Genomic DNA, 59,119 nt, shown 5'->3' with positions numbered 1-59,119 from the left:
TTACACTGACAATGTTATATTTGTTTTAAAGCTTCCATTAATGCTTCTTGTCATTATGATAGATTGATCACATTCTTTAGTTTATCACATAGGCTATACTGTATGTCTGAGTGACTATGGAGATGTATGGAAAATCATGTTTGTGTTGTCTCTAGTGTTTCCCTGCTCTTCTTACTCGAGGTCTACAATAAATCCCTCCTTCTCTGTTTTGTCTGAGGGTCGGGAGGGGGGCTAAGCCACTGATAGGCAAATAATGAGGACTGCTGTCAGGGGGGATTTTGTCAGGCTCGTGGGGGGATTGAGGACGCCACACTGGGAGGCCCCAGGACCTTTGGGGGATTACTGAACTCACCCACTTCCTTGCCAGCTCCGATAGGACACAGGTTACCCCACCGTCCTGGAGTCAACTTCTTGTGCCGACGTGCAAAGGAATTCTAAATTTGACCATTTTGTTCTATTAAAAATGCATCAGCGTTGACTTTTTGCTTCCGCTCTAAAAAGTAAACCATGTCTCTCTCTGGCCTCTCTGGTCTTGAGTGCACCACCACTTTCAAGAGCTTGTTAATTACAAATTCATCATTTGTTCCATTATGGCGTTATCATTAACAACAGAACTCGTAACTAACAAGCTGGCTTGCTGCTGTACTTCTGTTACTGAGGTCTGTATTTATAAAGTGTGCACTCACATGCTTCCATGCCTGCAGGAGCCTCGCATACGTTTCCTTACATGCAAGCACAGATCAGGTCAGGGCCATTCTGCTCATTATTCCCTTGCTAAATTAGCACACAGCCGTCCACACATTTTCCTACTGTGCAGTGGGAAGGTGTGCAACACGATCGTATGACGGCAGGTTAGGTGCACATTCTTTGCATTGCCGTCACTTCCCCTTTGATGATGACAACTTAACCGTGTTGGAATTTTGACGTGTGTATAAATAAATAGTGTGGTCTATTCTTGGGTTTCCTCACAGAAGCACATGACTTGTCAACGTTTGTTTACATAATTACATTACATACAGTACATAAGCAGCCGATACTGTCATGTTATCTCTTCAGTTCTGGTACTTTTGGAAAAGAATGACCCTGTGAGTAGCAGCTAGTAGGCCAGATTTAACACTGACACAGTTAATGGACAGCTTTGATGGTTACAGCTGGACAGAAATATGCCCTCACCAACTGGGAGACCTATAGAATTAATCCTGGCTGTAATCCAGGGAGTTGAATTAAAACATCTAATCTTGTGTGTGTGTGTGTGTGTGTGTGTGTGTGTGTGTGTGTGTGTGTGTGTGTGTGCGCGTTTGTACACATGTGTAATGGCATACGTGTGTGTGACAAAGCTTCACTGGGGCCTGACCTAGCCTCTCACCCATTGTTTATCTCTGTTGTGTTTTGTGTCCCTCTGAATTGCAAACCATCACACATGACACAGAATCAATGATTTCTACCACAGACAGGGCCGCCTTAATGCACGGGCTTACCTGGGCTGAAGCCCCAGGGCCTACAAGGATCAGGGGCCTCTAAAAAAAAAAAATTTTTTTTTTTTTTTTTTTTTTTTTTTTACTGTCTCAATATAGGCCCCTGATCTAAGAAGGCCCAGCACATTGTCATTTTAATAAATTATTGACTGGCTCATGATAGGCCCCTGATCTTAGGGGGGCGTAGAGAGATCAGGGGCCCATCATGAACCAGTAAAGAAAAAGGAAAAAAAATCACATTATTTTTGGCCTACGAAGATCAAGGGGCCTATCATTCACCAGTACATTTTTGTTATTTTTGTTTAAATAACATTGTTCGGGGCAACGCAGATCAAGGGCCTATATTGAGATGAGCCATTAAAAACAAAACAAAGAATTCAAAGAGAGAAGTAGCTTTGGGATAAGGGATTATAAAAAAAAAATTGGAATGCTGACTGACTGGATTTTTTAAACCTGTATATTTTTGTTTCTGCTTTTTGGTATTTCTGTGTCTCCAAATGATTTCAGAAAATAGCTCACATAGGACACAGTTGATTTAGCCTTAGTTTTCTTCTCAAAGTGCACCAGATTGATGCATTTTACTTTAAAAGGTTCAAATTTTTCTTCCGGGGGGGCATGCCCCCGGACCCCTCTAGAAGGTCCTGGGTCCCCACCGCTGTCTCTTCAATAACTTGGAAAAACACAGTAACCAACCATGTGTGTTTGGTTATTAAAAGTCACTAGACCAGTAGGGGGTTATTTACATGTTACCTTAAGTGATTTTGTATTTCATCAATAGAGATATTGTGGTGTAGACTAACATGGCTTTAACGCATCTGTATTGTAAGACCGCCGCCCGGGGGGGCCTACAAAACCTCTCAGCCCCAGGGCCTAGTGGCAGGTAAAAGCAGCCCTGACCACAGAGGTTTGACCTTGTGACCTTTGAGTATGAATGAGACTATTACAAAGGTGACAAGGTAAATGAATGCATTTACTCCACTGTGGAATATTTTCCTGCATGAATATGTAATGAAATGTGCTAGTTCCTAGTTGTAACATGTTATCGGGAAATTATACTTTCTCCATTCCATATTATGAACCCACTTAAACCTCACTTGTTTGTTGTCTAGTCTTTAATTGATTTAACAACTTTAGGTTCTAGTTTGTCTTTTTCTTGTTAGCCTTGCTAACGAATAAAAAAATGTGATGGGAAGGTTGGTTGGTTTGCCATTTGGTCCAGATGGAAATGCTGTATCTCAACAGCTATCTGAGGAATTGCCATGCAATTATTCTCATACATTCACAGTCCTCAGTGGATGGATCATACTGAATTTGGTGATATTCTGTCTTTAAGGTCAAAAGTTTTGCTTATCCAGTGAAATATCAACACAAAGGCTGCTTTAGGAATCGGCACACAATTTGATACTGACATTCAGACAATGTTGAACTTTTACTTTAATCATCATCTGGGAGAGTGTTTTGGTTGCAATGTCTCAAAACGTATTTGGTGAAATTTTGTTGGACATAATGACCCCGTCGGGTAAAATCCTTACATTTTTTCATCTGGCACATTCTCATCTAATTTGTTCAATACGATGTTTTTTGAGACAATACAAACTAAAGACATTTGCATTGCTGTACAATGTCATTATGCTAACATACATAAGACAGTAGCCTACAATGGTAGCCTACTTTATGGAACATGGCAGAGTACCCGCTAAACTAGCATTTAGCTAGTGCAGCCTCTATGGCCCTCTAGCATGGCTGTAGTCTTGTTGAATTATTTTCTGCCACGTTTGTTTTGTCCTACTATACTCCATTAGAACAATTTGCAACTTGTTTGAAAAGCACCATACACATTCAAGACAACTTGCTTGCTCAAGACAAACCTTGCATGATGACTGAGCAGTTCTGCTGTTGGTGCTTTCTCGATGGGCCAGTTTAACCTTGCTGAAACTCTGTTGTAGTGAAGGTTTCCCTCCTTACACACTTACCATAGGTCAAGGGAAGGCACTTGCACCCTTTCATTCACGTTTTTTTCCCCTGCCTCTGCTATTTCCCTCCATGTCTCTCTCTCTCTCTCTCTCTCTCTCTCTCTCTCTCTCTCTCTCTCCTCATTGTGGGTTGCCATGGAAATGAAAGCACAGGGAGGGGGGCACTTCTATTATTGAAGCAGTTGTGGGATTGGTAGTGGGCTGGGAGGTGGGTATAGTGAAATGGAGCGATTCATGCACTCATAAACAGAGAGTGCGGTGGAGCAGAAGGGAGGTGGAGGGGGTGAGGGGGAGAGACATGAGGAAAAGGAGAATAGAGAGGGGCCCCCGGGGGTGAGCGGAGAGAGGAGCCAACTCCACGTGTTTTTGGCCCTGCGTCTAACTGATAGCACGTTTTAGAAAACATTACGTCATGGCTACCAGGCTCTCTGCTGTTTGAGACATACTGCTGTGGAAACACATTCCTCATGGAAGATGGTGAAATGAGCCCCTGGTAATGCCACCTGTTGTTTGAGAGGCCAGAAAAAAAACCTTTCAAGGAAGATCAGTGCAAAAAGGCGTTTATGAGCAGTGGTGGCCTGTGTTAACCGTGTGTATTGTATGCCATATGGATCTGTAAAGTAAATTGACTTGAAAATAGACTTGACAAATCCATGAACAAAGACTGGTTACATTATTTATTGGTTGTCCTTGGACACACAACTAATGCTTGCTGTGGTTTTCAGTTTTCAGAATTGTCAGTTCCCTTTGACAGACACACTGTAGGCCAACCTGACAACAAGATTTCATTTTGGTTAAAGCATAAAATCCAATAGACACTTAATAAGGTGATTTAGCCTCCCATGTTTCTGGCAGTTCACCCGAAGTTTGTGTCATGATTTTGATGGATAAACAAAACAGAGATTTAAGGGGGATGGGACATCCAAAGTCATATCGAAACCCACCCAGACTAGCCAGCAGAACCAGAAGGTGCTTTTTCACATTGAAACATAGCCTAGCTTCGCCTTAATATTTGTAGCCACAAGATTCAACATTCACTACTTTATCAAATACTGTAAAAAATGCAAATTACACAGCTCTCGAATGTTCAACTTGTAATACATCAAGATCCCCAAACTCCCATGTCAAAAACCCAGCCTATGAAGACAGGCAGACTAAATTCGGATGATTTATACCCAACAGAGCTCTTTTTCCCAGCACCCTGAAGAGAAACACAAAGAAACAGGGAACTCTCCCACACTCCACCTCTCCCTACCTCTCTGTCTGTGCGTACACACACATTTTCCTAGTGTGACGTGTGATGCAGTGCCTGATTAAATTAAATCACACTACAGGAAAACAAAAGACAACAGGGTCGTAAATTACTTCAAGCTACACAGGCCCCCTGCAGGTGCAGGTGACCTTTGATCCTGCTGTGTTGAGGCAATGATGTGATAACCCAAAATTGGTGTTGCTTTCTGAAAACTAACAGTGAACTGAGCCAGCAACTGCTACACGCAAACCAAACTCCTGATGACATCATTCAAATGATAGGCCTATGTGCAAAACTGTCTTTGCTCAGCTAGATAAGAAAAGTGGAAACAGACATATTTCAGCAGTACATTCATCATAGCTAATTCGTCTCATACCCATTACCAACACTTCCCTTATTCTACCCCACCCTTGCTGCTGCTATCTCACATTTGCTTAAGGCAGAGACAGTGCATTCAGTAGTCTATAACATAGGCTAGGTCTATGTTCTCTAGGGACATTCTGAACATTCCTGCTATTGTTCTTTCATTACCAGGCTGAGGGTTACCCTTGCCATTCACAGTGGCTGACCTCTGGAGACTGACTGGCGGAGCTGGTGGTGACTATGGTTCTTGGAATAGAATGATACAAGCGCTTTCTTCTTTTGCAGATGTTATGGTGAAGAAATATCTCTGTGGGCGCTAGAAAATGCTTATTCTCTTATCTGCTTTTGCCTTCCCTTGCAATACATTTGCATTTACATGACGTGCTACCGATACAATCACAGGAGCTCAGGAATACAGCAGCGTCAATACAACGTTGAGCCAGCACAACCATATCAATTCCCTTCACACAAATAATGTGAAGTTAGTTTTTCCCCCATTTTTAAATCAATGTGTCACCGCCACAATCAGAACAGCAACAACAACAGCCACAGCTATGTCATCCAATGGATATAGTTATAATTACAGCAGGAGTCTGTCTTTATCAGCATGGGCAGCTGTCAGTGAGAGAGCTATAGGTTGACAGACATGGTGCACCTGAGCCAACTGATCACTTGGGCTTTACACAGCTTTTTGTTTAGTTCATAGCGTTTGACTGTCTTCTTGTTCCTTGTCCATGATCAAACAGCTAGGTAGTGAGTCTCAAGGAAAGGCAAGGCAAGTTTATTTATATAGCACAATTCAGACACAAGGCCACTCAAAGTGCTTTACAGGGGCAAGATTAGAATACATAAAACACATTAGAAAACATTTAAAAGCAAATGAAAAGAAGTAAATAAAATAAAAATTGCAGGTTAAAATGAAAACAGAAAAGTCTTCAGACTCGATTTAAAAGAACTGAGAGTTGCGGCAGACCTCAAGTTTTCTGGGAGTTTGTTCAAGATATTTGGTGCATAAAAACTAAAAGCTGCTTCTCCTTGTTTAGTCCTAACTCTGGGGACTGTAAGTAGACCTGTCCCAGACGACTCTGGACGGTTCATAATGTATCAGCAGATCAGTAATGTATTTTGGCCCTAAACCATTGAGGGCTTTATAAACCAACATCAGTATTTTGAAATCAATTCTTTGAGTGACAGGGAGCCAGTGTAAAAACCTCAGAACTGGAGTAATGTGATCCACTTTTTTGGTCCTAGTGAGGACTCGAGCAGCAGCGTTCTGAATTAGCTGAAGCTGTCTGATAGATTTTTTTGGAAGGCCTGGAAAGGGACACGTCAGGCTTCAGAGTAGCCTACTATCCTCACACAGATAAGTCCTCATCAGCGGCTCACTTGTCCTATCAGTTGTCTCACATAGTGTCTGATACTGTATCCAGAATCCCTCTTCCTTTTTCTTTTGAGCTTGTTTCCGCTACTTCCCACCTCTCCAATTAGTTTCCCTTGTTTTCGGCATTTGTGTTTACTGATATTCCAGATGCTCTCTGTTAACTGCCGTGAAGAGAGGCTTCCTTCAATCAGTGGTAGTTTATTGAGGTGTGTGTGAGTGTGCATGTGTGTGTGTGTGTGTGTGTGTGCGCGTGTGTGTGTGTGTGTGTGTGTGTGTGTGTGTGTGTGTGTGTGTGTGTGTGTGTGTGTGTGTGTGTGTGTGTGTTTGGGTCCTCTGTGTGTTAAGTGAGGAGTGCAGCTGCAGCTCCAACATCAAGTCCTTTCTTGAGCACTGAGTGATGGCTAAAGGAGGAGGGGGTCCTCTACTTCCTGTGTGCAGTGAGGTCACACAAGTGGTTAACAAATGTAGATCACACAGGTTCATAGGTTTTTTACAGAATTTGGCATACAATCAAAACAATGAAAACGAGCAACACAGATAGAGGCACTAAAGGGCACTAATGTGTATCTTCATCAGCCACTGTTTCAGTCTGCTGAATGTTAAAAAAAAAGTCACGCAACATTTCAGCTTAAATGCAGTTCATGGAGGGCAACTGTGCTATCAGATCCCCCTTGCTTTGAATGGCTCATTAGCATAGCATGGTACAGTGATGTCTGATAAATGGACACACTCCTCCTGCCGTTGAGGAATGCTTTTATCCCGGGCCCTGTACTTTTCTTATCAGACTGCTGGTTCAAGCACCTTGAAAACTGTATAGTGTGCATGGTTGGGTAGTTATGGTTTAATTGTAAAACTGTCACATGTTCTCAAACACAGGTTACCTTTACCTATATTCTTATCCCTCCTCTTTTTTTATTAGGATCCCCGTTAGCAACACACTGGAGTGAGAGCTAGTTTTCCTGTCACTCCGACAGAGTACAGGGGCCACATTGAGGGAGAAAAAAAATAATGACAATAAAGTAGAAATTTTTTAGTGGGATATAAAGTTTTAGGAAACTCAGGAATTAATTTATATTATATATGTTGTATAATATAAAACAAAACACATTACATATGTTACACTGTGGCAATGAAACTATGATAGATACAATATATAAACCATGTACATGTTTGACATATTAAGCTCACTAACTTTAATGTGATATGTGCTGTTTTTTTATGAAATAGGTTTTCATGTGTGCACACAGGTGTTGGTGTGCAAGTGTGTGCACGTGTGGGTTGAAGAGCTTGGTATAGAGAGGAAAATGAAAGGAAGAAAGGCTTGGAGGGTTTCAATACATTAAAGAACCTGCACAAAAGATCTTAAAACGTGTGTCCTACAGAGCACTTGAAAAGTAGTTAATGTTTATGAATTCTGAAGGATTTAGTTTTTCTTCAGAACAAAGTATTTCAGCATCTGTCTGATAATTGCACAACATAGCATAATATAAAGAGGATAGAAGAAAGATAGAAGGAGAAGATAGACAAAAGATAATAAAGCAATTGAGTTTAATTACAGTTTATGTGTACTTTCTCAAATCAGAATAATACATTACTGATTATTTTATTTTATTTTATACAATACAGAATACTGAAAGCTTTTAGATGGTTTATATTGAGTACAATACCACAACAGATGTATTGTTCAAAATATGACAATTTATTATATTATTTACCTTTATGGCACTGATTTTTGATTTTGTACTATATAACACAAATGAGGCCCAGTAATGGGGCACTTGGTAGTAAAAGCAGCGATGATGTAAGAAAGAAATATGGTTTCAATTTTCTGTAAATCTTGAGGATTGGCTGACTTATTAAAACCATTGATCTTTCATTAGCACTGAGAAGACGCTTCGTGCTCTCTTTCAGTCTTTCCCCAACTTGAAAGGAGTGGAAGCTTAACTCTTTATTCGCTCCTTTTTTCCTTCAGAATAATGCAATACCATACTTATCTGTGATTCAATTACAGATGGTTCTTGAATCAACAGGCTGTAATGAAGGAGGGAAACGATCAAGAGAATGTGATAACAAGCACTAAAATGCGCATTGAAAAAATGCGCATTGAAAAAGTCACTCTTTGACTTTAATTCTGCAACAACAACAAAAACTATCAACCACACACTCTTCAGCACCCCCAACCCCCACCTCCTCATTCAACATCCCCCTACTTTCCAGTTGCAGTGACAGGTGGCTCTTGGGGGTTTGGGTGAACCCTACTCAACAGCTGCACAAAAGAGCCCCACTGGGGTCCTTTTGACAGGGTTGTCCCCTCTCAAGCGTGCCGATCAGCCCCTGGCCCAGCCCCCACCTTGGCAGATGCTCTGGGAGATCCACAGGTGGTGGTAGACAATAAGAAAGTGCGCAGGAATTAAAAATGTTATGTCACAAAGATCCTGTTCAAGTTTGATGTTTTTAACAGACTCGTTTTGACGCTGACTGAATAGAGATATAAAAAAAAGTCTTAATATGTGACAATAGCTCTATCTTGGGAGGAGTAGTAACTTGTTTCACACATCAAACATAATCCATCATCCAAAACAAAAACTTTCCTGACATAAAAATCTAGTGTTTCCCTTACGCTGCAATTACATGCATGTACTACCTTTAATTCCAACAAATGATTAACAGTGCATACTGTTTAAATCACATAATAGGGTGATTGGGTTAATACACTTGCAAAGGCATTTCTTTAAATGTAATCATGCATGTAGTGTGGAGGGTACCTTCAGTAAATACTCGCATTACACAGTGCTACAGCCACTTTGAATTTCCATGAAACACTTATAAGCAGGACAATGATGGAGAATGATCCTATATAATTTTAGAGTGGTGTTTTCTGGCAGCCTGTCAATATTTATGTCAAGAAAAAGGAGAACTAGTCTGCAAACTGAAAAGCCTATAACAAGCTTCTTAAAACTTTTTAAAGAAAACCCCATTGCCTGTTTTAGAAAACCTTACAGGAAAACACATTTGTTTTGGGAGGTTGTGTGGACTACTTCTCCTATTCCTTTGTATCCTGCTTTTGCCCTGTATACGCACCTAACCGAGTTGGATGTGTTTATTGACAAACATACTATACATGTGCATTGACTTGAAGCGCTAAAAATGAAAATAAATTAGCCAGAGTAAAGAAAATATTTTTATGAAAGTATTTCTTACCTCAAAAATATCTATTATAATCTGATAGTTTTTCATATAGGCCCAGTTAAGCATATACAAATATTTGCTCTTACTACATTTTAATCAGATGTTACAGAGTAGCCTAGTCTACTTTATTGACAAGGGTATAGCAAAGGCTTCAGAATGTATGTAAAGTGTGAACTGGCTGGCTGTGTGAGCGTTGTAGTTTTTGGGTAGACGAACCAAAAACAACCGAGGGGGGTGACTATATTTTTTCGAATAAATACATTATTTTTGGTTGGAAATGTTTGCCATTGGACTGTACTACTGACATATTAAATGTAGCAGATACTGTATCAGTTTTCAATAATGTTTAATCTAGCTAGTATTTAACGAACAATGATTTATGTAGCAGCCACTCCCACCCTTTCTTAATAATGGTACAGTCTGATCCGGAGGCCAGAGGGACCATCCGCACGAGCGCAGCATCAGCTGTGGTGTGTCGGAGAGTGAGGAACTTCCCGCACTCCTCCTCCCAAATTCCCACAGACAGGTTTTTATTTTACCCTTAACAGGAGCAGCCACGGACACCGGTACCTCCAGGCTGGTACCGACGCGGCTTTGTTTTATTTGTATTTATGTTTCCCTATCTCTTGTCTATTTGGACGCTCTCAGGACCGTTTTCTGCCCGGTTCGTTTAGGACATCGGGTTCAACAACTGGAGTGACTCGACCAAGTTTCCTCAACCCCCCCGCATTCTGCCTGAGGAATGAGAGGAGTGTCTCAGAGGAAGAGCCGAAACTTGCACGTTTGAATGGACAAAATAACTGAAAGCCAGGGTATTGCCGCCGAAATGGAGGAAAATACTTTGTCTGGAGCAACATGTAAGTCTTTACTGACGGTAGCCTATAGCCTATGTTCAGCCTACCTTTAGATCTGAATCTGTCCTGCTTCGAGTGCTTTGTCATGCATGCCATTCATGTCCTTTTTGTCACGTTGTATCAAATTGATTTAAAACGTCGTCTCGCCAGTGTTAACTTTATAGTGCCTGGGCTCTATGTGGAAGGTTGATGAACACTGGCGCAATTAAGGTAAGGAAATAGAGAACGTGCTCGGGAATAAATGTGTCTGATGAATTAGTGAATTATCCACTAGGAGGTGCAAGCATAGACAGTCAGCCACACATCATAAAGCTCTGTTGTCCGCAAGATTAACACCTAAACCTCTAGCCTGATTTTAATCTAAGTGATTATACAAAAAAATATTTAGCCTACAAATGTGCAGACCCATTCAATGATGAAAACAACAACACCGGTCCGGCATGATCACACCAACTGACTGCTGATGGCTGTCTGTTAAAAACTATAGCCTATATATCTTTGCAATTTATTTCGCACATATCTCCACCAAAAGGGTTATAACACAATTTGCGCTATATGAGGTCATCTGACTGAAGATACCCCATCCCCCTCCGTATGTTATTGTAAGGTCACTACTAACATGATGCAGTCATAGGTGATGTGGGCATCCCTTCCAATGTCCTCTTTGGTGCGACTTAACCTGAGGATGTTTTCCAAATAGTGACTAACTACTGCAGTCTGCACCAGACCAGTCATGCTGATTTTCTGCTGGTGCAGCTCTAGATGCAGCAAATCATGAAATCAAAAATAAAATGTTAATGAGGATCAGTTTATGGCCAAAGTGCAGGACGTTGAAAGAGTTCACCTTGCACTCCGGCCAGATCCGGTTTAGTTACTGCTTTATATGTGCAATTACAAACCATGCTATCCCGTGACCGTGCAGACAGTTCAAGGCCAATGATGTCATATCACTCAGTTATTACAAATGTCTCAGTTTGAGGCAAGATTGAACAAATGCTCAATGTTGAAAACCTGCCAATGTGGAGTCGTTCTTGCAAGAAAGAGTGACACCCCTGCATTCGTTTGAATCTCTATGCCAAAGCATTGTGTGTGCTGACATGTTGGCTGCTTCTGGAAATAGAAAAGGGGACACACAATGTGACCGCCTCCTCCTCCTTCTTCTCCTGACAACAAAAAAACTTCCTTCCTGCCTACAGGGGACTTGGTGGAGGGAGGTCAGCTTGTTTTGGCTCTTCGTCAAGTAGCAGGAGAAAAACGTGCTCCACCCTGATCGTGGGAATCTTGGCCAATAGACTGGGGTGTCTTTAAACATATAGGGACATACAGCTGCATAGGGGCTGTCATTGATATGTAGTGTGACTCATGGCAAACTGATATCAGGCCCTTTTGTATTCGGTGATCTACAGTATGTCAGCCAGATTGTCATGCTTCCCATGCTGGCCGGAATTCTTAAAAAGTAGTTTTTCCAGCTGTCTCCAATAAGTCATCTGATCTCAAACACTCCTCATTTCATGACTCAGGCCTCAAAGTGCAACATTAGTCGCCATGTCATATCAGTTCCCAAAAATATGTGTCAAGCACCCTTGAGCAAGATATTTAAAATAACACCTGGAAGCACTGGGACAGTCGGAAAAATGGCTCTGTCTTTTGTTGTAATGCGGACAGTGAACAAAGCTCACTTGATCTGCGCCGATTGGAAGCCCTTGGAAAAGCCCTTGGACTACAGCTAGTGAAAGCCTGGCCCAACATTGTGGAAATCTACTGTCAGTGCTTTTGGAGAAGATCTTCTCCTAATCCCTCTTTTCTTCATGCAGGCTTTCTTCTCTTCTCTCTGTGTTCTGCATCCTGTCACCCTTTGACAGTCGGCTCAGCTTGGCCCTCCTCTTTAATCTCCATATACCTGAACAGCCAAACTGTGACCAGCTGGGATGAATAGACACTTTTATTTTCCTTTTTGAAGATTTGCCTTTCATAGCATATGCACAAGCATTTAAGATTGTGACTGCTCATATCTACAATTCTAACTGGAGGAATAAAAAATATATCACACAAAGACGGTAGGCTACTTTTAAGTGTAATTGAGCAATTATGCAAAAAGCAAAAAAGACAAGTTGCTTCACCACAGCCAAATGAAGGATAAGGAGCCACAGCAGGCAGAGCAGTGAGACGGATCATAGTGTAGTAGTCCTTGTCTATTGTGTAAAATGGGAGAACCCACCAGCTTTGACTGTCAAGCCCTTCACTCTGGTGAACAGGATCAGTCGGCTACACATCTTCAGCCGCAGGAGTTGTTATGTAATCAGGAGAAAAAGTGCGACTGCGTCCCATTTTTGGAGAGAGAGAGGAAGAGAGAGCTGCTTTGTAAATTAGCAGTAAACAGGATGACGTGGGCCCTCCTGGATTTACAGCCTAATAATGGAGCAGATACAGGGGGAACCAACATTGTTTTTGTGCAGGATTTCATGTTTTGAAGGTGCTCCGTTTTTAAATTAGACAGGTTAGCCACATGTGAAATCATCCATGTTTGGAATGTATCGTCCACTGACACCATCATGTGGTGTATGAATCTTACAGTATGGGTCAAACAACATCCTTGTTAACGTTAATTTATTTGTTGTGAAGTTTGGTGTCCTTTGGGCTGAACACTTTGAAGCCTCACATAATGTATGCAGTCAAATAAGAAATCTGCATATATTATTTATGTATCGCAGGGACAAAAAAATGGCGCAACATTACATTTAGCCTACTGTTCTTCTTGCTGTTGAGTAATCTCATTCATTTTACCCAGTGGTTCACACAACAGGGAACAATTTATGTGTGGGCTCTATTCTGCATAATCCATGTAATTCAGTGTATGTGGCTGCAATCACAGATTACTTGTCAATCCAAAGGCTTTTTCCTGGCATGCATGGCTAAAAGGCTTAAAGTAGCAAACTGAGAATTATTATACTTTACCACTCTTTCACAAGATAGACCTTTTCTTTTGGTGTATGGATTATTTGAGTATTCCTCTAAAGCTACTTAAGATATGTTTGTATGTGGAAGAGACTGGGGGCTTCCCAGTTCCCACATTATTCAGATATGTTCAAAGCCCCACACTCAGCACATTTCTATAGAAGATACTAACCCTTGTTTCTCTAGAGAAGGGAGAAGAACATAAACATCTGAGTCACAAAGAGCTGACTGAAGTCATGCCAGCACACTGAGGCATCGTCGTGGCCTGCTTTGAAAATACAGTGCACTTCTCAGACGGTGACACATATTCAGGTGTTCTGGCTCCTACTGTATTCAATCACAATGGATTTTTAATGAAACGCCAACTTGGGTTACAGCTCTGATGGAATCAATTCACAGCATATTGGATTTGACTGAATTGAAATCGTATTATTTTTATTTTACACAAAGCCCCTACGTTAGGAAAAGCCCCACATGACGACAGTGATGGCGCTGCGCTTTGTCAAAACATGTGTTGCTATCCAGATTCTCAATGTGTGCACTTAATATGCCATGCTAGTAATAATGACAGGAAAGTTGATATGCTCTTTTATTATAACTTTTAATGGATGCTCCATATATTTGGATTAGGGTTTGTATATGTTTTATTTATGGATTCCTTAAGGGAGGATTCCACCGTTATGTTAGTGACATATAGTCCAATTCCAGGAAATAAATCCAAATGCGGGAGAGGACTGAATCTGATAAGTGAAGCATGTTACAGACCAGAAGATGGTGAGATATGCAGTAAAGTGAGGAGGGTAAAACAACAAACTAAAAAAACAGATTGCACTGCTTTCTCCAGAGTTTAACTCCCCATACAAAAGAGGTATCACGTCATTGCCAGTCTACTCTGTAGCACCCAGATGGTGTAAATCACACCGTCCGGACACCGACCTTTCTCTCATAAGGGAAGAGAGGGAGATCTCTCACCTAGCAGTCTAGGAGGCAAATGATAGAGAAAGCCTTCCCATTAACAAGCACTCAAATTGTGAAATCTCTGCAGGACTCTACCTGGAAATGACTACTGAAACGGTCAATATGTGCACACAGACACAGCCCATGTTTGTTTTTGCGAACATGAACGACAGACAAACAGAATTTGAGGTTCTGATATTTTGTGTGTGAAGTCCTGAAGATTTTGGACCTCCCATTTTAAGTTCATAAGGAACAAACCTGACAACGATTTTACTCACATTACAGAGATGACTCTGAAAAGAAGGATTAAGGTAGGATTAGAGTTGAACTTGCCTACACTTGAACCGTCTCCAACCAACTAATATCACAAGGTAGCATCAATACAGCAGAGAGCAAATTCTGTGGTCTCACATTGTAAATCATTTGGACGATTGCCGAACGTTCTGCCTAATGTCACTCAACTGCTGAAATATGACAATTAAGCTCATGTTTTCAATTCCTTGTACATTATGCATTATGATCATGACTGTAGTAATTGACTCACATTCCATAGCCCTATACATGTTATTAGTCACACTTAAAATTACTAGGGGCTACGGTTGTGGTTAATTAGCCTCTACAATTCGCCAAAGATACTTTCAACTTCACATTTGGCCCCAAGAACCTGTCTGACTTTTAGGGAATCCATTCAAAGAATGACTTTCTGATGCATAATCTGTCCTTTTCAGCGCCTTTGGTCTATTCCTTTTAACAACCGACCCCTTTGATATCGAATACTCATTTTTCCATCCTTAAGGCCAAGTTTAGCTGGCTGGCCCCTCATCTAGCTCTCAGCAATCAAAGCAATTTTACCAAAATGGTGAACTATTTATAGACAACATTTGTAATCAATACATTGACTGTACCAGCGCATAATGAAACCAGAATGACAACACACAATTTGGGAGGGTGCCATCTATGCAAGGTTTGGTTCTAGATGCTGCACAGTCGCAAGTAAGTGATGGAATGCCATTGAAACATGCCACTCCTACTACTAACCCCGATATGCACAAGAAGCCCATGCAGCGTGCACCATTTGGAAGGCATCTGCTCTTCCTTACCACTTTCTGTCTTTCAGTCTAGTCTGTAATATGCAGGAAGAATGCTGATGCCACAGTGTTGTTGCATACATTTGTAATAGTCAGATGTAGTGTCCTACTCCATGGGACACAAGAAGAAGGACAAGGGGAAGGAAGTCTTGTTTTGGATTGTGTCGCTTGTTCCTTCCACCTCCACCAAGTCTGAAAATATTCCAGACGGGCTGCTGGTCTATACTCTCTGGTCGTCTGACACTTCCAGTCACCAGACCTATCCGCTAATAATAGACCAGTCCCTGTTCAGTTAAAGGGCATGCTTCTCATACTCCAAACACATCTTGATCACACATTCCTTGGCAGGTGCACCATACAGTATGTCATCTGGAGCCATTGTTTGAAACTATTATCAGAATTATTTACTTTTGATAAGATCGTTTTAGTTTCATGTAGTTGTTGATTGATTTGAACCTTGTCACTGAGGGAGTGGAAGTTTAGCCTTGTCGTTGTTACTTATAATTTATGAAACCCATGATTGGACCCTTTTGCAAGCAGAAAAGTTCAAATCCAGTTAATGATAACTGTTGGATGTAATTGTATGTTGAACAAGCACTAGATTACTGCCTGGACTGATATTATTCCTTAGGTAATGGTTTTACGAAAAGACAAACAACGGCTCTGTGCATTACCTCAGACAAGGACACACACAGTCAGCGTATAACTTGTATCTACTTTTTTACACCCAGTGAAGAGCACACAGGGGTTGCACCAAACTATGTACTCCTATTGGAACCGGTCATTATTGGTGCTATCAAATTCTGTATGCTCTCTAAGTGAAATCACCCACAATGCATAGAGGCCGGGACTACAGATACCTGAGATCGTTGGACTGACCAAAGTGACAGGGGTCTAAAACACTCTATCAGTGAGTCCAGTAAGGATTAGTTCATGCCGTCACTTGCCAACCCCCTAAAGGGATGTTGTCGAGCAGGTTGCCAGGAGCGACAGACTGGCATGTCAATACACATGTATGAATGGCAGCTTGTGCGGCCCAGCATACCCTCTGGTACTCTAATGTCATTGAGAGAGGCTTCCGACACTCTTCCACCACCATTGGTGGGACTGTGTAGGTAACACTGAGTTTATGGTGCATGTTGGTGGGGGCAGTAGCAGATGCAAAGTTCCTAGTAAGGGCTTCTTCTAGTTCAGATAAGCAAAGCCTTTCATCAGTGTGACGGCTTTTGGCACAAGAGAGAGCAGCACCGGCTAAATACCAGACGTTGTCTCCATCATGGGCCAGGTGATGGGATGAAAGCTTTTGCAGTCACTGACCAAGACATCAGTATTCACCTAATGATTGGCATCCTACAAAGGAATGCTGTCTGTTGTCTTCAACCCTCTTGATTGGTATGCAGCCAAATACACTATTCTCTTTTATAAGGCAGACACCAGCTGTCATCAGTCTAGAACTCAATATTTTCTTCTCAATATATATCAGTCAAATAAATAAGTCGGCATAAATAGATAATTAACATAGTTGTTAGTTGCAGGTCTAACTCAGTCATTGTTTTCTTAGTTGTACCATGACCAACAAAAAAACATGTCAACAAGAACGCTGATCAGGAATTAAACATTTAAGATGCTCATCAGGCAAAAATACTAAACAATCTTTAGTTCTATCCTCTTTCCACTATTTCATATCATTGTATATCTTGAGGTTTTGACTATCTATCAGGTAAATAAAGCAATATCAAACTGTGCTCTGGGAAATTGTGATGAGCATCTTTAAACCAGTTGTACTAAAATACATAACATAATCTAATGGATATGAGTGTCATTGTGGTATTTATGAGCAGATAGTGTGCAAAGATGTAATGTTAAATGTTTATCTCAGTTCTCCTTTAAAATCTAGTTCTTCGTTGTTAGCAGATCTAATGACAACTTTGGTCCTTAAACACACACAAACGCTGGGCCTGGTTTTGGCATGCGGTCAGTGCTTGTTGTTTACACTGCGCTTCCTGTGTGTCTGGGCCCCCTTGCCCTCTTACATCACCCTATTCGCTGCATGAGGGACACAACAGGGTGAAGGGGCGACGGGTTAGAGGGGTAAGCGATGAGGTAGTTCATTAGTCCACCGGGCGGCCCATCCCAAATGAGATGCACATCCATTCTCTGTGTGCTTCCCGTGTTCCTCTCTTCTTTCCTTTTTGAGTTGCCGCCCTTTTCCCCTTCCAGTCTTTTGATTTCACACTCTGGGTCTCAATAGGGGTTTCCTCACCTATTGTTTTGACTCATTTGCATTTTTCAAGAAAATGTGCTGCATTTGCACCCTGTTTTCTAAGTATTTCTTGCTAAGTTAGCCACATTTAGGATTTCCAACCTATCTTTATTGTTGATTTTAAACCTCAAGTAAGTCCTGTTGGTGGGCTTACAGTCAGGCCACTCCACTTTTGATCAGGCGACGGAGAAGGTTGCGTTGAAGAGGGAAGCGCTTTTCTTTTCATTAATATTCAATGTCTCTTGGCCTATATTTTTACTCTGCACTGTATCTTGGGAAGACATTGGCAGTGCTCAGGATGCTGCATTTGGGAATGAGCAGCAGTTCTTGAACTTGAACTCATTGACTGACTGGTCACTATCATGTTACCAAGATCATTTTTTAAGCTCTTCATTACTTCTTTGAGTTTGTTTCACACCGGCAAAAATATCCCTCCCCTTAGGTGTTAACGAGCTGACACTGTCCTAAGAATGTGCTGTCATAGTTGTCTGATGCTGTCATACAGTGAGTCATGTGTTTTGCTCCGCTGTTTTGAACATTAGCTCTTTCTAACCCCAATTCATCAGTCCCCTATGAGGTTGATGAACAAGTAGAACATATAGCAGTGTGGTATATTGTGTGAGCCCGCTGCTTAGTACTGTTCCCTGTCAGATAGCCTGTACATGGAGATAAGAGCTTCCATTATAATGTGGTCACATGCTTTCCCAAGGACATACAGTATCTTCATAATCCTGGTCTCCTGCATTTTTTTTTTTAAATAACGGCATTTCTTATTCTTTGGACATAAATATGCTTAATCTGTTATTACATTAAATTAAATTAGATTAGACTGGAAAGGCTCTTGTGCCCTGCAGTCCTAGAGGACTATAGTGTATTTGAGGGGCACTGGGGCAGCACTACATGAAGAAGCAGCCTTTGCATTCTGGGTATATACCTGTTCTAACAAAATAATTTGTGTGAAATTGGATTTCTGCTAGATACGAATTTGTGTGGAAGTAATTACCAGTTGTCCCAGTTTTGACTTGGCTCTTCTTTACTCACAATTTCATCATCTTAATTGTTATGTACGGAATTCCTTTGTGGTTGCACATTGGGAGTGTATCTACAATTTAGCTTTTGCAGAAGCTGTGCTACATTTTCCCAAACTAGCATTTGAAGTAACGCTAGCATCTTTTCCAACCTAGCATACATGCCTCTAACTGGGAAATGGCACTGAGTCTGTGCTAATAACCTGCTGATTCTCAACCTGCCATTCTGCTCCCTCACCGTGATCATGCATGTATGCATGCACCCGCTTCTCAGGGGTTCCTTTACTATTTTTAGCTGCCTTTTACATATATCTTATTCCTTTGTATCACTTTTGCTTTTGCATGCATGTGAATGGGTCCAGCCGAGTGCCTCAGGCTTTGTTTGACACCTACAGCTAAAGAGGCCCCATAATAGGGAGACATGTGGGGGCCAGCTGAGCCAGGGTGCAAGGTGACAGTGATCTTCAAGCAATGAACACACACAGCATGCCACACATTCCCGAACCTTCTTTGACCCACTTTTTAGCTGCTAAATATATTACCCATTTAGTATGAGGCAAAAACAAAGCAACCATGCCATGACGCCACTGCTTTTAGATGCTCTAAAGATTGATTTACTTGCTACCACCAGCATAGTAAGAGATTATGCAAGAAATGCCATCATCATAATACTATTAACATTATGCATAATCTCTTACTATGCTGGTGGTAGTAAGTAGCCTACATTTAAGGAGCATACTATTAAATTGTTTGCTCCTTAAACAATAATAATTAAAAGATGATTAAAACATAGCCTTTCAGGGCCTCTGAAGAAGCAAAACAGAGCTTTCAACTTGACGATTTTATCAACTTTGTGGAATGCTAACCAAATGCTTCTCCTGCGTATTGTCCTCCCTAGCCATCCAATAATAACCTCCACCAAAGTGTTTTCCCGTGTCCAGGCTAGTTGAAGGCGTGGGCATCTCAGAGGAAGTAGATGTGCATTGATTTATGAATATGAATAATGTAAGTGATGTCACAAAGGGTGGTCTAATGGCTTTTGTCTGTCCCATGGGTGCAGTGCCTCTGGAGTGTAAATTTACCTTAAGGAGGCATTTGATCAGGATTCCATTGGTAGACCCACTCTGTTGTATGGGTTGTGTTAATAATATAGTTAAAGAATAAGACTAATATTCCTGTTCCTGCAATGATTTGCAAATAGGTACACCACATTGAACTTGTGTTACATAAATAGGGATAGTTTTGTCTGTGACATCAGCAGAACACAAAGTTCATGATTGTTGAATCAATTTTGTCACAGCATTCAGTAGGCTACATGTGCAAATATTATAGGAGCATTTTCCTCAAGTATTTCCCAATATTGTTTGATGTAAGCGGTTTTCGTAATACACATACCCGTCACTGTGTCAGCACAGGACAGGAAAAAGTCCCCAAGTGCATTTTGCATGCCTATGTTTGCTAGTGTGACCTCTGTGGTCGGTCTCTCGCACAATAACGTCTCGGAACCCAGGTTTTGGCAACAGCAGTTTTTAATGGCTCTGCATCTGCATATTTCATAGAACAAACAGCGGAGAGTCATCAACGTGGGCACGGACAATAGTGTGTTCACTCATGGAATTCTCTCAATGGCTTTTCAACTATTACAGTGTGATCGTATAGTGGTATTTGGTTCACATAAATAAAATAAATAAAGCATAACAGAAGTCTCACTCTTCTTTTAAACAATAAAGAAATGTCCTATATAATAACAAAAACATATTCTTCTTTTCACAGAGCTCACATAAGTGCATTAACCTGCTATTACCATAGTTTTAGTAACCTCTTAACATGTATTACAAAGTGACAATAAAACACTAATATAACAAACCAGCAGACAATATTTGAGCTGCACAATATTAAAACACCTTGCAAAAGTAACACATAGCTACTGTACATACCTGCATATTTCATAGAACAAACAGCGGAGAGTCATCAACGTGGGCACGGACAATAGTGTGTTCACTGTAAAGACGGCACATAACGTGAGCTAGCTTAAAACAGGAATTTTCCCGACCAATAAAACATACAAAAGGCGACTTGAAAACAAGCAAAAACATGGCGAAACGTATCTTTAACATATATATTTTCCTACTTTACATAAACAGCTCAACTTCTAACTACAGTTCATATAGTTAATTATTAAATATGCGCACAGACTCAACACACGTATTACCTCATGGAATTCTCTCAATGGCTTTGGAAAATCCCCAGAATGCATTGCCCTAATGACCCAACTACTCCGTGCAGGTACACGTTTACGACAGTAGATGGCGCTGTTGCACCATTTTAGCTGGATTTAAACAAGAACTCAACCAACCATGTTACACTAGCTTGCAGTCTTCTTCTTCACTGTGCTACCGCTAACGATCAAGCTACTAATGGTAAAAAAAAGTATTTCTTTGAAATGAATTGCAGTTGTAAGTTCTTCTGAAATGATGAATTGATTGGTTGACTATTTGAACGGAAGAACAACAATCGGCAACTACTTTTATTATCAAATACAATTTGTGGCATTTATTATTTAGCCACACATTCACAGGTTCCAGCATCTAAAATGTGATGATTTGCTGATTTCAGATCATAGAAGTTAGAATTTGTAGGTGTTGGATTTTTTATTTAACCTTACAGTTTATAGACTGAAGAGTTCATGAACTAAACAAAAATGCAGTGTATTTATCAATAACAGTCATAGTTGTTAAATGCAGCTATATTTTCAAACAGTTTCTTGGATTCTACGATTTTCCCATCAACTCTCAGTCATCTCTCGTACACTCCGTCCTCCCAGTTGTCTGGTAGCCTAGGCCCTAGACTGCCCGCATCAATCAGCCCTTGTTTCAGTCCCTTACTACGCAGCAGCAATGCTCTCCCTCAGCTCCCATCCCGTTTTCTCTCCAGAGGGCTTCAGGTTTCATTGGTATTCATTGTCAGTGCCACCAACATACCAGAGTGTGTTACATTCTCATTCTCTTGGTCATTGACCATATAGATCACAGTCCTGTCAGCCGGCTCAAGTTCTCAGGTGTATAGGGGAACTTTCACAGGATATTATGAGGCAACATAATACCTGTCTGTTAGAGCTGCACTTGCTCCTATCACCTTCTGTAGCTTAGTTATCTGCCCCCAGGGATCTGTAAAAAAGTGTCCTATGATAAATTCAGAGACAGGGTTATACTGTATATTTCATCACCTGAGCCATGGAAATGGAACGCCTGGCGGTGTGTGTGTGTGTGTGTAGTATGATTTGTAAGGAAAAATGTTTCAGGGATTTGGCTAATAAAAGGGAAATAGTAAATCACGTGAGTCTTTTGTGCAAGGATTTTCCCTCAATTCAGTAGCAAATACTAATGCAGCATGAAAAGCCTACAGCGGGCAGTGTTACTGGATTTACTCTGGTTTAAATGAAAGTAGTCACATCCCGGTTGCTGCGCTGTCATATGGCATAGTACCCTTTTCTAAAGTAAACAATTTATATTGTTATGTCGACCCTGATTAAATTAGTGTCTCTCTCTCTCTCCCTGTTTTCTCCCCTCAAAGCATTTTGCCTCAAAATTGCGCTGAACTGACTCCAGTGTGCATCTTCTACTTTCAGTTTATCTCACTACTACTCACCCTCTCTCCTTCCTTTCTGTTCCTCTCCTGTCATTGCAATGTTTTGGCTGCCGTCCCGTTGCCACGCAGAGACCACAACAATGGCCCCTCTCTGTCAAGGCACATCGCTGCCTGAGGAATGCTTATTTAATAGTGGGATGCTTGGACGGTGGAAACGCTTTGTTTTGTCTCTCAGCTGAGCACTTTCATAGACTCCTACGGCTCTTCTGTCTGGGCATCAGGCTTCATCCAACATCAGTAATTGCCCCTTAGTTACAGACTGATGACATTAACTTCTTCATGAGCCAAGCAGAGTTCAGACAATCTTTGCAGTAAGGCCTGGTATCCTACTAAATGTAGTTGCAGTGGTGAGAAGTTTGAGAGTGAGAATACCTGTTCATTTGGCTAATCATGCAGACCTTTGTCTAGCATTGTCTGGTTATTTGGATTAAAGGTGAAGACAGAAATTATGTTGTTGTCAAAATGACTTTTTGTCAAAATGAGTGAATATCTCCTCACCATCCGCTACCTGTATGTAATGGTATTGGTTTGTGTCGTGTATGTGCTGAAAAAAACACTCCAGTGTACAGCTTAGCCTCTGTTAAAGGGCATGTTGCTAGCTACGTTGGGCCTAATTTGTTTACATACCCTTTGTTTACATACAAGTTTACAAAATCTAGGCTGTGTATCAACACTGGATTTCTTTTCAGCACACAAACAGTACGGACGGGTGCCAGTTCGTGGGGAGATATTTACAAAAAGTGATTTTTGACAACAAGAATTTAACCTTTAAAAATAGTCAGAGCTTCACTCACAAGGGAGCAGTGGGTTTATATGTTGCATGCTTGTTTTTGAGGAGCTTGCGAGGCACAATATACTTTGCGTACTCTATAGAAAGCTATAATCAATTCTGTTTAAAGTTGCACACAGCATTTGGTCTCGCTGCTCATTGGTTGTCTCCTATGCACACTGTTGAATAGCACAGCGTTCTTGAAGTAAATCTTCAGTGCATTCACTGTCCTAGTGCGACAGCCCCCTGACAGTCTGGGTTGTTTTCAGCCCGAGTCTGAATAATTTACAGCATGTTGCCCCAGTGTTTACCTTCAGAGACTATGCAGAAGAAACTGTGCTCCGACATGGTTCCACAGGGAGCGCAGGGGTAACAGTGCTGAGTGGACAAAGCCAACTGTCCCCCTCATGAGGGTCTTTGTTCGGCCGTCAAAGCCTAGGCAAACTAATGTTTGAGTAGGAGATTCAAGTTCAGCAGCCTGCCAAATGCTAGCACAGCCATTCTTGTATCAAAACACTTTTAAAGTCTACACATGCATACGGATGACTCATGAGCCTACACTGGCTCCTATCGATTTAGTTTTCAACGCAGTGAAGTTGGACCGCCATTGGGAAGATGATCACTCTGCTTCCGTTCTCCTAAGCAATTTATTTTATCTCAATAGAATCATGGAGGATGCCAAAAAGCAATTACTGTGTTTTTTTTCTGCCAGTGGAGTCAGGCCATTCGCTGAGGGCGGTCTGTCGATAAATCAGTCCCGAACAGTCCAAATGGTATTAGGCGTGGAGTTAGAAGAAGCAGGCTTAAGACTTATTATCTTATTGTCCTTCTGAGGCAAATGGTGTAATCTCTGCAGCAGATAATGTTGCTCAACAATGTGAAAGAAACATTGTACAGTAACAAAGAAGCTTAGATCCTATCTTTGGAGGTGTTCTGTATGCCATTGTGTTTTATGCATTGCTGAATATTTGACTTATCAATCTGAAACTGTTGTCAAAGATTGCAGTCTTCTCTTTTATAGCCATGGACTCCACCCAACACCACTTTACACTGTTGAGGAGGTTCACGTCATCCACACTGAACTACTTCATAGGCCCGGCAGTGAGAGAGGAATGAAGAACGACTGGTTGAATTCCGTCACTGACTGTGTGCTCTTCTTACCTTAGGTTTACTTTCATTTACTCAACTTGTTTTTCTTCCCCTCTGTTTTTCTTCTCTTTGAGCAGCAGCTCCCCACTCCTCAGATCTGGACACAAAGCCCACGCGGCCTGACCCGGAGGGCGAGAGCAGCCCTGAACAGACAGACAGCACTCACAGAATGGAGTCTCCAGCTAAGAAAGACACAGACCGCAGATTGACTACACCTACCAAATCCGACAGCATCGCTCGAACACCTGGGTCACCTGCATCACCTGCCCCAAGGTCCAAAAGGAAGGAAGGTAAAAGAACATGTCCCCAGTAAATTACTTATGTATATGATGTTCGTTCCGTGTGTATTATGGAAGCTATATTTGGCCTGACATCAAGAAGCTCTTATCCAGCAGTCTGCCGGAGTTAGGTCAGCTCTCTCGAGGCAAGGTAATGCCCCAGGATCGAAGTAATGGTGTAATAGTGACCACATGCTTTCAGATGAGAACCTAAATCCAATAGAGCTGCAGCAGGTTATATGTGAGTGGTGGAAAAAGCATGAAACAGAAGCTGCTATGATGAGGGAACATCTAAAAAAAATGTTTTACGCCAAAATTAAATTAGCAATATACCAGTAAAATATGGACAATATAGCCTTCTTGATAAGTGGATAGCTATTGCTGACACTGCCATGCACTGGTCCCTTTTAAAGGGTTGGCAAAGGGAACCTGAATGAATGAATCCCATTTCAGTGAATGATGCCAAGGAGGCATTTAGTTTGATCTGGTAGTTGCACCATAGATATTTCCACAATGCTACCAATTGAACTCCTTGCAGCCACTCAGTAACAGCACAGGCAAACTCAAAGGAGCATGTTTGGGGGATTTTGAAAAGTAAGCCTCTTTTCTCTCTCCTTTTATTCTTTATCCATAATCCATTCACTGTGGTCATGGTCTTTATTCCCTTAGCGTGAGGTGATGGGGATAAACCCTTCCAAAATTCCTAACTGCAGTACAACAATACTTCCAGTTTTGATACCTTGTAATGACCTCACCCACATTGGCTTTATCAATACTTTTATGGTGTTCTTGGTTTAATATCAAACGTCTTGTCCAGTTTAGAGAAATATGTAGTTCAGTTCTTATTTTCCTGATTCCTAAAATGACCCACGCTTCTCATTTGTCCTTAAAGTTAGCTTTTTCTTTGCTTTTTTTTGGTTTTGGCAAAGCTCATTACTTGTAAGGTTTAACACCACCCATAGGGGTATGTTGAAGATGAAAAGCACTCTGTGGCCACTTAATTAGTCAAATTAAATGGTGAGGCTTATAGTTCAGCTGGGAAATGCTGCTTGTGGAAATGGTTCTCCTCTCGTCACATCTCCAACATTTTCCTGTGAAAATGAATTTCCTTCATGTTGGTGGTGTGTCAAGGGCTGACTGTTCCTCTGTTATTATTGTGTTTCTTGAGTCAGAGAATAGTGAAATAAATTTATTTGCAAACACCTTTTTTTCTTTCAGATTATTGTTACGTTTGCACAATGAGGGTTGCCCAAAACACTGCACTGTACCATAATGTACAGGCAAACAAAATAACAGAGCTGACATTTTGTGAGGATGCCAGAGTGTATGTGTGTACAGTCTGGAGCCTTAACACTACACCAAGTAGTATTTTTCTCAGTTTTGTCAAGGAAAGCTTTGTGCATGTGACGTTATGATTAACATGGCGGTGGTGAGTTGCATACAGCAGCACATCACACCTAACCGAAGCAGTGCACATGGGCTTTACATAGTCCTATAAATATCAAAGTGGGTCAGAGGTTTTTTCTTATGGGAGGCTGCATGGCAGATTGTTTCCCTGTTTATGATGCACGCCTCCCCTGTTTGACACTGCTGAAGGATAAGTTCCTTTGTGTTTGACATTGAACATCTGTTCTGTGAATACTAAAGAGAGATCAAGACTGCAGACTTTTTGCCAGTGGTGGACAGGTTATATAGTGTATATTCACATGGTGGTGGTTTTAGTCTATTCACATTCAATGCCAATTTATTTGGATGGGCTGCAATTCTGTATAATGATGAAGGTATAACAAGACAAACGTGAATTCTCTTTAATCACATTCATGATTCATTATTTAATTTTCTTGATTTATTGACTGATCAATTGAATCTCAGCAAAGTACAAAAAAAAAAGACTATTACAATGAATCCGAGAAAAACATAACAATTTCGTACTTCAACAAATATTCACACTTGAAAACGGCCCCCAACCTTCACTTTTTATTTCAACAATTTATCAATTATATAAAAAAAAAGTAACTTTATACATTTCCTACCTGTCAGGTAATTGATGAACGACATAATAATTTCAGCTTTAGTAATACTTATTGGGACATTCTTTTGAGCACATACAGAGGCAAACAGTGCCTTTGGTGAGTCAGAATGACAACATGTTTACCAAGAAAGTAGAAGCTGCTATCATGAAAGGATGCAGTTTGAATTCTTGAAATGGTTCAGTTCAGTGTTTGCTTGCATTGCTGTTCCCATTGGCTTATGTTACTGTGTGAGTGTTTCCACTAAGGTATTTTGGAAGGAATGTTTATGTGTAAGCAGATATATGCATGTAGTGCTTCACTGTAGTCACATCACATTCAAACATGCACCCACATCCAAATGGCATAGCAGAATTAGTGAGACTTCCAGCTGCAGCTATTATTTGGAAAATATTGGCTATTTTGTATGAAGATTTTTCTTTGTTCTTTTTTTTCCCTTTTTTTTAAATCCAGATAATATGGTACATATCAGCTTCAGACATAAAAGTAACATCAGTGTTAAAATGATGAAATTGACAGGTTCCCGCCATTGTCTTGTGGCACAAGATTTTGAACGAGTATTACGAGTTACTTCAGTGCTTTCTTAACAACATACTATTTTAGATACAGAATAATAACAACAAGACAGACTATGCTCTTTTCAGCCATAGTGGATGTAGCATTATTGATACAATTATATACTCCCTGTCCCCGCCGCATGACACAAGTTGTCCTCAAGGAATGATTTCCACTAAGGTAAGCTTGACTAACCAGCTTTAATTAAGTTCTTGGTAAGAGCTTTGAACCTTAATCGCTCATTTATATGGGAGCATGTAATGAATCACGCTTTGTGAAATACAAGGCAAAGAACTTAATTAAAAATGTTATGATATTGCTACCATGCTGTGTTGTCATTGCATATGAAATAATATTGTGATTGTTTTTACTGACAAGGTCTGTAAACTTAAAAAAAAGTGTTTAATTGGGCTGTATGGGTTTTACTTGTTTTTAAGTTAATGATGACTTACACATCCTCTCTGTATTTTTCTCTCTGAATCCATTCTCATCCCAGACCTGGTTAGGTCAGAGGAGAGGCAGAAGCTTGCCAAGGAGCGGAGAGAGGAGAAGGCCAGATATATTGGTGAGTGGAAACAAGGGGTGGGAATTCAAGCCCATTACATAGGAGGAGAGCTCCCCCTAGTGTTGGGGTGAACAAGGTTGTTGTTTTACGTTTGCCTTTTGTGTTGCTTGGTTTTAGGCTGCAGATGGCATGCACATGTAGCACAGGGAAGAAAAAATGTCTTGCCCACGCTTCTGCACAGAAGTGACTGAAATTGGCAAAAGTCAAGCCTCCCTTGTGCCAAATACAGACGTTACTGCATGCATGCTGAAATAGACGAGCACTACGACAACATTTGCTTATTGTATGTTTGTTTATTAACTAGTATGTTTAGGCTCTGCACTTAAATGTATGACCATTAAGACAATTCTATTTGAATTAATTCAAGATATTCCTCACATTGACACAAATGTTGCATTGATATAAAAAAACGTGGGTGTCATCAGAACTGACATGGCTGTACTTTTTATATCAGTTGATAATGCATCTCTTTGCCCAAGTCCTTGCATATTTGTTTAACACACCGCTGTCACATTATCGGTCTGCTACACGCTGTTCGTACACTGCTTTGCATGATTGACAGTTGCCTCTGTCTTTTCTCTCACCTCCTCCTCCTGCAGAAGAGCTCAGCATGTTACAAGGTAAGCCACTATGTGTATGTGGCATTGGTGGTGATGAACCCTTTCTGATCATTCTGTTACATTTGGATGTCTCAATTTAATTTAAAGTTCCGTAGTTTTCACTATGGTTGGGCAATACATTGAAATCTGAGCCACTGAATAACCTTTCCCTTGTTGGTATGTTTGTTAAAAGCTCTACCAATATGGCTTCAAGAACCATATTGAGTTGGATGCTAACTTGATGCTTTATGGTCTTTAGGCTTCGGACATATTGCCCAACCCTAGAACTGTATCATTCATTTCCTCCCGATGGGTTTCCTTGTTTTAAAATGGTGGTTGTTTAATTTTTTCTTCATCATAGTAATATGTACTAATTGCAACCTGTCCTCTCTCTGAACCTCATCAATGTGTCTTTTTTTCAAAAATCATGTAGGCATAGACTGATTCACTCACTTAACCAATCATTTATCTGTAAATACATTTTATTATTGGTTTGGTAAGCAACATGGCCTATAGTTGCTGATTCTCAGTTCATAAATAACATATAACATGCCCTGAGTTTGAACTTGTTCATCCACATCTCCTGACTGCAAACAGCACAGAGCTCCATGGATTTTGTATCAAGAGACAGAATGTTTGGACCACATGCCGCAAAACTACTATGATTACTTTCTTATTGAAAAAGGAGTTGGAGCTTTGAGAGACACTTGTGGACAGATTTATCTTGGCTGCAAATTTAAATTAAAAAAATAAATACTATTTTGCCAGGCACAAAATCACACAGTTCAAAACGTTTGCACTGATCTTTTTTTATTCTTTTTAGATTGGTTGTGGACATACACAGTCAAAGCCCATTAATTAGTTTTCCCCAAAGCTAGTATATTAACGTTTTAGTTAACCCATTGCTGCATAAAATAGAGAATTAAATCATTATCATAATGTTTTTCCTAACATGCCACTGATTTATTTAAATGCTCATACTCGTACTTTTAGTAATGCCAAGCTGTCTAATCCAACAGTGTTTTTCAACAACTGTAAAATGACTTTGACACACTCCATAGCATGGATCAGTGTAATTGGGCGATCACTGGGGCAAGCCAGATGGTAGGGGTCGACTGTAATACTCTGTCAGACCTGGATAAAAGATGAGATCCTGCCAAAGCTTGTGTTCACAATATCAGCTTAAACAAGATACTTTCAGTCATCACTAGAATTACTAGTTCAGTAGTAACAGGGGTAAACTTAGCCAAATCCCCTAGCTATCTTACCTATCGTCTCTTTCTCTTTTATGTTCAAGTTAAGCTTTGAAAGTGGATTTTTCTGCGACTGCACAGAAGCTACTCTGCTTCCCCATCTGTGTTTGGGATGGTATAAATAGCTCATGCACCAGGGATAGAGCAGCACTGTCTTTCTGTTTATTTAATGATCTTACTGTAGTAGTAGGTCACCATGCTACTTGTCAGAGCTGCTCACTGTCAAGAGAGAGTTGAGGGATGCTTTTTGAAGCAGCAATGTCTCTTTAACATATTCAGAACTGGACAAGTGTTTTTCACTAAAAGCTTTACAGTACACCTTTAACGATTTGTATCACTAGACTGTAAAGATGGTTTCTTACTTATGGAGGACATTTAGCTGCGATCATCTAGGATATGCACTGCAGCAGATATGTTCTGCAAGGTACTTGGCAAGCAGTGCCTGGATAAAACCTAGCTTTGTTGTTCCCTTCTCATATAAAAGCGGAACTGCGTGCCTCCCAATACATTTTGAACCCAGAGTCTCGCCCCCCCAGCGTCTTTGAAATGATCCGTCACCATATCCTGAAATCCACAACCAGTTGCTTTTGTTGCATCAAGTGCTTTAGAGAGCCAAGCCTCGCCTCTTTGCAGGGGCTGATTCTTCATGGAGGTTTTTACTTTGTAGTTTAAAGAAATATGGTGAGTTGTGTGCACACAGAGAGGCAGCTGCAAAAGGGCCTGCTTCACGCCCTCTATGAATGGCTCAGGCACAAGGAGACAATTTCCATATCAAAGTGAGTGCTTTATTGAAGCTGATGTTGACACTTTATGCGATTAGTGTGCTATAAAAGTGTCACTTCAGAAGTACTAGTATCTGTCTAGCTGTATTATGCATAATTCTGTGGTACAGTCAAGCAATTGAATTTATTTGGCAAACACAAAGCACGATTAAGGCTTTAGTTGTGACGTTAACTACAGTGAGGCTTGACTTTTTCATTACTTTCTTCCAGCTTCAAACAATATTTTTCTTAAACTCCTAGCGTAGCAAAGGATGCGTCAAATAGCGTCTCTCAACAGATATATCGCATTAGTCTTTTTACGTCAGAACTGATACAGACCTGTCAAAGAGAAAGTGTACTATAGCTACACTATAAAGGACAGGCAAGGGAAGGGATTGAGGGCTCCTTTGGTTCAGGGCTTTCTTGGTAAAAATCGTATTCTGTTGACGGTGTTTTCTGTCCCACCTTTAGCTGCTAAAAAGAGCGAGTGGCTGGAGAAGGAGGAGAAAGCCCGTCAGCTGAGGGAGCAGCAGATTGAGGAGCGCCGCAGGAAGCTGGAGGAACAACGGATCAAGACGGAAAAACGCCGAGCCGCCCTGGAAGAGAGACAGAAACAGAAACTGGAGAAAAACAAAGTATGCACTGGCTATGTTCAAATGTATTCATAGGATGTGATGGTGCTGTACTTTTTTTTTTTTTTGCTTTGATACCCAGAGGTGAAATGAGGATGCCCCCATTATGGCTGCATAACAAGGTCGTTTGCAGATCAGTGAATTTAGGACAACGAATCCAGGCTTTTTTTAGCCAAAGGATGCACTGTGTCTGTCTGTTTCTGCATTGTTGCCCTTGATGCATTAGGCGTTTAATGAACTAATATGGGTTTTGTGTATCCTTTCCAGGAGCGCTATGAGGCAGCCATCCACAGGTCAACCAAGAAGACGTGGGCAGAGATCCGCCAGCAGAGATGGTCGTGGGCCGGCACACTTAGCCAGAACTCCAGTCAGAAAGAAAGTGAGTACACAAGTGATCCAACCTAAGAACATAATACAATTCATTAATACCCGAAGCTTTTACAGATTATAGATCCTGTCTGTTGAGGTTTTTAGCTTTCGAGTTTTAAGTTAGTGGCATTAACCTTTTCCCCTTCAAATCCATGAGATTTAAGCGGGACTATGCTATGTTGCAGCTCACTGTTGTAACAGCTACACTGAGGTTTATTTTTTCTTTCAATTGTCAACGATTAATTTATTTTCCAGTTCATCCTTTAGTCTGCATCTAGGTGATGTCTTAATGTTGCTTGCATGTTTTGCCCAGTCTGCTAAGTGTCTTAAACAATGAATTAGCTATCAAAAAATAGTGATGGATTCACTTTCTGATCTATTTTACAACTGAACTATGGAGGTAGTTCTGAAGGGTTGCAGCCTTGAAAATAGTGCATCATCACTTTGTTCAGGGGAATTTGAACTAAAAATATATTTTGTTGTCTGCTTCTTAATCCCAACAGCAAAATGAATCTCTTATTTGGGTGGACAGTGTTTTATTGTCACTGCCGGGTTGGTGTATGGCGCTGGCGACAGGTGCTTAGTCAGGAATGTAACACAAACAGATTTTGGACAGAACTGAAGGTTTTGTTTAGTTATATTTTAATCTGATGTGCCTTTGCTGCATCAGTCACACTGCATACCCTTAACACACCATTTAAATTCCACTTCCATCTCTTACACATGAATTCAGTTTAATCAGATAGCCCTTGATCACCACCAGACTATTGATTGCACAAAGCAGAAATATATTCAGTTGCTTTATTGCACAACAAATGTGGCCTTATTATACACACACACACACACACACACACACACACACACACACACACACACACACACACACACACACACACACACACACACACACACACACACACACACACACACACACACAACAGTGCACTGCAGCTTTATGGATGCTATGGTCCCTTTGTGTCATTCTCCCGAGGTGAAAGTCTGAAGAGTCCCCAGTTTCATCCCATGCCATGTAATCACGCCTGCCATATGTCAGGGGAATTATTGACTCTCTAATCAATCTCTTCCTTCCTTCCTCCCTCACCAGCCTGCCGTCTGTCAGATGATGGACGTAGTCAAGCGTAAACAGACAGACAGTGAAATGGCCTAGAGTTCAGGATGTTATTTAGGAAATTCTCCGCAAAAGATCATACTGCATGCAGTATCCGAGTATAGCTCATATATGTTGTCAAGAATGCAAGGCTTTGCCCTTTTCTGCTGTGCCACTTTATGTCATCAACTTGAAATGAGTGTGTTTTTCAGCAGCATTTTTCCAACCATTGTTTGAGTAGCTTTAAAAGGTATTGTTTAAAGGTTCCCTGTTTGTGGTTGACAGGCTGTTTGATGGTATTTGTTTTGATGGGAATTACGCAATAGGCATGAACCGTCGTTGATCTTTACATTCTACCAAAATCACAAAAAAGAGCAAACCAATTCTCTCATTTACCTCAATTAACAGTTTTAAAAATTAAATTAATCTACACAAAAAAATGAAAAGATGTCCCAGTTGCTCTGTACTATCCACAAAACCTCAAACCGGCAGTTTTTTTTCTTTTTTACTTGACCTGCTTCTTTAGGAAAGAATGTGTGCCAATGGAAACGGTTTAGTCTATTTTGTCGGCTAGAGTAATGGAGACACTGTTTATGGAAAGAGATGCTACTGATGAAAATGTAAAGGTCATTTTTATAATGTTGGAATCACCTGGCAATCGGAAAAATAAGTGTTTTTTTGTCATTTGGAGCATTCAGAAATGCACCTAGAGGCTAGCTGGAGTGAACATATGGTGTACTCTGTGTGCGTGTATGAACTGTTATTATGGCAGTGCGTGCTATTGTATATACGCTCAGCCCACAGGATTTTTGCTTAAATAAGGGGTTGCTTACATTATACATACATAACTGTAGTTTCCTTTACAATGTGTGGGTGTATGTTTGTAGAGGCATCATTTCGAGCGTTACACCATTACGCCACAGCCGCCCTTCCTCCTCTTCCTAGCAACCATGTGACCTGTGTGAACATCTGTGTGGCGCTCTCTCGGCTTCTCTTTAGGCAGATGCTCTCGGTCTACGGTCAACCTGCCCAAACACGTGGACACTGTTATAAACAAGCGACTGTCCAAGTCCTCCGCCACGCTCTGGAACTCCCCCGGCAGAAGTAAGGAAGTAACATCTGGAATGCCCCACCACCTCCCCGTTTCGTTTAATTGTTATCCATCAGTCTGCCACCGCTCAACAACGTCTATCATTGTCCTGTTTTATATTTTCTTCCAGTTCTTTCCCTTTGTGATTATTTTCAGTCCCTCTCTCCTCCTGTGCTTGATGGTTGTCAGCTGACCCCATTTCCATCTTCCAAAACCACTATTGAGTTCCTTTTTTTTTTCTCCCCTGAATTTTGGGTCAGGGTTTTTCGTTTCGCATGCTTGCACTTTTATATTACCGCGTTTTTACTTCGTTTGTCTTTTATTTCTATCCATTGTTTGGTTCATTGTGGTCATGTATGTCTTGTGTTTGCACAGTCAAATGGATCCCTTTGTGCTCATTTTCGTAGTAAATGTCTTTAAAGCTGTAGTGCGTAACTTTTTCTTATAAATTTATGTCAGAGGCCCATTGCCAAATGAGTTGACACAAAGCTGAGTAAGCCTATCAGCTCCACAAACGTCTCTCTGCTAAGGAAAAACCTGAACAGCAGAAGGGATAAAATCCATGTTAAGTAGATGCACAGACAGCTTTGTTGTAATTCCTCAGAATTCCTCATGGGGGCGACAGATGATACGCACTATAGCTTTAACTGTCTTGAAATCTTTATTGATTGATTGATTTATTGATTTATTGATTGATATGGAGGTGGGTGTGATTTAATAATGACAATCATTTCTTTGAATCAACTTTGTGCCTTTGAATCAACCTGTCTTCATGCTTCAGATGAGTTAACCAGGTCATGCTGTACTCCTGGAGAGGAGGAGAACATTTTGAGTTTGAAACATGTAAAGTTAGCGAGAGTCAGCATTGTTCAGGAAATGATGTATTCCAAAAACTCCCCGGAGCGGGTACTGTTCCACTTTTTCTACTTGGGAAAAAATAGATGGGTAAAAACAGAGTCTATCCCTCTTGTCATTCTCCTCTCTAGCCCAACACAATCCCATCCCATCTGTGAACATTCGCTGTAACATCTTTCTCGTCCTACACCTTAAACCCAAAGAAGAAGGTGTCTCCCCTCCAAATAAACCAGTCGCCACTTTTCTTCTCTGCCTGTGGTTATAAATAACTGACTCAGTGTCTAGACAAGCATTTACAAAAAACTCTCTCTCTCTCTCTTGGGTGGTGCCACCACTACACCCCAAAGTTATAGCCGACACTTTTACTGAGCTCATTTTCTTTCTCATAATCTATCTGGGTGGCACTGAGGTGTGTTATTGGGGTTTTCAGAGGTTGTTTACGGCTTTATAGCACTCAGGCTGAGTGTGAGCCATAACCTGGACAACTGTTTATTTTCATTTCCCTTTGATTTGTTTGTTTTTGTTGGTATAGTGTGGTAGGCTAATGAAGGGAATAACTCTGCAACGACTGATTGTTCATGGGCTACTAATAATTCAGGTTCCGGTTCAGCCGAGGACGTCAATTTAAGACCTATATTGGAAGTTAATTGAAAAACATAGATTTAACTATCTCTTTTTCCCTACCTGTAGCCCGTGGCCTTGCTCTGAGTCCATGGGAGAGCAGTGTAGTCGACCGGCTGATGACACCGACGCTGTCTTTCCTCGCTAGGAGCCGCAGTGCTGCCAGTGTCCTTAGCAATGGTAAAGATGGGCGTAAGTTGAAAATAAACAAGGGTTAACGTTAGTTTTATATCAGTCACACAATGTCATTTATAATGAAATGAATTCCGCTGCTGTCCCCATCAGACTCTCCTCTCTGTCCCCGTTCGGCCTCAGCCAGCCCCTTCACCCTGTGCGCCCACCAGCCCCACCACCGCTGCTCCGACCGCTGGAGAGTCACGTCCAGCACGCCAGACATCACCCAGCGCCAACACAGACGGAGCTCCACACCTGTAAGTCTGCCTCATGAGCTGTGTGTGTGTGTGTGTGTGTGTGTGTGTGTGTGTGTGTGTGTGTGTGTGTGTGTGTGTGTGTGTGTGTGTGTGTGTGTGTGTGTGTGTGTGTGTGTGTGTGTGTGTGTGTGTGTGTGTGTGTGTGTGTGTGTGTGTGTGTGTGTGTGTGCATGTGTGTTTATACAGTTGGGTCTAAAAGTGTGAGACCTCAAGTTAAAATACTTGCAGTTGTGCAGGTCTCCACCCCTCCTCCTGTTTTTTCTCCTTACATACACCCTTCTCTTACTTTCCATTTCTGCCTTTGCTGCTATTTCTTAGCCAACATGTTTTCCCTCCTGCATAGTGCTTTTTATACGAAGGATTATTACTATTGGTCAGTGCCAAAAAATCTCTTTGATTTGATTGCAGATCTTATATATATATATTTTTAAATATATTCTTATCTAATATTTTGTTATAGTTAACATGACTTAACAGACTGTTTTTAGATGTTTCATATTCCTCAAATATTTTCCATTTCCAGTGTGTGTGTGTGTGTGTGTGTGTGTGTGTGTGTGTGTGTGTGTGTGTGTGTGTGTGTGTGTGTGTGTGTATGTGTGTGTGTGTGTGCGCGCATGTGTGTGTGCACATGTATTTATGTACCGTTGTCATCCTTTTTTCATACAGATGGATAAAAACAAGAAAGAAAAGAGAGACAAAGAACGGGAGAATGAGAAGGAGAAAAGTGCCCTCAGTAAAGAAAAGGTGTTAAAGAAGAGACAGTCTCTACCCAGCATGAGACACAGACCTGATCCAAGGTAACACATAGTTTTGTTCTTATTTATTTTTAATCCAACATCTAACAGTTTATATTGACATTAACAACTGAACATAGAGAATATACTGTATATGTGAGCAAAGTTTGAAACCTTGTGAAAGCTCACCAGAAGCACCATATAACTGAAAGAAAAAGTCTCCACTTAACATATATTACGTCACTCAACACACCCAAAGACCCATGTGGAAAATCTGACATATGATCATTTGCTATTAATACAGACATGGTCACGAAAACCATATATTGTAAACAAGGTTAACCTTACATCCCCTTATCCCACAGGATGTTCCTAGTCAACGGCTTGGTTAATCTAGAGCAACGATGTTTACATCTGCAATATAATGACTTCGTTTTTCATTCACTGTTTGATCTAAGGCATTGCGTTAAAGATCACGAGACGAGTGGTCATTTCCGCTCCTATCCCCAGGCTGCTGAAATCAATGACATCCCTGACAAAAGGCATAGAGTAGGAGAATAGAGCTCTTTGGACTCAACTAAAAGGCAACACAGTGCCTTCACTGCCAGAGGACTAGAAGAAAAAAAATCTTCTTTAGCATAATGGATATGTCCCCTTGTAGTGTTTCATTGCCAGTGCATAGCAGGGATTCTGACCAATCATACACTCTGAGAGTGATGTAATGTTTGAGTGTTGAGGTCAGGTCTCTTCAGGGTTATTCTATTTTGAATCAACATTTCAGGCCAGGTCTATTAAGAATAAGTTGTCCAACTTAATATATATGCATTAGAGAATCATTGTTGCCGAGCTAAGGGTGTAAGGGCAGGGTGACATACTGTATGGAATGTAAAGCCCACTGAGACAAATGTCTATTTGTGATATTGGGCTATACAAATAAAACTGATTTGATTTGATTGTTGACATAATGTCAGTCTTATATTTAACCCCTGTATTTTCCTTTGTTGCAGTCCCAGTCCTTTATCAAGGCAGCGGCCGTCATCCCCGGCCACGCCTAAGGGCAGAACTTCCTCTCCCAGCCCTGCTGCCTCCCCCAGGCCTCCATCCACACGTGGAAGCCCCTCCACCCCTAAAGCTCGGCCCAAAAGAGCCAGGACCCCCGCCAGGATAGACCACCGCACCTCCTCCCCTGTCCCTCGGGACAGAGTGAAGGAAACACGTAGGCCAGCCACTCCAGAGGAGAGAAAAAGTGAGCGGAAAAAAAACATTAATATAAATACGTATATCTGGATTTCTTTCCTACAACATGAGTGCAAAAGATTATGTCTAACCTTTGGAATAATAGTTTGACAAAAAATCTTACAAGCTCCATCCGTCGATGGAGTTTTCTCAGTTGACATCATGTGAACTAAATATGAATTTCATTTGACAACCTTTTATCACCTTATCAAAAACTGCATGATTAGGTCATGTGATGATCACTGAGCAACTCCATCTGCTGTTGAAGACCATACAAGGAGTTGAAAGCTGTGAAACAAGCTTACAATTAATAATAGTAAACTGCACAGTAATCTAGTGATCAATTGTCCTTTTTGCACAGTCATATGACACTGTACATCTGGATTTTGGGCAGCTTCCCTCCATGGTTGAGCCATACCGTGTTTTCTTAATATCCAGAGAGTTCTTCACTGTCTGGCACGGTCTCTTCCTCTGACTGGCCAGAAAAATGGATCTAATGGAAAAATTGAACGAGCTACTGGAAAATCTGTATTTCATCAAAGACGCAATAGACAGAGATTACCATCAGGCTTAATTAGCCATGAAAACAAAGGGAATGTATTTAGTGAGCCACACACAGCTCCATGGTCTGTGTCTTCTCACACACAGCACTTAGAGGCTGCGCTAATGCAACCTTAATTATGTCATTACCAAGTTCTTAGGTCGAAGCTACGGCTGTTTATAATTTCCAGTTGCTGGGCACAGAATGTTTCACAGTGCATGTGAATGGAGAAGACTGCAGTTAAATGTGTTAGTAATAATGATTGATAGACACCCTTCTAAACACCATTACTTTTAGGGAAGCACTTAAAGGTGCACTATGCAGTTTATGGGGAGGGGGAATTGTTTACATTTGTAGAGCCTGCAGTTTACAAAACATATTTTCTCTACATATGATTCTTAGTATTGAATAATTCATAATAATATCATCATAAATAGAATAATAATAATTTTGAAGCACCTGTAACAGGTTCCAGGGATCAAATGTTCCTGTGAGGAAAGTCTGTTTATTCAGCTATGAGAATACAACTTAGAAAATGTTCACTTCTTTGACACACCCAAAGTTACATAGTGCACCTTTTAAATATGTTTTGTTTAGTTACAAAGCACAATGTCTGTTTCTCCTTTAACACTGATTGTCTTTGTTTTAAGGTTCCCCCGTGGTTCCTGCCATCGTAGTATCCTCTGCCGCTGCCTCACCCCACGTGTCCAACACACCGGTTACTACCACTGCAGCCTCCCCGTCAGTGGTGCATTCAACCCCTTCGGTCCCTGCAACATCCCCCACACCCTCTCCGTCAGCCAAGCCCATGGCCGGCACCAACAACCAGGAGGACGCCGCTCGCATCCTGGCAGAGAACCGCAGGCAGGCACGAGAGCAGAGGGAGAGGGAGGAGCAGGAGCGCCGCGAACAGGAGGAGAAGGAGAGGTCAGAGGATATTTTTTTTTCAATATGCCTCAAAAAACAACAACCTGAGAAAGTCAGCCAAGAGTTGACCTTGCATTGTCAGAGGTATGCCAAGCTCTTTCACTCTGAAAGGAATTTTAAACACCTCTGTGTCCGCGCTGAATGACAGTTATTCCCAAGCTGTCTTCTTCCCACTTAGGGGGGGACAAAGTAATGGGTAGTTAACAGACCAAAACCCCGTCAGCCATCTCAAGAGTTATGCAAGAGGTCATGCGGGGGCTAGAGGAACCGTTTTTTCAAAATGCACATTAGCGATGTCAGCCTCAGCCATATGATATTTGAACGTATGCTGAAGTGTAGTTTACAGTATTTAAAATATACTATTTAATGTAATGTCATTATTTAAAAGGCGGTGTAGAATATGATGCATTTATCCATTTTCCATATAATGAATGAAAAGAACATACTGTAAGTAAAACCAAACAGGAAGGCCCCATGCACTATGACAGCACATGCATGTCTGAAGGAGACCTCACTCAACATTGGACATGTGTGTTGCATGAAGAATTTGACAGGCTATTTACAGCAAGTCGCTATTTACAGCGATGCAACTGATGTGAACTCTTGTTGGCACTCGTACTCCATTTCCTTAAATTGTATTATGGTTTCTTGTCGCTTGTGCAAATTTGCAGAGATGGCTTCAAGTAAACAGGAAGTGTCCTGTCAATACAATACTTTTACATTTTAAACTAGGGCTGTCAAATTAACGCGTTCATTTCGATTAATTAATTAATCACAGAAAAATTTACGCGATTAAAAAAATTAACACAGATTAATCGCACTTCTATAATGCCCTTTGACCCGGTGCAAAAGTGGTGCGCAACTGCACCTGTAGCTTGCTTACACAGCCCGCACGGGTAAAAGGGAGAAAAGTAAAGAGAGAAGCAGGTGAAAGGGCGGGGCCGAGGGCTCTATGGACGGTTTATGGGATGCTTCGGGGAAATAAGCATGAAGGTAGGAAGACATCTTACTTTATTTTCCGCAGTGTCTGTGCATTATTGATTTAGTGGGTGCAACAATGTATAGGTTCAAAACAGTATCTCTCAATCTTCCTCCGTGTGCCTCAATTTTGTTTGCTAGCTGTCTCGTCTCCCACGTAAACGGACACCCGCCCTGTGTGTGTGTGTGTGTGTGTGTGTGTGTGTGTGTGTGTGTGTGTGTCAATATTTTTGCCTATGAGTACGACGATGGTGAATGAATCGGCATAGGCATCTGTGGCAGTGCAGTGCTGTCTGTTGTGGAGAAAGAAGTTACGAGAGACGCAGAGCGAGAGAGAGAGAGAGAGAGAGAGAGAGAGAAACAAACTGTAGCAGGCTATACAGCCGTTTATAAACAGGTATAAAAGTGTCATAAAAGTATGCGATTCATTTAGATTAATTAATCACAGAGCCTGTAATTAATTAGATTGATTTTTTTAATCGCTTGACAGCCCTATTTTAAACAGATTACAGCATCCAATGTGTTTGACACATGATTTTATGAAAAATGCTAACCCTCAGCCTTATGCCTAAACTCTTTAAACTCATTGGTGGTACGATGGCCTAGACGTAAGAGGGGCCGACCACTAACCATGAGTTCGCTGGTTTCGCGCATCGGACAGGAGGGTGTGATTTGTAAAACTAGTGGTGGCTGCTAGTACATCTACGGTGCCCACCATCTCTACCATTGTGTCCTTGAACAATCTACTTAACCCCAAAAACTGCTCTAGGGTCACTGTACTATGGCTGACCCTGCTGCGCTCTGACCCCCTTTCAAAGTGTGCTTACTTGAGAGGGGGATATGCAAAAAGTGAAATTTCAATGTGTAAATTGACTAATACTGATAACTTAACTCAACTTTAGGATCCTGAGGGAAGAGCGGACAGTGAGGGAGGCAGAGGAGAGGCGGGTGAGGGAGGAGGAGGCCCGTGCTATGGCCGAGGAGCAGCGGAGGAGAGACGAAGCCCAGCGCCTGGAGGAAGAGAAGCAGGCTGAGGAGAAAGCCAAGGCTGAACAAGAGGAGAACCTGCGCCTCGCTAAACAGGTAATCTGTCTGTCAACACACTGCAATGCAGAGGAAGGAAGCAGCTAAAAGTGTGAGGGGCTTAGTGATGTTGGGTGTAACCGTGATGCAGTTAACAAGTGCTGCTGGTGGTCAGATGAGTGTGAAAGGAACTCACAAGTACTAAAAAGCCAAGGGACACGGGGCTTGGGACACCACCGAGCACCACGGTCACTGTGACAGTTATTGCTGCCTTTTCAAGTGAAGGTCACAGACACGCTGTCTGACTGCATCCTCACATCATTTTTAGGGCACTTTGCCCATCGCACCGCAAACATCAACGCTCTCCTATCGCAGGCACATGATCCGTGTGTGGCATTTTCCAATCTCAGCTCGCATTGACCTTTTTTTGATAGTAGGCCTGTCCAAAAGGCACAGCTCAGTATTTTCGACGTCAGAGGGATGTTGTTCTCCTGAAAGGCAAATATTTATCCGAATGGGTGAGCCAGTAGCTACAATGTGCCCTTTTTACCTTGCCAAGATATGAGTAATATTGACTCTTCATGTGTGTGTGGATGTTGCCGGAGAGAAGCAGGGGAGAATGACGCTTAATTAGTAGACATAACAGATTTTCACCGATTTCCGATGAAACTTGAAATGTGGCTTTTTCCTAATATTATTTGTTTATCCTCTAGAGCTGTAAAATAATCGGCCCTGGCACTGTCTTATCTCTGCAAATAGTCTGTTATCCAGCACTTACACTTTGTCACCCCCTTGTGGTCTTTCACAAAAGTGACCATTGTGGTCAAACATGATTCCAATATAATTATGCAAAGGCTTAAGTATTGTGTTTCGCTCTGAATGGCCCTCACGAGGCTGTAAATGTTGAAAATAGATCTTTTTGGCTCAAAGGTACAGGAAAATATCCCTCTTGTGGTTGTAAACAGTAATTGAAGGGAGCAACCACACCCTTGTTACGTAAAAGGCATGTTATTTTGGCTGAGATTTTTGTCCCCCTTTTCTGTTGGCATTAAACGTGTGGTTGGATTTTTGCCTGTGTGTGTGTGTGTGTGTGTGTGTGTGTGTGTGTGTGTGTGTGTGTGTGTGTCTCAGAAAGAAGAGGCTGAGGTCAAAGCCAGAGAGGAGGCGGAAAAGCAGCGTCTGGAGAGGGAGAAACACTTCCAGAAGGAGGAGCAGGAGAGGCTGGAGAGGAAAAAGGTAGGGCCATACATCTGTCCTCCCATCAGTGTTCCTTTCAGCTAGAAAGTCACATATTTCACTGCGGAATTGCACGTTTTTTAAAATAATGAATACATTAATTTATTTCTCAGTCCTTTTTTAATAGACTTAAAAGAAAGTGTTCACTTTGTCCTGAACCTTAAATGGACTCAAATGGAGCAAAGATCCAAGCATAGCGCTTAAGTCTCAGAATAACACAACTTTAGTTGTAGTAGATTTACATAAAGCTCCCCTCCTCCCTCAGTGGAGATTTTTCTATTCAGGGGTACATTCGCTCTGTGGTCTGCTTTTTGACATGACAAATGCAGGCCTGAAATTTGAGTCCCTGAAAGCAATATGAATGATGTTTTTGGCTTATCCTGGATTGGATGTCTGCATGCCGTGATTTAATAGGCTTTCGTATTAGCATGAAGCTATATATAAACATTAATAATAGGGAACTTGCTGTGCCAGTCATCTGTCTGTCTGTGTGTGTGCGCAGATCTTAGCACATATGTGCTGATGTGAGTGTGAGAGTTAGTGTGAGTGTAAGCAAAAGTGTGAGTGTGTTTTCAACGGTCATCTTCTCGAGTATACCGCCCACATCTAAAGTAAGCGCCTGTCGCTCTCTGAATGCTAGCTAAGCCTTTCTTTCCCTTTTCTCATCTTCTTTCCGTGTTCTTTCGAGGCTCTTATCTAGGCGTAAACCAGCCCAAGCCTGGCTCGGTGCTAGAATTAACCTCGCAAGAACAGCATGTCCTCTTCCCCAAAGACTGCTTAGTCACACTGTACAACACACTGCTACTGACTGACTGACTGACTGGCCCATTGTTATAATCGCCTCAACAAAGAGGAGGGTTGTGGTCAGCAAGCACAGGTGGTAAAAGTATCCAGAATGGTGACACAGCAACTTATTAGACCAACAAGAATCTTTGGTCCTGTGGCAGACATTTCTCTGCCAAAACAGATGCCAAAGCCGTGAGTGTGTGAGCCCGCCATGAATAATCTCAGACCTTAAAAATGCTTAACTTTTTATGAGTGGCAGCTGCAGTTTTGGCCTCGCAATCTCTGTCTTGCTGGTGTCCTCAGAAGAAGGTCACCACCTCTTCTATCTAAACTCTGCCTTCTGCGCATACAAAATGAGCCTCACAAAGTGCCCGGTATTACAGACTTATCTTCTTTCCTGTACTGTATTCTACTGTTCACTGTTCGGCCATCCTACGCTGCTGTTCCAGCTGAATACACAAGTGCTGCTTCATCACTATTGACACAGCCCCTCCACCTGAACACATAAGGGCCTCAGTTTCAGTGCATTCACGTCCCACATAATGACCTTAGCTAAGAGAGACAGGAAGCACATTATGAAACTTTAATCTGATCCCCTACTGTGTTGGCATAGCAAACTAAACACTAAAGAGGTTCTTTAATTGGCATTTTGTTCCAAATGGAGTTTTCCTTGTTCTTATTCCTTTTTTTGCTTTTCTCAGCGTCTGGACGAGATCATGAAGAGGACACGCAAATCAGATGCAGGCGAAAAGGTACATCTGCTGTTTAGGTTGAACCAAAACAAGCTCTGGAACTTTTCACTTTTCAATAAAAAAATAACTGAAATCATCTCTCATCTTCACAGAAAGAAACCAAGCCCTCCCCTCTCATACAAGTCAATGACAGAGACGCAGAGAGCAGCAAAGGTAAGACGCAAAAATCAGTCGGAAAAAAGTCTGACTTTGACAAAACGTCCTCAAGGGAAATTCATCAGCCGCTACAAGCCTTTAATCTGCAGGAATCGGTTAGGGTAATTGTCTTAATTGATCTCCTATTATATCATCTGTGAGGGGATTTAAAACAAAGTGGATGCTTTTCTGACCAGCTGCTTTCCAGATTCCACCTAATAGTGTTTTTTTCTTAATGCTTTAATGAGCAAATCCACGTGAAAAACAAGACACAATTGTAAGTGCCTGACTCATGTTATTGTAGATGAACTCATTTTATCAATCCCGCCTTGAGGCTTATACTTAATGGCACATACAAGCACCATCTCTCCTCTGTTTATTTGAACATATGGAAGAGGTAAAAGAAGCAAAGTCAGGTATTTGTAGTACTTTTGTTTTCATTTCCCACGTAGCATTTTGTATAAAAGTGTTATTAGATTATATATCTGTCTCATATCCTGCACAGCTGCACTTTAAGTTCTTCTTCTCTGTACAATAGGACCCATGTGTGCTCGCTTGTTATCCAAGCCGGGGGACTGAGGGAGTTAGAGAGGAACGGTGCACTCATGGCAACAGCCTGCAGCAGTTATCAGACATGATTAATAATATAAGGACGCATGTGATTGCGAAAGCCTTAACCATGACCACTATTCCTACAACATCTAGTTAGAAAAATCAGTTCTTAACACAACAATGTTTAGAAACAAACAAACAAACTTGCACACGCTCTTTGTCTAAGCTTCCACGTCACGTACAGTAGATGAGTGGGATCCATGTGGTCTGGGAGATATGCTGTATGTGGAGAAAGTTCCCCTATGCAGGAAGACATTAGCCAGCCACTGATGTGGTGAGAGGCCTGGCAGGCATGCTTCCTTTCTAGTCAGGCGTGTCAAGATCCATCTTAACCACAGTCATGTCCTTAGCAGAGCTGAGTAAGGGGGAGATCTGAACTATACAGAAAGAAAAGAAATTGGCACCCATTTAGTTGGCCTGGCACAGTCCTAAGGATGATCGTTAATGTTCGGTTCGATGTCGCATGTGAGAGATGACGTTGGTGTGAGTGGTTTACACAGGATCAGTGACCATTTATTTGTTTCCTTTAGCATCTGCTGAATATCAGCCAAAGCCAGAGGTCAACCTGCCCAATAACAAGACAGAAAATGGACAGACCCATGTCAAAGAAAGGTACAATTATTTTCTCTTTTCTTTTCTTTTCTTTTCTTTTCTTTTCTTTTCTTTTCTTTTCTTTTCTTTTCTTTTCTTTTCTTTTCTTTTCTTTTCTTTTCTTTTCTTTTCTTTGACCGATTTGACAGTTCCGTTGTGTTTCACGTTGTGGCAAGACCACCGTGATCAGTATAAAAAGTGTGTGCCAGAAATAAAAGCCGGGTGAAGACTGATGTTGTAAACCTCAACGGAAAACAAGAGGAGCCACAAGTTTCATGCCCACAGTAAACAATTGTTACACTGTGAGAATCAAATTTTGGTCTATTTGGTTTCGAACACACGTCTCTGGATAGATTTTTATAAAGACTTAATTGGGCTTTGGAATGACTCATCGGTTGTGTGAGTCACTGTGGCCCATCATAACGATAACCATATTCTGCTTTGTGTCTCCTCCACTACCAGCAGCCCCTCGGTCCAAGTGTTGAATGGGGTCCAGCCTACCAGACATGAAAACGGTCTGTCCACCAAAGGAGACACCGCCCTCTATGGCGACATCATCCATTTAGCCAATCACGGCAACACCACCAACGGAGCGCGCGACAAGTCTGAGACGGGCATGGCCACAGAGCCCATCCTCACGTTTGAAAGTGAGGATTCATTCATGAAGAAGACAGGCCCCATGAAGCCTCAGCATGTTGCAGGTAGAGTTACACACTGTTTTACAACTCGCAGAGGGCCACACTATTAACCTGGTAAAGAAAACATACACCATGTCAAAGGGCTTATACCTAGTAAATATGCTAAAAATAACAATGAAAATATAAATGGAGTAAAATAATGGAAGGGTTGGCTAGTTTTATGAGGAAATAAGGTCTGGCCACTGAGAAGACTGTTGTGTGAACATGCTTGGTAGGAGTCCACTTAATAAACATGACGTTGGCATGTGATAAATCTATCATAAAAGCGATTGGAAACAGGGGAAACTACCAGCTCTTATAAAGCTCACTTATTATTACGTTGCTTGTTTTTAGCGTTTGTGAAAAGAAAAAGAAAAAAGGTGTTGAGTAAAAACGAAAAGTTGTGAATTTATGTGGGCGGGGACTTCAGGAAGTCACAGCACACAACAAAAATAGGTCCAGCATGTATCTCTATGTAAAACTGGCAAAATATTATTGCAAATAGTCTGTACTGTGTAAATAAGTCCATTTCCACTTTGTATGCTAAACTAAGCAGCTACTAATTGTAGCTTCATATATGGTCTGGTGTTATTAGTTAGTATAGGCATTACATTCTTAAAGGTTGATTTAGCTTTGAGAGGTCCTAATTTTGGCTGTAGTCCAAGGTTTTGCTGCTTTATTGATCCCCAGAGGATGAAACAAAAAAAAACATGTTAACTTGCCTATAAAGATTAAAATCAAATATAACACCCAATTACAGACAGTATCCTAGCTAGTGAGAACCAGACAGCCACATGGCAAGACAACTGCAAATGAACCGCGGCTGCGTGTGCTTATTTGCACCGAGCAAGTTCACATTACCCAATAAAGGCTGCACTTTATCAAATGTGCAGGTCGTGACACCGGTAAGAGGCAGTTACTCCCCTGAGGAGAGGATGGTGTGGCTCTTACACTCACAAAAGGGAGGAGCTGGGACATAGTGAAGAAATAGTGATGGGGAAGCGAAGTGGGGGTATCTTTATACTGGTGACAGCTTTTATTCAGCTGCCCCCACTGACTTGGGCCTCCACCAAGTGAGGAATTCCTAGGATGGTTGAGGCGATGAGGAGACCCCGTCCACAAGTGCTCTTCTGTCAGGGGTTAGAAACAAGACCCCGGAGCAATTAAGTACCATATCACCCCACACTCGTTCCCCCTTCTCCGGCTGTAAAATGTCTGCCGCCGGCCGACTCCAGATCCTAACCTTCACCTGATAGCCCCGATGCAAAGCCAACGCTCATAAATACTACAGAAGGCAACGGCCCACCTCTGACGTCTTTCCTCAAATCTCTTCTTTTTATTTATTCATATAAATACCCCCTTGCATTTAACTCTGTCAAATAAAAAGTTTCATTTTCACCACTCTCCTAAATCTGGATACTTGAGACCTGTCGGGACATTTATGAAGAGGACAGCGATTAGGAATATTGGTATGCGAGAATGTGGCAATGTAACTCCATAGGCGGTCAATTTATTTCGAGGCAATCTTCATAGGGTTTATTTGAATGTTAATACTAGAGTATGACCCATCTTGGCCTCGCATGTGGTGTTGTCACTCAAGTCATTTTTGTGTGACGACAATTACGAAACTTGTTTCGCACGATGGCCGCGTTTGACAATAAATTATCTTTCGATTGAGTTGAGATTTTTCCAATACCGTATTATAAGATAGTAAATGGTTTATGTGTTCACGCCCTCTGAGACATGTTCAACCTCTTTTGCATTTAGTATTCTAACTGGGTCAGAGGTTTACAAGGTGTACAGACTGTGTCATTTGTCAGGTCAACAAGGGTGACCCTGTTTTGGCTACAAACTGGAATGTTTATTCTGTTTAGCATGTGTTGATCAATCTTCCTTAATGGCAGCTGACCCTTAACTCTTGCTCTCTGTCTCCCCTCACAGAGGTCCTGTGACAGTGAAGTGCTTGTTGCCTTTAGGCCGCTGACTTTTCCCAGCCCTGCCATCGATCGCATGCGGAGCCCTCTGTCACCTGTGCCAACAACAACCTCTTTCTCAGCCCCTTAAAAAGCAAACATGCTTCTGTTAAAAGATGATGAATGAAGATGAATATAGGGCCACAGAAGATGATGACAAGGCATCAGAACACAAGCAAAAGACAAAACAGAATGAAATGTGTTGCTGCCTGTGTGCAACACGGGTGCATCAGTGTTAACAATTGTGAGGATCTTATGAGGAGGCCCAGATTCGATTCAACACACCTGGATCATCGTTTGTACATAACAGCACAGCCGAGTAATCATTACAATAAGCTGAAGTGTTTTTTCTTTGTTCTTTAGTTTATTTAACTGAAAGAGAAATATAAAAAAAGACTGGGTACATTTTTGTGAATAATGTAAATTTGAACTTTGTGTGACGGACAAAGGAGGTGTGGGTTTGTGGATCATAGTCGTATGAAAGGGAGCCCAATTGTGTGCTACTCTGATCTGAGTACACCTTCTAAGTGAATACCCAGGTATTATACATCCTGGTCTGTATAAAGCTACCTGTAAGTTTTTGTAAAGTAAGTACCGAGAAATCTGGTAAGAGGTTTGAAATGTTAGTTCATATGCAACAAGCTTCTTACTGTGTGTCAACATGCTGTCTGTTCAAACCTCAGATGTGATTTGATTGTATGCAGAACTGGATGTCATAATGAGCGTAAAACCTTGATGATAAAGAAACCAGAAGTGGTCTGAGTTAAAATCCCTCTTAACATGGATTTACTCAACTGTTTAACAGTTATAGCTGATTTTTCACATGTGGCAAGCATGACTCAGTGTTCTCTCATTTGCATTGAGATTTCCATTGGCTCATATGTATTTGAAATGCTAGTGCGTGTATATGCTATAATTATTTTGATGTACGTTACAAGGTCAGTGGGAGTATTTTATGTCTTATTAAAGGCAAGCTGTCCAGTCGACGGTCTCATTTATTTGTCATCAACGACAGTGAATTTGATTAGATCAGGGATATTTTTTTTGTGGAAAGAGAGAAAATAATGCAGGTGTTGAATCTTTTTTTTTAATATATATATATATTTTTTTTTTGACGGGTTAATCGGGATGAAAAAGACCAATTAATGTCTTATTCACTAATCACAGATTGGGAGATGGTACCAAAGGGCCTCACAGTTGATGTACAAGGCATGTGAGTTGGCCCAGCTGTCCATTTTATTTTGGGTCTCCTTTTACCAAATCCCCACAGGGGGTACATGCCACTATATCCTTTGCCCATACTCTGGTGGCCGCAGCAGGAGGCCTGGCACACTGTCTTCCCAGCCTTGCAGGCAGCTGAAGTAAATTACAAACACGATTTATGTCCCTTTCTATCTAACGCTCCAAACTACATGCCACACCTGATCAGCACGTAGAACTTATGTGATATAAATGACTTATAGCAGCTTGTAAAAAGTAAGTGTAGTGTGGAGCCCAATATAATGGGATACTACAGTTAACTTGAACCCATGTGGCACAGATGGCCTTCTTACTTCCCAGTGGGCTACTTGCAGTGGAAAGCTCTAAGCAATGCATGCAGACGCTATTTTAACTAATATTTTAGGGGGCAATGTTTGCACCGAAATGATGCAGAAACCCAAAGATGGAAAAGGCTAAGATTCATCAGGCGACTTGCCTCGCATTTGACCTGGATTCAAAGTAAGTGAGAACTTTTCAAGCTTTTATCACGATGACACATGTTGTGGCAGTTTTCATTGGGAACAGTGAAATACTAACAATGCTATTATTCTTACAAATGCTTAAGCAACAAACTTGTTTTACAGTGACAACAGAATCAGTGGTTTGAATGCTTTATCTAAAAGTTTTGTAAAGATGCCCATACGTAACAATCATATAATATAACTCAGATCTGTCATTTGGCTCTCCGGGCCTCCTGAGAAAGATGTAAACTCCTGCCTCCTGCTAAGTGTAAGTTCCGACAACACGATCTCACTTGTTTTAAAATGTTGCTACTTCAGTCGTCCACAAGAGTCTGCTTGTTAAATGCTGTGTTCATCAACCCCACCAGGGGGTGCAGCACTGCAGCGTGGAGGTGTTTGACAACGTATCATATGTCTCTGGAGTAATGTCTACTCTTTAAAGTTTGACACAGCTGTATGTCAACTTGGAAATTGCTCAGCTGCAAATCGAAATGTCTACAAAGTAAAAAGGCAGAGATGTATTTAAAACTCATAAACTCTTAGTAGTTTTGGACACGGTCAAATCTGCTGGTCAATCCCTGGGAATGTGTAGTACTTCTCAGAGAGGACTTGAGGATTAGTGGCCTCTATTTTTAGGGAGGTGTCAGTGAGGCAGTGCACAGTTACATGCTGAGTAAAGCCAAGATTGGGAAGAAAAATCACACAGAAAGAGGATTAAAAAACATAATAATACAATAGCAGAATTTGTGGATGGGAATGCAGATCCAAAAAGCCAATAATGCTCAATGCAGAAAGGTGCTTTTTAAGGTTAGTGGTGGTCAGTTGTACCGTCCGGGAATAGCCTGGCTAGCGTGGTTCATGCCACTTTGATTGATGGGTGTTTTATTACCTCGGCCTGCAAGTGTGCTGATGGGTGCATTGGATGAGTCAATCCATGACTATATTATTATTCAATCCCTTACTCTTTGAGGATTAGTTGCATCTTGTTAAGGGACGTTTTAGAAAAACAAACAAAAAGCACAGACCACATGCCGTGGTGTGTGAGGCCTTAACAGGCATGTTGTCCAACCTTTGTTTCAAAGCTTGCCCTGCGCAGGGCATGCGGCAAGCCTACGTTCAAACACCAGCTCACTGTTGTTTAAGACATAAATCTCCGCACTTGAGGACTGTGAGGAATCTTGCAAATGTTCAAGAATGGCGAGTGTGCTGCTCGGCCTACATTCTAAACAAGTTAAGGGGCGGGGGTCACTACTATGGGTCACTACTGAGTCACACACACCACAAAGTCCCACTCCAGATTAGACCACCACTACTGCTCTTACGCGTGCTTCACAACCATCAAAGCCCGTAGCCCAACCATTGTGTGTTTATGCTCACGCCTACCACCTGCCCTCACATTGAACTGTCTATCTGCTCAGCAACAGGCTCTTGTCACGCAGCTGCTCTCAGATGGCAGTACATTGAGGTACGGCCGGCACCCACAGCCAGCCTGTTTCTTGATCCCGTTAGAAGCTGTCAGAGCAGGCCAACCTCTCATCGCTTTCCGACGGTAGATGTCCGGATTTATGAGAAACCCCTATCAGAACCATGCAAGGCCTTGATATTACGGAGCTGCCCTTAGAGGTTGTACAGAGAAACCCATGCAGGGTCTCAAATCCTATGGGGTGGTCTATGACGAAAGGGAGCTTCTGAGTCTAAATAGGCAGCTGTCAGATCATTGCCCCCGAACCAGACAGAAATGGACGTTCTTTGATGAGGTCCCTCCTGAGTGTATGATGTTACGCCAAACCTGAAGTATTTCAGGGGTCTGACCCTCTGCATTCTCCTTATTGTGAGCTGAGGGCATGAAGTGATTCCTTTGGATACATGTGAATGAGAGCATGCAAAAAGAAAGTGGGAACAGATTTATTGGATGAGTAGGCATTTACTTTATGGGTGCATCTGCTTGGCAGAATGGTATCAAGATTCCTTTGTTAACAGCTATGGAAAAATGTAGGCCTGAACAACGCTAGCAAATGCTGGATCTGCACCAAGATAAACATTTTATGATCACATAAAATAAAACGATTGACGTACTACTATCTGATAATGGCCTGCTGTTATCAAATGCTTTAAAAACAAATGGCCTTGGGTTATGGATATGAAAATAATGAGAAAGAAAGTGAGACACTGTGTAAAAACTGATAAAGTATTACATTATTTAAATGTCCAGAAATGTGTTGAGGTGTACTTCTAGATATGGATGGGCAAATATAAGATTTTATCCCAAATCCTGATTTAAAAAAAAAAACACTCAGAATAAGTTGATCTTGATGAATTTCCAATTTTGGGGTAATCATGAAATTCCTCACATAATTGACTTGATGAAGATATCTAGTTTGCTAATGGACATCTCTGTTGGCCTTTAAATTGCCTCAATGGTGCACTGCATCTTTTCGGTCATTCCTAAATTCTAAACCTGTCACCATTGCTGACAACTCGACTTTCCAAAAGAAACCCTTAGAAAAAGGGGAATTTTCAATGCCACATTATTATCTCGATAATTATCCAAAAGGCTCCGTTTCGATAATCATTGAGATAATATTGTGAATCACGGTTATTTTAGCCAGGATAATTGTCACTTTTTAAAGCCACACTGTTGGCTCTGTGAAGCTGTAATGCTAACTTGCTAGTGTAATCATCGTTTACCATGTTCACCATCTGAGTTTAGAATGTTAGCATGCTATAATGAACACAAGAAGGTCAGGGCACTCCATGCAATAGCCAAGGGGATATTTCAGTCTTGACCAAACCAATGGTACAGCACTGATGCTACTTTGGCTTGCGGCTAAAAGGCGGCACTACAAATTACACCCCAGGGGTTTCACATTTAGACATCGACGCAGTCTAGATTTCAAAGATCTGTTGTCTCTTCATCTTGGAGTTGACAGTTTTACAACCTCCAATGGGCTCACAGAGGACAAGTGGCTTCAATTTTGCCAGCTTGCAGGCTTTGGTTATTTTCAGTTCATGAGATTACTGAGAATTAATACCAGTTGCACACTCCCTGCCAGCTACGGCGAGGGCCTTTGGAACGCCCAGTTTTCTTTTTGTTCCATTGGGAAGGAAAATGGAAAAGAATCGGGGGCCCACGAGGTGTAACATGCCAAATGTGTGTAGGAAGTAGAAGGGGGATCTTCCTTGATGTTGGTCTGTTTTTTGATTGGCTGAGTGAAGTAGATCCCCTATGGTCTGTGTTTTGATTAGCTGAGTGAAGTAGATCCCCTATAGATGATTTATCTGACTCTGTTGGACCGGCACCACCTGAAGTGTCCAGTGTCTTTGTAAAGGATATCTTCTCTCCAATGATATGTTGTGTCTCGGTTGCTGTGACACTGTGGAACATCGCAACCACAGGAGTAATCAGATGAAACCGCATTGACTCAAATTTGTATTTTCCATTGGGAGAGTTCTGTCCGTCTGATTTAATGTTGGGAGATTTTCTCATATTTAGAGCAGCTTTGAAATACGTCTGCCTTTTCTCACATTTTCTCCTCGACAAAAGTTATTATTTGGTTAGGTCATTTGAAAAAAAAGACCTAACTCTTCAGTCAATTTCATGTAGGCTATATAATGTTCATCTGGTTGTTACCTGGAAAATGAACTGCATCATGGGATTCCCATTTTAAAGGTGAAGTAAGCGATTTATTTATGTTAATATAAATGTTGAATCGCTCTTTATTAATACAGTGATCACTTACATAATGTGCGCGTTTCGGGTATCTCAAAATTAACATCCAATCACAAGAGAGAACGCTACAAACCGACACCCGTCTCACTCATGGTCTCACTGTCGGTGCACGCCAGAGCGACAGATGGGTGAATGTTTATGCGCCTACAATGGCGGAGCAGGTAAAAATCCTTCCCAATGTATGTTTTGATGGTTTTTATCATGTTTTATCACATTTACTTATCTGAGATGGTACTAGATAACTCGCTGTTTGAAGACCGCGGTGCATTAATGTGGGGATGAGGGAGGGGACAGCTAACTGCAGTCATTGACAGGAAGTTAGCTAAACTGACCATTCCGCTTACTGAACCTTTAAAGGTGCTGTAAGCGGAATGGTTCTTTTTGCTAACTTCCTGTCAGTTGCAGTTAGCAGTCCCCTCGCTCGTCCCTACGTCACCACATTAATGCACTGCGGTCTTCAAGCAGCGAGTTATCTAGCATCATCTCAGATCCATAAGTGTGATACAACATGATAAAAACCATCAAAACAGACATTGGGAAGGATTTTTACCTGCTCCGCCATTGTAGGCGCATACACATTCACCCATCTGTTGCTCTGGCGTGCACCGGCAGTGGAGTGTATATAGTATGTATGAGTGAGTCGGATGTTGGTTTGTAGAGTTCTCTCTTCTGATTGGATAAAAATTTCGGGATACTCCGTTTATTTGCCGATTACATGCAAAGCAGCTGACTGAGAGATCGGCTTTATGAAACGCGCACATTATGTAAGTGATCACTGTATTAACACTTATATTAACATAAATAAACCGCTTACTTCACCTTTAAGATTCCATTGATTTATTGTCAAAAGGTCTAAGTATTGTGTGCAGGTGTTGAGATATGTGTGTATGTTTCTCAACCACACACACACACACACACACACACACACACACACACACACACACACACACACACACACAAACACACACACACACACACACACACACACACACACACACACACACACACACACACACACACACACACACACACACACACACACACACACTGAGTGAATTTGTGTTTGCATTCCCACAATTCCGTTTTTATGTCGATTTTAGTGTGTGTACAAATACTGAAGGTGTGTTTTTCTTTAAAGCGTGGGAGTGTACGTGTGTGTGTGTGTGTGTGTGTGTGTGTGTGTGTGTGTGTGTGTGTGTGTGTTTGCATGACACATGAGAGCAGCCGTCTGAGACCCTGGAGAGCAGCGAGGGCAGAGAAAAAGGGGGGCTGAAACTACCATCCGCCCGAAAGTGCGACCGTGTCCCTGAGTTGTCAACTCTGTCAGAGCGAAAGCATTCCGCTAGCTAGAGGAAGGAAAGTGTTAAATAAAACTGCCACATTTCTGTTTCACACAACCCTGGGCCCAAAGATCAACCATAGACAAAGTGATGGGAGGGTGAAAAACAGACTGAAAGTTGAATGGAATTTACATAAAGGAGCAGTTACTGCTGTTGAGGGGAGAGAGAAAAAACGCAACACCTGCACTGACATTTGAAAAAAAGTGCTGTTAAATGAGTCAATATAACCTAATTATTACTGTGAATTTTACGTGCCTTGTTCTGTTACCATCAACCCTTTTCACCTGGCCATTATGAGTCCATGATGTAAAAGAGGTGTAATCTCACCTTCATCTGCAAAATATTACAATAGTACATACAGCACAGGAGTGAAAAAAATGGAAAACCTTTCTAAGAGTAATTTTCCTCTTAAAGTTCACTGCTGATATTTGCTGTTAACTGAGGGAGAAGATTAAGGACCTTAGAGGTACGAAGGAGGTTGATTGATATGTTGCTTCCTTTTTCAAACTAAGCTCTCTGCGAAAACACAGGAAATGATAACCAGCTGTGGTGCTGTCTGTGAGACTTATATATAAAGAAAATGATTGTGTGTTCCTCTGTGTATAATTCAACCACATCCATTAAATGGTTCCATGACAAGTTTGACCCCCAGTTGATATGTACACTTCTTACACACACTGAATTATCTCCCAATGTGTTTTATGGTGATGGGTAGCTATTTAGACTAACGCAACATAGGAGTTGTCAATCATCACCCCACAAATCAATAAAAACAGTTAAAGCCTCTGGAAAACATAGCCTAGAATATTAAAAATTAGTAAATTAAATCAAAGTTGGGTGTCTCAATAAGCCTTTACAAAAATCTGATTGAAAACAAATGTTCAGAAATAGTATAACACTCAGTTGAAAAAAAAGCTTTTTTAATGCCCAGCACGTTTGACAGGACTGTGTGGGCGTGGTCATATCGAACAGTTTCAATGGCAACAATGATTGGTATTATAGACAGTTTGGGCAGAGAACTGCTGTGATTGGTTCATTAATGTGTCATAAGACCCAGAGCATAGCCCGCCTCATCATCACATTTCTGTAAAGTTCATCAAACTAAAATGACAATATCTTTAATTTGGATTGATAAATATGCCGATGCTCACTACCATGAAGCAACTAACTTCCCACATTACATAATTAGATGGATTTTGTGGATTTGGGTTTACAGGGGCTTTTTATGCCAATGACCTGTGAAGAGACCAATCATTTTCCTGATTTATTGGCAATGATCGCTCAGTTTTCCCACTGGGGACATCAGGCACCACTTGTTCTCACTCTGAGGAGTGGAAAGTTCCCTTTAGTGCATCATTGTGTGTAGCCCTTTTTTTCCAGCTTCTTGCTCTTCCTTTGTCTAATGTCAGGGGAAACATGTCTGCCAGCAGTGTCAACTGTCTGGGTTTTTGGTTTGATGGTGATTAGAGTAACGCGACCGGTTCTTTTTTGGCAAATGTGTCTCTGTGCAGATAACTGAAAATGACTGATGCTTTCTGGAGGTGTCTGCGACTGACCCATATTGTCTTTATAAAAAGCAAAGGGCTTCTTTCACAAGGGCAGACAATCAGGGAATATAAAATAGCATCATGTTCATGCATTTCAGATTAAACCCATAATAATAATAATTTCAATAGTACCTGAGTTGAACATTTCATTTAGAACAGATGCAGTGAGCCCTCACAACATGTCTTTGGGTCTAGGAAAAAAATGAAAAAAAAGAAGGAAATCCAGATAAGATATGCTGTTTGAAGCCAGAACTGAGAACCCATTTGAAGTGAGAAAACAACAGTAGAATGTAAGATCTGACTGTCCCAAACACACTCTGACGATAGGGCACAGATGAACACAAAATAAAGTTAACATGAACACATGGTGCTGATCTGAGCAACAAGCCTGAAACATATAGGCTGCAATGTTGTCTCCTACTTTTCATGTGCTACTATTTTGGGCTTGTTTTATTTTTTTTCCATGAGTGAAGTGAAGGGTTTGCCATGGTAGCGGATCAGTGAGAATACTGTGAGCTAAATGTCAACAACAGCCTGCTTAACATTTGAGTGTAGCATAATAAAATTATCTAATTATCTCTATAGACAAAGTATAGCTGAGTCTGATGGGGATTTCATTAGTTGCGCATGTATTTGGTCATGAATTATTGGAAAAATGAAAAGACCAAATGAGAAAGGACATGAAAAGTCAGGGGATCACAAAAGTTAGTAAAGGCATATACGTTTATTCTTAGGGGTACATACATGTTGGTTACAAATTTCCAGGTATTTATTTTTATTTGTATTATTCATTGTCTTGGAACGACAATTGTCAGCAATCCATCTGATAAATGTTAAGAGACTTCTCTGAAGTGGGGTATCCACTGACATTGCCATCCTTAAAACCATGAGCATGGCTATGATGCGCTATGATTGCCACTTAAAAGAGTTAGGTCTGTTCAGTTGAGAGACAAAGCGCCTTCTCAGGTAACTTTTTCTCCTCCATCATCTCAGACAGAAGCTAATTAAAAATAACAGCAGCTGTCGGCCAGACACCCACTGGGCTCAAGGTTCATCTAGGGGCCACAAGATCACTTTCTACCATCATGAAGGAGCAAGCAGCCTTACTTTGCATTTGAAAGTAAACTAGTAGAGGCATGTCATTTTGAAAAAAGATCAAAAGTAGCCCAACAGCAGGGTTCTGACCTGGAGTCTTATTTGGTCACTCACTGCCTCTGTCCCTGACCCTCTGTCAGTTGTTCTCAGATTCTTATTTCAGAAGTGTTCAGCACTTTTGCAGCTGACCCAAAGCAAACAGAAGTCTACATCTCCTGCTCCACCATGTTTAAGCCATCAACACTCCATTTTGCATAGTGAAGCAGTGTCATTATGCATGGTACCTAATCACTTAAAGTGGCTCCAGACTGCATGGGTTTTCAAGAGCCCTGCAGAAGTTTCTGTCCTCCCACTGATATTCCCAAAGAAGGAAATAGTTGCCGAAGGTTGGCATCAATAAAACCGAGGGGTTGGCATGGCTGTGGGTAAGCTGGCCCTTGTTGCTTTAAAATTTGCCTTGGGCTCCATCTTATTCATGGACGTGCATAACTAAGATCCAAAAACAATCAGTGGAGCCAAGACTGTTGGTGTAGTGAGCCAAAGAACTGCTTCTTTTAGACACTTCCACACACATTTACACACCACATATACTTATATAGGTTCTCTTGTTGATTTTGGCAAAGAGTATGACTCATACTGTTGAAGAGAAAGCTTTGTTAGAATAAAAGGCTTTGCTTTTAGGATTGTGTTTTGCTTAGTTAAGCAGAACTGAAGGGAGCAGTTCAGTGTGCAAAGTGTTTTCTACCATTTTTCTGTGTTGATGATGCACATAGCAGTGGATCACGGGGAGGAGCACACACTGAGTTCTCATGTGTTGCTGACTTGTGGAAGAATTAAAAATAGTCAGATAACAAGTTTTTTTTTTTTTTTTTTTTTTTTTTTTTTTTTTACAAAGTCAACCAACACTGACACACTGGCACTGCACCATTCATCAAAGTCAGAAGGATTTTGTCAGGTACATGACACGGGCATTTTATTTGGCACCGAGTTGCGTATCTTAGGAAGCAGTCCAAATAACTTTAATGATGTTTATTTGCTCCCCGTTGAAGTGGATGATGAAATTCCATGACCCCTTTGCACAAAAGAGAACTGTCCTCTGTTCTTCCTGTTACAATAAAACAAGCCATGGAAAGAGGCTAGAACCAAACGTTCTCTACATGTGTTCTTCATCTGGTGTGAAATGGCCCTAAATCAACTCTTTGGTAAAAAAAGAAAAAGAAAAAAAAATACAATCTCAGTAGAACGTGGGAGCTTTGGGAGGATGAAAAAAACCTTGAGCAAAGTTTGATGAAAATTGAGTTCCGGAGTGCCAGGGTAGTTCCTTATAATAGCATTCTCCTGCAAGGCCAAGCATCTTTGCTCACAATGGTCATAAAAAAGACTGGTCATGCATAATGCTTGTACGATGCAGAGAAGATGTCCAACTTGTGCAACATCTTGGGTTTCATAAGGACCGAGGGATGTTCATGCAAGTTTGAGAACTGGCGAGAGATCCGAAACATGTTTTATAAAACAAAATTATTAGAAGTGTGGTCAAACGTTGCACAGACTAGATGGCCATTGCAGGTTTTGGTTTCACACACAGACGCTATTACACAATACAACATAAATATAGGACTTTTTCTATAGGACTATTGCACACATGTTTTACCTTTGGTGCCTATGAAAAGTTCAGCAGTAGTTGACACTCAAGGTCTTATAAAACATAGTTCAAAAAGGTTATACGTGCAGGGGTGAGAAGGTTTAAGATTATGGGTTTGTGCCATTTTAATGAACCTGATATGATTTCATCATCTAATGCTTGAGGTTGTTTATGACAGGAACAATTTCAGAGTGCCTTGCAAGGCGCAATATGTCACCAAGGCTATTCCTGAAAGCCAAAAGCTGTCTTAGCCCTCCAGCCTTGGATGTAACGCTGGCTCCCTCTGCCCCCCAACAGTCACTCCTCTCAGCCGAAGTAGAGAGGAAACTATGAATGTCCCTGTTGTGCAAAA

General features: G+C 41.3%; 1 protein-coding gene across 8 annotated transcripts; it reads left to right on the top strand.

Annotated features, from left to right (window-relative positions):
- Positions 1–10,115: 10,115 nt before the first annotated feature.
- Positions 10,116–48,676, top strand: map7d1a (MAP7 domain containing 1a). 8 transcript variants are annotated; one of them, XM_080039451.1, is made up of 19 exons: positions 10,116–10,490; positions 24,425–24,634; positions 27,704–27,772; positions 28,372–28,392; positions 30,857–31,020; positions 31,285–31,396; positions 33,494–33,598; positions 35,130–35,252; positions 35,346–35,491; positions 36,158–36,288; positions 37,233–37,471; positions 38,653–38,929; positions 40,810–40,990; positions 42,062–42,166; positions 43,654–43,704; positions 43,797–43,857; positions 44,982–45,063; positions 45,505–45,743; positions 47,661–48,676. In XM_080039451.1, exons 1-19 carry the CDS (start codon positions 10,421–10,423, stop codon positions 47,669–47,671), a joined length of 2,397 nt encoding a protein of 798 aa, XP_079895577.1. In that variant the 5' UTR covers positions 10,116–10,420; the 3' UTR covers positions 47,672–48,676. The 8 variants fall into 8 exon arrangements, with proteins under 8 accessions (XP_079895577.1, XP_079895579.1, XP_079895581.1 ...); XM_080039453.1 differs by having other exon boundaries at positions 24,422–24,634; positions 35,130–35,240; XM_080039455.1 differs by having other exon boundaries at positions 24,422–24,634; positions 35,376–35,491.
- The last annotated feature ends 10,443 nt before the right edge of the window (positions 48,677–59,119 follow it).

The sequence above is a fragment of the Ammodytes marinus genome, assembly GCF_949987685.1.
Source record: "Ammodytes marinus genome assembly, chromosome: 13".
Lineage (NCBI taxonomy): Eukaryota > Metazoa > Chordata > Actinopteri > Uranoscopiformes > Ammodytidae > Ammodytes > Ammodytes marinus.
Note: the sequence above shows the minus strand (reverse complement) of the source record. Positions and strands in the feature narration are given on the sequence as shown.

Bases quoted from the DNA above. Each gene is read 5' to 3' on its own strand.
- map7d1a (XM_080039450.1), top strand. From the start codon at position 10,421: ATGGACAAAATAACTGAAAGCCAGGGTATTGCCGCCGAAATGGAGGAA. The intron at 35,253-35,345 runs GTAAGTTGAAAA...TGTCCCCATCAG, and splicing joins TAGCAATGGTAAAGATGGGC to ACTCTCCTCTCTGTCCCCGT. The intron at 43,705-43,796 runs GTACATCTGCTG...TCATCTTCACAG, and splicing joins AATCAGATGCAGGCGAAAAG to AAAGAAACCAAGCCCTCCCC.